At 32.7% G+C, this 71,929-nt stretch overlaps 6 protein-coding genes across 9 annotated transcripts; 3 read left to right on the top strand and 3 right to left on the bottom strand.

Annotated features, from left to right (window-relative positions):
* The first annotated feature begins 3,393 nt into the window (after positions 1–3,393).
* LOC21402867 (transcription factor MYB62) lies at positions 3,394–5,412 on the top strand. The gene is made up of 3 exons (XM_010096440.2): positions 3,394–3,713; positions 4,059–4,188; positions 4,661–5,412. Exons 1-3 carry the CDS (start codon positions 3,554–3,556, stop codon positions 5,268–5,270), a joined length of 900 nt encoding a protein of 299 aa, XP_010094742.1. The 5' UTR covers positions 3,394–3,553; the 3' UTR covers positions 5,271–5,412.
* A 22,398-nt stretch (positions 5,413–27,810) lies between these two features.
* On the top strand, positions 27,811–30,177 carry LOC21402865 (40S ribosomal protein S7). Of its 2 annotated transcripts, none has more exons than XM_024164507.1 (6): positions 27,811–27,905; positions 28,550–28,634; positions 28,728–28,801; positions 28,887–29,010; positions 29,453–29,635; positions 29,800–30,177. In XM_024164507.1, exons 2-6 carry the CDS (start codon positions 28,560–28,562, stop codon positions 29,917–29,919), a joined length of 576 nt encoding a protein of 191 aa, XP_024020275.1. In that variant the 5' UTR covers positions 27,811–27,905; positions 28,550–28,559; the 3' UTR covers positions 29,920–30,177. The 2 variants fall into 2 exon arrangements, with proteins under 2 accessions (XP_024020275.1, XP_010094740.1); XM_010096438.2 differs by having other exon boundaries at positions 27,823–27,905; positions 28,560–28,634.
* Positions 30,178–43,976: 13,799 nt separating this feature from the next.
* On the top strand, positions 43,977–46,930 carry LOC21402864 (NAD(P)H-quinone oxidoreductase subunit O, chloroplastic). The gene is made up of 6 exons (XM_010096437.2): positions 43,977–44,258; positions 44,362–44,417; positions 45,277–45,342; positions 45,484–45,525; positions 46,114–46,173; positions 46,722–46,930. Exons 1-6 carry the CDS (start codon positions 44,018–44,020, stop codon positions 46,749–46,751), a joined length of 495 nt encoding a protein of 164 aa, XP_010094739.1. The 5' UTR covers positions 43,977–44,017; the 3' UTR covers positions 46,752–46,930.
* A 704-nt stretch (positions 46,931–47,634) lies between these two features.
* On the bottom strand, positions 47,635–50,019 carry LOC112091293 (putative pentatricopeptide repeat-containing protein At1g12700, mitochondrial). Its single transcript, XM_024164515.1, has one exon. It carries the CDS (start codon positions 49,729–49,731, stop codon positions 48,100–48,102), a length of 1,632 nt encoding a protein of 543 aa, XP_024020283.1. The 5' UTR covers positions 49,732–50,019; the 3' UTR covers positions 47,635–48,099.
* Positions 50,020–53,337: 3,318 nt separating this feature from the next.
* Positions 53,338–58,065, bottom strand: LOC21402863. Its single transcript, XM_024164523.1, has 10 exons — positions 57,825–58,065; positions 57,187–57,282; positions 56,145–56,229; positions 55,817–55,938; positions 55,346–55,370; positions 55,166–55,249; positions 55,004–55,033; positions 54,809–54,914; positions 54,607–54,671; positions 53,338–53,484 (listed from the first exon to the last, which is right to left on the bottom strand). The coding sequence occupies exons 1-9, from the start codon at positions 57,915–57,917 to the stop codon at positions 54,608–54,610; spliced, it is 705 nt and encodes a 234-aa protein (XP_024020291.1). The 5' UTR covers positions 57,918–58,065; the 3' UTR covers positions 53,338–53,484; position 54,607.
* A 1,035-nt stretch (positions 58,066–59,100) lies between these two features.
* On the bottom strand, positions 59,101–66,736 carry LOC21402862 (cysteine-rich receptor-like protein kinase 10). 3 transcript variants are annotated; one of them, XM_024164505.1, is made up of 7 exons: positions 66,599–66,736; positions 66,264–66,511; positions 62,233–62,443; positions 61,832–62,069; positions 61,539–61,689; positions 60,551–60,932; positions 59,101–59,372 (listed from the first exon to the last, which is right to left on the bottom strand). In XM_024164505.1, exons 2-6 carry the CDS (start codon positions 66,465–66,467, stop codon positions 60,558–60,560), a joined length of 1,179 nt encoding a protein of 392 aa, XP_024020273.1. In that variant the 5' UTR covers positions 66,468–66,511; positions 66,599–66,736; the 3' UTR covers positions 59,101–59,372; positions 60,551–60,557. The 3 variants fall into 3 exon arrangements, with proteins under 3 accessions (XP_024020273.1, XP_024020274.1, XP_024020272.1); XM_024164506.1 differs by lacking the exon at positions 59,101–59,372 and adding an exon at positions 60,237–60,254; XM_024164504.1 differs by lacking the exon at positions 59,101–59,372 and having other exon boundaries at positions 60,376–60,932.
* Positions 66,737–71,929: the final 5,193 nt, after the last annotated feature.

The raw sequence follows: 71,929 nt of genomic DNA, 5'->3' as shown, positions 1-71,929 counted from the left end.
TTGAATATAAAATCTCAAGAAGGGAAAAAATTTAGAAAAAAATAAAGTTTTGAAGGAGAGTAAAAAATAAAAAAAAATATGAATATAAAATAAAAAAATAAATAAGTTTTAGGGCACCATCAGAAAGAAATATTTAAGTAGAATAACATTTATAAAAAAATTGGATAATTGAAGAAAAAAAGTTAGAAAGAAGGTGAATAACGAAAATAAAATTCTTGGGGGAAAAGCAAAAGAAAAAAAGAGAAGATGAAAAAAAAAGTGAACAAAAGAAAAAATGGAAAAAAATTCAAAAGCAAAAAAAAAAAAAAAAATGACCAGGAAAACATTGTTTACAAAGGGTTAGTTTCAACCAAAATTATTTCGTTTTGATCGAAGTAATGTGCATGAATAGTGAAATTATTGGCATTTCTTTATATTGTTACAGATATAGATTCATATTAAAATAAAAAATAATTAAATCATCATTAAATGTGGGTTCTGAGCACTGTAAAATAAATAGCTACTTATTCTTGACCAAGGGCTTTTGGATTGATCAAAAGCCTATGCCTTAAACTCTCAGGGAAAAAAAAAAAAAAAAAAAAAAAAAACAGAGAGAGAACGAGAGAGTGAAAAGAGAAAATTGCGTAGTATGCCGACAAAATCCAATAACTTTACATTTATTTTATCTTTGTTGAGTTTTTTAAATATTCTAATAAAAATATTTTATTAAAATACTCCGTAAATATGTAGATGTCCGACCATCTTTGTTAAGAAGGCAAATAATTTGTTAGGATATTAAAAATATTCCACTAAAATATTTTTTAGTGGATTGAGTGGCATATATGTTAAGTTTATATCATTTGATGGAATAAATGTAAATATGATAGGTACGTTTGAAATTTGTTTCAAAATTATTTTTTTTTGTATGAAAATAGAAATGAAAACGTTTTCAATCTCAGACATAAATTTTTTTTTAAAAATACTTTTGGTAGTCTTATCAAGAGATTATTTTCAGTATAAAAAAAATCTATTAATGTCTCTCTCTCTGCTCGAGAGAGGAGAAAACGGAAACAAAAAATGAAAAACGACTAAAAATTATTTTTCATTTCTCTCTCATTTTACACTAAACTAAAAAATCATTTTCATTTCAGTTTCTTATATTTAATTGTGCCAAACACCGTTTCTCTCTATTTTTATTTTTTCGTTATATTTATGTATTTCTATTGAAAAGATAGATGTAAACATATCTTGAAGTCAAAATTGGCTGCCCTGAGAATCTTCAACCTAGTATTAGTAGCGTTGTTTTCTGCATTTTTCTTAAATAGATTGTGATTCGAAGAGAAGAAACAAGAACCACAAAAGAAGTGCATAAAAACACTGTTGTTTTCGAAGAGCACATCAATTGAGAACCAATCAAACTAAAAGATGAACATGTTCTAAGATTCCTAGCAACCTCTATTTGCCGCCCCTCTTAAGGAAAACACACCAAGAAGAGCCCCGTTTCTATGGAAAAAAAAGGGTCATATATTAATTACAAATATTTTGTTCAGTCAAGCACGTTTCTTATCTTCACCAATTTTAAAGTCAACATCTAGAAAGAAGAAAACTTGGGAGAATTGAATGACCCATTAACCATATGTACCAATGCACAAAAGGAATTTGACAACTGACTTAATTGGTACCTTTTTTTTTTGTTTTTTGTTTTGTTTTGTTTTCACCTAATGTTTTGGCGCTTATTAGGGTCTAGTCTAGAGCTCTATAATATCTTTCTTTGAGTATAAGAATAAAACTCTATCAAACTTTCTAAGACATCATCTGATTCATCGGTTTGTTTTTACAGCCTGTACTTACAATTTTAATCAATAACATTGATTGGACTATGGTAATACTATAACAGGTGAGATGGAATTATTTTAAGAGCCCGTTTAATTCGTTAATTTGAGTTTTTAATTTGAGTTGAGATGTCATTTTATGTGTGAGTTTTTTACTGTAATAAAAAAATTAAATATGACTGTTTTTAAAAACTTTTTACTATATAAAAACTCAAATTTTAAATTCAAATCGGTAAAATAAACGGGACCTAAATAAATAAAGAATCACCGAAGGTGAATAGAATATAAGGCCAATCATGCCATGCTATATAATAAAAAAAAAAAAATCCTTTTTTGCCCAATGGAAATTTATCCTTGTGTTTGGGTCCCATCAGGTGGGGTTCGGCCCAACAGTAGGGCTCACTTCCTGGGTCTTATTGGAGACATGTCGGACTTTTAGGATTGCTTCATATAATTACGCACTAATCTTGCACTAGTATTAAATACATGCCCTGATTTTATTATTATTATTTTTTTAAATTGATCAATTATGTCGGCCTCGTTAAATTTTTTTTAATTACAATGCACCCGGTGAAATTTTATATGTTGTTTTAAGAGAAAATTTCTAGTATAACAATTGTTTTTTCTAACTTATTATTTATTCTCACTACACAAAATTTTGATATCAATACAAAAAATAACCTGCAGGATATGAAAGATAGTCAGCAGATTACGAAAGATAACCTGCATGTTACGAAATATAACCTGCAGGTTTTGAAAGATAATCTTTAAGTTATAAAAAGATAATTTACAAATTATTAGTAGCGTAAGATAAATTTAATAACAGTGATAAAAATAAATTAGTGTTACTTTATTGATAGCTTTTTTAGAATTCCTCTTGTTTTAACTTTCACATATAAAGTTTATAAATTTTAGTACAACAGAAAATTTTCTAATTTAGAAATTTATGAATATTGTTTTTTTGAGAAAATTGAACGATGTTCGCTTAGTAATAAAAGTTTATATTCCTATTGTTCCATATAAAAACTATAAATTACTATAATGTTTTTAACATTTTTAAAATGAGTCAATTGTGCTTCATTTAAACAAAGTCCTGGCTCCATCACTTTTCGTAGTAAGCATTTTTTGTTTTTGTTTTTAGCCATGATCGCATGTTTCGTACCTAAAAGTGTATATTTCTTGCTGATTTGTAGTGCAAAAAACAATTAAAATGAAAAGGATGATAAGAAGAATATCTTATATTTGATTAGGTTTTGTTATATACTTCAAAGGTACTAGAAAGGGTAATTAAAACAGAAACGTACGTCTATTATTCTGGGTCTTTTTTTTAACCAATAATTAACCAGCTAATTAAGGTATTGCACTAAAAAGTTTTAAGTCAATTACCCACTACACAAAAATTTTTGGTTTAGGCTGCATTTTATTCTGCAATAAATAATCTAGAATTATGGAAGCTCGTTGGAAACTCTCTCTCTCTCTCTCTCTCTCTCTCTATATATATATATATATATATATATAATATATTTCCACAAGTTAAAACTTTTGGAAAGATAATTGTTTACTTGGAAATATACCACTATTTGGAGAGGCTTAACCGTTGAAATTGTGCTTGTATAAAGCTTTGGCTGCTGACTTGTGTTTGCTTCACTTTAGGTTCAAAGACCTTAATAAACCTTTTCTTCCATGCATTTGCGCATAACATATGGTATTGTGACACTTTTCTTAAAGAGAGCTTAGCTTCTATGTCTACTAACATTACTAAAAGCTCAAACACTAGCTCTAGTGAAGATGACACTAATGAGCTCAGAAGAGGGCCTTGGACTGTTGAAGAAGACTCGCTTCTCATTCACTACATAGCTCGGCACGGCGAGGGCCGATGGAATTTGCTCGCAAAACGTTCAGGTGTGTACTTAAAACCGATACATTTTTCTCTTTACACTACTACAAAAAAAATATTTTAGAAGGCGGGATTTTAGTCACTTTTAGCGTCGGTTTTCTAAAACCGACGTTAAATGTAAGCCGGAAAAAAAAAAAAAGAATGAGTACGTGGGGGAGCGGAGTGCTTCAGATTCTGCTACTTTTGTAATTGGTTTTCTAAAACGCGTTGTTTTAGATGTTCTCTTCTGCTAGAGGATTATAAACTCTGTTCTCTCTCTTCTTTTTGTTTTATGCTTTGGCTTATTTTGTATCTCCTCTGGATAATATATTTTGTAAAATCATAATTTTAGTCGGTTCCTTTTGGTTTAGGATTAAGGAGAACTGGGAAGAGTTGCAGATTAAGATGGCTAAACTATCTGAAACCAGATGTAAAACGTGGGAATCTTACTCCTGAGGAACAACTCTTGATTCTTGACCTTCACTCCAAATGGGGCAACAGGTGCTATTTTCAATTTTTTTTTTTATTAAGTCTTTGCCATGTTTCCTTAGAAGAATTCAATCAAAATATTCACTCTGACCCCGAATTTGAGTCGAAATGATGCTAATTCAAAACCACAAAAGCTAACAAAAGTAGTAAGCTTTTGTTCATATTCCTAACTTGATAGAATATAAATAGTTCTTTGGAATCATTTCAACAAAAAAAAAAGAAATTTCTTGGAATAAAACAAGAAGTTTGTATTTGAAATGATAAGCATCTTTTGCATTAATATTCCCTCTTAACACAAAGTAATTTTGATTGATTGCCGATTTATTTTTTATTTTTCATTTTCACGATTGCTGTCGAACTTTTTTGTCAATAGTAACAATGATTTAATCAAACACAACCTCACAAATATAGGAAAGAAGAGATATCAAGTTTTTTTTAGTCTTTTATTCATTTCCATAATTCCATCCATTTGCATTATTATTAGGTGGTCAAAGATAGCACAGTTTTTACCAGGAAGAACTGACAACGAAATCAAGAACTATTGGAGAACAAGGGTGCAGAAACAAGCTAAGCATCTCAAAATCGACATCGGAAGCGCAGCATTTCAGGATATTATTCGGCGGTTTTGGATGCCAAGACTGATTCAGAAGATAGAAGGGTCAACTTTTTCAGGCACGGCAATCCAAAACAATCCAACCGCTCCTACGCCTATTCACATTGCTTCTCAACAAAGCCATTCACCAACAATAGCAGAAAATTCATCATCATCGCAAAAAGTAGTTTCCGGGCATGGAAATCAGAACATATCAATAAACATGTCACATATTTCTCACTTCTCAGAGTACCCAAATAGTGCTTTTCCTCAGCCAATGGCACTTAACAATGATTACAACACTACATTTGTCGAAGGTTGCTCTTATGGTGGTGACAAGAATGACTATGATATGTGTGTTTTTAACCAGACAAGTGTTTCAGCAGATGGGGTTCTCCAGAATCCTGTGGGCGGTTGCCACGTGGCGGGCAGCAATTGGGCCGAGAATGATATTTCAGCCAGCATGTGGAACATGGATGAATTGTGGCAATACAACAGCTAACTACAGGATTCTTGTAAACTGTAAATCTACACTGATCAGTTATTGTCAAGTTTTAGAAGTCTGGGTAGATTCATAGTTCTCAGTCCTCGTGATTGTAAGTTATTTGCAGAAGTTAAAAAGTGATTACAAATTGTTGAATTAAGGCTGTATTTGGAGTTGTTTTTGCTTATGTTTTTCATGAAAATATGAGAAAAACGGTGTTTGGCACAATTAAAGATAAAAAACGGAAATGAAAACGATTTTTTAGTTTAGTGTAAAATGAGAGAGAAATTAGTCGTTTTTCATTGTTTGTTTCCGTTTTCTCCTCTCTCGGAGAAAACCATTAATAGATTTTTTATACTGAAAACAATCTTTTGATAGAACTACTAAACGCATTTTTAAAAATAATTTCTGTCTGAGATTAAAAACGTTTTCATTTTCATACAAAAAATAAAATCATTTTAAAACGTGTTCTAAACACACCCTAAATTTTCTCCTACAAATTATCGTTGAATTTAATTTTCTCTTACAAGTTGCGTGACACATATGATGACCATTTTTAATTTGACCATCCCATTAATAGAGGCTCCATTGTAGTGTTTGTTAGAAAAAGACACTTTCTATACGCATCTTGATTTATGATCCACGAGCATTTTTTTGCCTTTTCATTTCTTTTCTTCCTTTTTCAAGACACATTATAAACATCTTTAAATGTTGAGCCACACATTTTTCATATACTTGAAATGGTAGTTGTTCCACCTGGACATATTCTTCTTATTTTTCCAATTGCCCAATTAGTGGGATGTGTTGAAACTAACGCTTAGTGAATCATTTTCTAATTGAATAATTTCCTTGGAACTTTCTTTCTTCCCAAAAAATAATAAATTGAAAGTGAACCAACATCTTTCCAATAGTTGGACCTTTATTTATTTATTTATTTATTTTTTTTCCCATTCTAGGCAAATTGCATTCCTATTTGAGTCTTCGAGTTTAACTTCATTAAGTTTTAAAATCCACTACTTCCCACTAACTTAAATGAGCAAAATTCAAGAGAGATCTTGTGGTACATAGTCTTGTAAGAAAAAAAGAGCCCCCCAACATTTGAACTATTCGATGAAAGAAAATAGGGGTTCTTTACCTTTCAAAAGACATGTTTGAAAATAACCACTTTGAATTGCAAGAGAGTTTTCATTAATCATGCCATAATTCAAATCATGGTTCGTGACTCGCTACAGTATTTTCTCTCACAAAAAATATACGTAAAATGAAAATGATTCTGAATCATAATTCTGAATCCATGAACCAAACGTCTCTTTATAACAAGAATTACTGTGCCACAACATGTGTGCTGAGCTACTTCTCCTACTATTTTCAATGGCTAAGATCACAACTGTTTTCCGCAAGAGATTGACAACCTAAGAAGCTGACTCTCAAGCAATGAAGTTCATTTCTTTGATTGACATGACATCCGTCGTGTTGGGGGGTTTTGCCAAGGGATCGAATCACGCGACGTGTATCTCTTTCGATGCTGAGAATATTCTCCTCTCATCACCGAACCTCAATATCAATGAACACAGATTGAAGATCAAAAGTAACCCTCAATGTTACTTTAACAAGTGCAAAAATTGAAATTCGATCCCCAACATCTCTATCAGGTATCAATTGAAAGTCACTGCAGGTGTCGTGAGAAAGATGTGTGAAGAATTTTATGTGTTTAGTTTCACTCCAACACATCATAACGGCACTGTAGTTATTAGGAAGCTACTATTAAATTTTGGATATTTGGATGGTTCCAATCTACGTGTATAATTGTTATCATTATTTTCCAAATCAAGACAATTAAATCAAAAGTTGAGTTTGTACACGTTATATAAAGCGAAAATGACAGCAAGAAATTGCAAAATGACTGGCGCCACCAGATAGAAATTCACGATTTTCTTGCTTTGCTTAATTGGGTGCATGAATCTAGTTTTTTTCTAGCAGCAAATTTTCCATTTGAGAAAAAAGATTGGAAAAGACCATATGATCATGATCCATGGCCAACCAAAATTACTTTGATTTGAACAAGCTATCAAAAAATATTTGACTGGTCAAGCATTGATCCCACCACCAGATCGAGAGCATATAAACTAATAAACACGTTGTAGAAAATTTATTAGGCTAAAAATATTTGACTATTATGATCATAATTTGGAGATCTAATAAACTAAATGTGAGAAAAATTAGAAGTGGAATATTATATCGTGAAATTTAGTTCAAGGGAAATGAAAAATCAAGAAAAATTCAAAAGAAATTGCTATTAAATACCGTTTTAGACAGCTATTATCAGTGTAAATTCGGAAAACAACAACATTTTAAACGCGTACAGCAGAATTATGATCATCTACATACATATAAAATGTATATAAAATAATGAAAACTCGGTGAAACACTTTTAAAATACGAAATAAAATTCTTCTTAGAAATTGAACATAAATCGGTAGTCTTTTATTAAAAATAAATAAATGTCAAATAACTTTTCAAAATACTATAAAAAAGAAAACCTAAGTCTTTAAACATCATAAAATAAACTCAACTATAATTAATGAAAGAAACATAATCAAAACTTAAAATAAATGTTTCAAGAACTCTTTTCCTATTTTGAGAACCCCGTGTCCGCCAATGCAAGCACATCCAAGTCAAGTCTCCTCCACCATCAAGCCATGTTCTTACCCTTATTTGCAACATGCAAAAATCTCATACAAGCGAAACGCTTAGGGTTCGTTTGGTACGAGGATTTAAACCATGGTGACTCTAATCATGATTTTAGAACTAGAACCATGATTCATGATTTTGAGTTCAAATCATGATTTTAAAACTATGATTCAAAATTAGGGGTTTGAATCACCTTGGATCAAGAGGGGAGTAGTTTTAGAATCATGATTTGAGCTAGTTTAAAACACCACATCAGATTCTGAATCATGATGCAGAATCATCCAAACCAAACACTGATTTTGAATCATGATTCAGAAGCACTGTAAACAAACACTGATTCTAAACCAGGATCCAAAATCATGATTCTGAATCCATCTACCAAATGCACCCTTAGTAAGTATATCCACAATCTCAGAAAACAATTACTCATTAGTTTTAGTTGTAACATTTAATAAAATCTAAACATCATAAAAGCACATTACTATCCCATCTACTCAATCATTCATCTCTAGCTGTTTTACGATCAATGTATTATTGTTGTACTTATTATTACCTTCTCTATTGAATTGGACACTAGGCAACGAAACAATTGCGCACAACCGCGTTAAGAATAAGGGAGCGACCCTACATTTAACGAGGCAACATCATATAGGCCTCTCGCGGCTCAGGTGCAAGTGGGACTCTCTCCCAACATATGCCTCCAAAACATGTTTCATGTTTGATAGCATAGGACTCATCTCTTACATCAATCAATGAGGAATAAACATCGTAAAACATCAATCTCATATCTCATCATCATACAATTCCTCATAGAACATCAACCATATAAATAATCATATCTATCACATAATTACACCGTTAAACTCATTTTTTTAGGATTTTTAACAAACATGTCGCAGCCGAGAGAAGTACTTATCTTGATTGTAGTCTATTTACCCGTAGTAGGAAAATTACTCGACACTACTACAAGAAAAAGGGGTTTTTGCGACGACTTTTTGTCGTCGCAAAAACACGAGTGTCGTCGCAAATAATAGTTTTTGCGACGATAAGCGTCGCTAATACGCCGTTGTAAAATTCTCGTGATATGATCTTTTTTGCGACGACATTTTTCAAAATGTCGTCGCAAATAATCTTACTTTTTTGCGACGACAAGTCTAAAAAAGTCGTCGCAAAAAACTAAAATAATTTTTTGTTTATAATTTTTAAAAAATGGCAATTAATTAATTTTTAATAATTTTAATTAAACATTATTATGTTACATATTGAATATAATTTATTAAGATACATTAAAAGTGAAATATAAATTAATATTAAAAACAATAAATCTAAATAAATTTATAAAATATATTATGAATACTACATGAAGTGTATATATAATGTTCAAAAAAATATAAAAGTCTAAATAATGTGAAAAATAAAATAGTACATATAACGAAACTAATCGTCTAAGTTTGTAGCATCGCCAACAACCGAATCATCATTAGGACTGTCATCATCTGAAGAAGGCAGATCAAGAGCGTTTAGGTCAACTGGTTTTGGACGATCAATCATAGGTAATTAGATGTTGGGCTACAATTTCGACACCAACTCTAACATCTTCATTTGATTGTCGTAAATCTTCATTTGTTCCCGGTACGATTTCTTTAAATAACGATCCACACGTGGGTCAGGTTGAGCCGATTATGTTGCGTCTGAGAATGAACCACTAGATGAAGGAGAAGCCCCAGAGTAATGCTTTTGGGAGAGCGTCGGACCCACTCCTATCTTATGTCCTAACTTGCTCCAAAACCCCATGCTCGTCAGGGGGGGGGGGTTGTCTCTCCTCCTCCAGAGTGTTCTACATAATAAGACATTATAATTATTTTTACGTGTTATAAAACCACTATTTCAATATAAAAAAATTTAATATGAAAAGTAAAAATACTTACGAAAGTATGTTCTACATGGGTATTAACCCAAGAGTCCCCGCGACGATGCATGTCCGCCCAATTGTCTATGGCAGACATTGGCTCTTGGGTCTCTGTACTGGCCTGTCAAATAAATTACATTTGTTAAAATTCTTAAATTCTAATTAAATTTTGGCAGCATAACGACTTATTTTTCATATGATCCAAAAATCAAAACCTGTAAAAAAATAACTTTAAAAGATTTCGGCACACTATAGCTGCAAGATGTGCCACCCAGAACAAGAATCACAAACATATAAATACGACAATGAAGTCAAAAAATAAGTACTAACTTTCTTATTGCGATGCTGAGAGTATGATATCTGACCATGTAAGCTTGGATACTTTTGGTTGCTGCGATTAGTTTTATTTGTCTCTGATATTTTCTGTTTATGATTAACTATAATAAGTAATAGTTACTTGATATTATGTATAAAAAATCATCAAGTTCTAACAAATCTATAATTACTTAAAAATTTATCGCCGGAGAACCTATCGCAACAACGATCCCAATGAAGTTGATTTCTCATGTTACTCGAGATGACTTTCTCTACCATAGTGTTTGTAGTGGCGGTGCAAGAAATTTTTCCAGTCCTTGTAGCACTTTGTTGCCTCCCTATTAACAGCGGACCTCAGAATGCTGTTCTTGTAGTTGTAGTCCACGTTAGACCAGTTCTTACAAAACAGTTTCACATCGTTAAAACGCATTGTTAACTATAGTATAAACTATACAAATTATTTCATAAAAAATACCAGCATCTGGTTCTGAATTGTCCTCTTGTCCACGTCGCTAATAACCTTCCAAGCATCGTCGAAGGGCTCGCATATGTCCCTGGTATGAATACCAACCGCACTATCAAACCAGGCACTATATTTACCAAGTGCCTTCCAAGTACCTCCCGCCTCATCAAATTCTACTGTGATTTTTCCGTCTTGAAAGACCTTTTGGGCGATTTCATAACCTTTTACCCCACCTCGACCTATACGTTGTCGAGGTTTAGGTGCTGTAAGCATATGTAAGCATTTCAAATCAACATGTACTACTACATTTATTTACTATATGATAGAACGAGAAAAAAAGTCAGAATAACATACCAGACTCACAGTATGCGGGGACTCTGTGAGGACCGGGAGGAGGCTGCGCTCCCCCTGAAGACCTAGCGCAAGTCGCTAATGTACCAGCCATCAATGTCTGTGAACAAATTCATATTAATAACAATATTTATAAATTCACAGAAGATCATAATATTAAAACGAAATCTGAGAAAAATGATAAAGATTACTATTCTGTAGTTCTTCTCATCGTCGCTGCTACATTGTTGATTGTCACCATCATCATTTATGTCATCATCGTCTTCAGATTCGATGACTTCCTCTTCAACGTACTCCTCTAAAGTTTCATCGTCTTCGTCATTAATAAAATCATCAACTACGGGAGACTTATCTTTCATAATTGCATCAACATCGGTAGTGACAACATTAGACAATACATCATCTCGATTCAATACAAATGAGTCAATCTCTGGTAGTTCCATTACTAACTCAATATTTGTAGACTCTGTATCCTGGACTATCATCACGTCATCAATGTCAGTTTCTGGAATGTCCCAAATATGTCGATGTCTAAAGTGTTCAATCGGCATTTGAACTATAAACAACAACATACATAACAATTTATTAATGTGTTCAATTAATTTTAATTCTAGTCTTTATTAAGACAATTAAATTTTATTAATTAAAGTTTCTTAATGAACTTATTAAAATTCTTAAATCCTAACTAAATTTCGGCAGCATAACGACTTATTTTTCATATGATTCAAAAATCAAAACCTGCAGAAAAATAACTTTAAAAGATTTCGACACACCATAGCTGCAAGATGTGCCACCCAGAACAAGAATTATAAATATATACTAAATTTCAACAATATAAGAAAATCATAATTTAAATATTCTCATCATAATCTTGAATTCATACAACCAAAAACTACAACAATTTTAAACTAAATAAATATAAAAAACTTACAAAGTTCAAACCCACTAAACGGGGGCTGAAAATAGCATGATTACGTCAAAAGAACTGTGCAAACAGTGATGGAGGCGAAAAATTAAACGCCTACACCAAAACAAAACATCAAACATAATTTTCAAACACCAAAATTAACATTTTATTAACATCTAGAATAACATATAGACATAATTCTTGATCAATTAAATTCTCAGAACCATCAAAAACAACTAAACTCGAACAAAAATCCATAACATTTTCTATTTTCTATTTCCTTCTTCCATTTACTTAGCAAGTAACAACAATCTCTAACAAAAATCCCCAACATTCTTCGAATCAATGCAAATAACAACAAAAATAAAATTTACAAAGAGAGAGAGAGAAGAAGAGAGAGAAGGGAAGAGAGAGAGAAAGCTGAGAAGAGGGGGTGGGGGCTGGACGGCGGGGGTGGGCCGGCGTGAGCCTGCCGGCGGGAGCGGGGCGGTGGGACGGGCGGCCAGAGATGGGAACAAGAGGGAGGGGGAGCGAAAGAGAGAGATATAGAGAAAAGGGAAGAGAGAGAAAGCTGAGAAGAGAGAGAAGAGGATAGAGAGAATGAAATAGAGAGAGAGAACGGAGGGCGGCAGGGGCGGTGGGTGGCGGCGGCGGCGGTGAGAAGAAGAAGAGGCAGAGATTGTTTAGAGAGAGAGAGTGAAATCGGGGGAAAATGAAGAGGAAGAAGTTAGGGTATAATAGATCAGACTTATTTACAACGACATTGTCGTCGCAAATAAATTTAAAATGCCATCGCAAATACCCCACATTTGAAATTATTTGCGACGACATTGTCATCGCAAATAAATTAAAATCCCGTCGCAAATACCCAACATCTGAAATTATTTGTGACGACAATATGTCGTCACAAATAATCATTCCACCGGTCAAGCTTATTTGCGACGACAAAGAGAACACATCGTCACAAATAGAGTGGTATTATTTGCGACGACATGTGTTGTTGCAAATAAAAAGATATTTGCGACGACAAGTCGTCGTAAATAAAAAGATATTTGCGATGACAAGTCATCGCAAATAAAAAGATATTTGCGACGACAAGTCGTCGTAAAAAATGGATTCCCTTTGGCAGCAAAAATCCGCGCCATTAGAAATTGCGCGCCTAAACTATTTGCGACGACATTGAACTTATTAGCGACGACATGCTTAATTTATTTAACGGGGATTAATTGCGACGACATGTCGTCGCAAATAATGAAATATTTGTGACAACAAATGTCGTCGCAAATGACCTTTATTGTTGTAGTGTGATGACGTAGGGCTTTGGGAACACGGTACACTCAACTCTTCGGAGGATTCATGTCATAGTTTGATGAAACAATAAATCATAGTTAATACATAAAAAAAACCCTAATTTGCATTCTTAATCCAATTTAACTCTTAAATAATTAGTCTAATTTTCCTCAACATTAAAACTCCATAATTTTCCTTGATTAAGAATCCTAGATCATCAATTTATTCACCCAACACATGCTGTATTAAAGATCTAAAAAGATTATCCGTCAATCTATTATAAATGATGATGGCTACAGTCTACAAGATCTCCTTCTCTTAAGCAATCTAGTGTGTTTGCGGTGAGAGAAAGAGAGAGAAAGAGAGATGAGAATTTATGTTGTGACTGAGACTTATATTGTGTTTCTAATTCTCAAGGGTTTAATTTGGCGTGGATAGGTGATTAAGGGTCCAAAATTTATATAGGGTTAAAGATTGGGTGATTGGACCTCAAAAACTCGCTAAATATATATTTTCATATACAAGTCATATATACGGGTTTATTATTTATCGCAAGATTATGATATATTACATATAATTTATCAAAAGTGAATTGTTTCATTTCAAATGGAATTATTGATTAAAACAATTAAAGTTGATATTCGATCCAATATATTTTCTACAAATGGAATTATATCAATGTTTCTACCCATAGAGCCACTCCGGCGACCAAGACAAGTCACCTCCATTAAGAAGTAGACAACATAACAGTCTTATGTTGAATAAAGTGTTCAACTTATTCCATCGATTGCCGATTATATAATTCAGACTATCATGTTTAGATTCACAACTTCTTAATATTCTTCACATTATATGCACGACATAATAATTTAGAATGCCAGTCTCACAACATGCCAGTCTTCAATTCTCTATTGATTTGACTATAAGATAGAGTAAAGAGCTCTTCTAGAATTCTACAACTATGAGACAATAGAGAATTGAAGAACACAATTTTCTTCCTTCCTTTATGAGATAGACATGTAACAAAACTATTGCGTGCGTGTAACATTCTATTTGACGGCGCGTAACATTCTAGTGACAGTTGTGTAACTTGAGAGAAAAAGAGAAGAAAAGTTCTTCCATTCCCGGTTCCACCTCATACATGTGTTAATATTGGTAGAAGAGAAAATTAGTGAGTGATCAATCCTATAATTCTAAATTAGAGCCCACAATCTAGGTCTTGCAGGTATCAATGACTAGACGAGGAAGATTCGGGTTTTCCTCGAAAATAATTTTGCCGGTTTTAATGATAACCCATCAGGTTACTTCTTTGTCAATTAATATTTTGAAAATGTATAACATAGCGGAGGCCTTAAAAAGCTGAAGATCTCTACCTACTCTTTTGTTAGAGACGGTTCTCGTAAAAATTCCGCTGTTTCATCATAAAGTCGTTTCGGTTTATCCTATTTTGTAATAATCTTTTTCAAAGAAGTAGACTACATGGTGATGGCGGTTTAAAATAAGAGGCGCTACGAGAAAATAAGCACTCGTTCAAACGAGAAAACTACACATGTCTTTAGATGAAATCTCGTGGTACTATTTCATTAAAACAACATATCGAAACAAATAGTTATTGAAAAAAAACGACAAAACAAACAAGCAAGCAAAACAAAACAATAACAGGTAGTTTTAGTTACTACCTTGAAAGTAGTTACATGCATGAAGCCTCTCAGGTCGTCTCACCAATCAAGTTGAGCTTAAATAATCTAGTTGAAAGTAAGTATAATTTCACTTATAAGTTTTCAAGAATTTAAGTGTATGATTCTTGAGTTTTCGAGTTATATTTTATATGGATTTCATGTTATGTTTTTTATTAAACTTGTATGCTTTTACTTCATGGTGGTACGATTATGATTACAACTTCATATTTTCAAGTTACGAATGTGGGTTTCATCATGTTACATGTTATATCCTTGCGAATAATAAGATAACAAAGTACAAAAGATGTTTTATAAGATTAAATGAAGATACAATGCATCATTTCATGTTTCATAGCCTTAGGGCAACCTGTCGTACGAGACGATAAATCTTCATGTTTGCCTCGGTAGGTTTGGAACATGCAACCTCAAGAGTAGTTTGATCTACTCACAAATCAAATGCTTTTAAACTTGATTATTTATTTAATTCTCAAGCATTGTTTTTATTTTGATACGTCTTTGTGCATTTTGTAGGAAAATGGAGAAAATTAGACTTAGTGGTAATTTGGATCAAAATTTGGAGCAAACCAAGTAAAAAAGGCACAAACCCCATTCATGGTAGTAAGAGGCGCGCGCTCATGAAACATAATGGTGCGGGGGTGCCATAAAGTGGGGTGCACAATGCGCCAACCAGAATGGACCGCACGGGCTCACACCCGCGCCACTCACTGCGCAGACGCACCTCCTCTCCGAGCTGATTGAAATTTGGGTCATTTTTGGCCTTTGATCTGATTAGGAGGGCAGAGATTGCTCCTTTGGAAGCTCGCATTCATATCCACGTGAAACAAAGATTATGACCTGCGATTAGCATAGAGAAAGAAAAGAGAGAGAGATGAAAGAGATTATGACATGTATCGAATTAGATTTAAAAAATAAAAAAAGGAAAAAGAAAAAGAAAAAGAGCCATAGATGATCAAAGGCTCACCTCAACAACAATTTTCCTTTGCTAATGGCCTCCATTGACAAACCCACATCAACAGTTGTTGGGGTCCAGTTGATTTGGAGGGTACTACGTAGCGATGGTGTAGACACGGACGTACCCAGTTTGATAGTGAAGCTCATACGCGGGTGTGATACTTGGCGCTTCCAAATGTAGACACAATGGCAAGACCTCCAATGAAGATGGTAGGGTTGGCTAGGCCTAAATCAGGCCTAAGAAAATGGATTCTAGGGCCCTTTCTGTTGCTGAAATGACAAATATAACCATGCCAAAAGAGTTAGAAAACTCACAACAATAAGAAGAAAACCACGTAAACCGAGGTCAGTGGGAGGAGTAATCAAGTAGTTAATAGAAAAATGACTCGGGTTGGATAAGGCATTTTTAGAGGAGAAATGTGACTCATGTGGTGGATAAGGCTATAATGGAGAAAATGAGTCTACTCTGTGAACCCGCATAGACAGCTCCATTGGAGAAATGTTGAGAAAACCCCAAAAATGGTGAGGTTGAACGAGCCAAAGTGGCTGATGGTGAGAACGAAGTCTTGATGCCTTTTGAGCCTCAAAATATGCTCTGTGGCACGGAGGTATTCGAATCTACTAGTAAAGGCTCAAGAATTTCCTAGTGCTCTAAGAGGGGAGCAGATGATGATCTGGCTGAGCTTCTTGAGTAGCGTCGTGGCTTGGAGCGGACCAAGACCAGCATAACCTCAAGAACAACTTAAGAAGAAAATGGAGAAGATATGGAGAAATTTTGGAAGGAATTCAGTAGAGTGGAAGTAAGCTATGCAAGCTTGATTAGTTGTCCTGAATGTGAAGAGAAATGGGGTATTTATAGGAGAAGTCTGGAAACTGTGGCGCTTGCTCCGATGAATTGTACGGCATGCTCTAATGAAAGCCTGGACACACAATTCCATTTAAAGAAAGATGCCACTCAACCTCATGGAGGCTTTCGGACCAAAAATGGGAAAATGGAGGCATTTGGTGGTGGTTCAGGCCTGTACAAAAGGATCTAAGAGAAACTGAAGCACAAATTTCCATTTGAAGCAAAGATCTATAGCTGGCCTAATGAAAAGGATGCCTAAAAATGGAATGGAATGTTCGGGAGAATTACTCTGTGGCAAGTCCGACGGCGCTCTGATAGAGTACTACACACGACATTCCTTATGGCGTAAAATTATTGGACAAAGTAAAGATGTGATTGGAATAATAGCCCGAAGTAGAAGGAGATTTAGACAAGGCTTTGAGATATGATGATTAAAACACTTCCCCAGGTCTAAAACACACCCGATCGCATGGGATGACATTAAATGCTCTGAATATTTCCATTCTCGAAGGTCTGAACTCGGCGTGAGACATGTCAGGTCAGACTCATGCTATTTCTGGCTAAGCAAGCATTATTCGGAGCACCTGGCATAAATCGCTCCGAGGAACTTCAATAGGCGAACTAGAGGTGTGCACAAGGACTCTTTCGGAGGCAGACGCAATGTAGCTCTGAGACGGAAGTCAGGCATAAGAAAAGCCTCTGCTGAGCTAGAAAATAATGAAGAAAGACCTTTTGGTGGTACATAAGGTTTTAAAAGATGAAGTTCGGGGCTGAACGAGCAATTTGGGCTTTGAAGGATTACAAAGATGACTTTGATGAAGGGTTTTGAGCTTCCCACGCAAGGAAGGCTTTCGAGAAAGGGTGAGAACTCCATCACCCATTTATTTTTAACTTGATTAATTTAAGAAACCCCCCAAGCGGGACTTAAACTAATATGAAAGTTAAGAGATAAATGGGCGCACTTGATTAGCCATGGCCCACCAAACCACGGCCCATGAGAGTTCCCTGAGTATGTCTTAGGTCCACGAAATGAGCCCAACAGTGTCGTGGGACACAGATTATTGAGCATGGACCCTTGTACGAGCCTGGAAGAATGAATAAGTGAAAGAAATAAAAGGAAGAAGCTATAAAATAATTCTGGAAGGAAAAAAAAGAAAAGAAGCATTTGTCCATTGAAATGCGGAGAGGGAGATGAGAAAGAAGAACGAGGAGAGAGAACAAAAAAAAATGCATGAGAGAAAATTGATGAGAGAAGGAAAAGAAAAGCAAACAAAACATAAAATATCAAAGAACGACAAAATAGATGAATGAAAACTTTGAATAGTAATATGTGAGGCAATGCATAGAAAACAAACTTTGCTTTCTAATATAATTATAGACTAATCAAAAACACGAACACATGACTTATTTAAAACAATGGTTATACAAATCGTCGATAAAAAGAGAAAGAAAAAAAAAAGATAGAAGAATAGTAATAATGGATATGTTTTCATTATTGACTACATTAATAATTAAATCATATATATGATAAATTAATATGCTAAATAATTAAAAAAAGATAATTAGTAATCAGTATATAAGTAATTACTATGTTAGTAATTTAGACATATTTATTAGTATATAAGTAATTAATTAGTGTATTAAAAAAATATAATTAGTATATTAATAATGTATTAGTATTCTATTTACTAAATAAATAATTAACTTTTAATTATATAATTAAATAATTAGTTAATTAATTACTATAGAGAATCTTTTAAAAAAAAATGGAAATAAGGAAATAAACAAGAATGAGGGACTACATTAGCAAAAAAAAAAAAAGGAAGATGGATTAAAAAAAAACCAAAAGGAAGAAAAATAAATAAAAATACAGATTAAAATGATAAGATTAAATAAGGGCGAGAGGAAAAACAAAAATGAGGGACTAAAAAAGAATATAAAAAAAGAAGGAGTACCTAAAAAAAGGAAGAAAAACAAAAGAAATACACAAATAAAGGACTAAAATGATAAGATTAAATAAGGATCAGAGAGAAAAATAAATGACTAAAGAAGCAAATAAAGAAGGAAGGGGGGCCAAAAACACAAGAAGCAAAAGTTAGAGAAGTAAAAAAAAAAAAAAACATACACAAGGATAAAAATAAAAGAAAAAAGACAAATAAAAAAAACAAATAAAAAACAAAAATGAGGGATTAAAATGATAAGATTAAATAAGGGTGAGAGAAAAAACAAAATGAGGGACCAAAAAAGCAAATAAAAAAGGAAGGAGGACGAAAAAAACAAAAGAATGAAAAGCAAAAAAAATACAAAAATGATGGGCTAAAATGATAAGATTAAATAAGAATGAGAGAAAAAACAAAAATAAAGGACTAAAGAAGCAAATATAGAAGGAATGAAGACCAAAAAAAGAGGCAAAAGTAAAGTAAAAAAAAACCCTCACAAGAGGACAAAATAACTTAGTTAAAGTTTGAATAGTGTTTTGTGTATACATAAATAGTAAAGTCACTCCTTTTTCTATTATTGTTATAGATATAGATTATAGATACATATAACTATAGAATAAATTAATTAAAAAATTATCACTAAATATGACATGGATAAATAGTCGTTGCAAAAAGCATGTAAAACAACAAAATTTAGAAAATTTAAAATTATCAGCGATTCTTGGGTGCTGCATATTGTTGATAAAGCCCTAGATAATGATACAAGAGAAAAAGTGTCAAACATCAAAGTAGCAGCTCTAGCAACTCAAAGTGTCTCTGAGCTTATAAATTTTGAGATTATCTCTTATGCAAATGCTAATATCAATTATATATTTGACATTAAAAAGCATGATATGATATGTAAGTTTCATTTGTGTCAAATGCTAATGTTATTTAAAATGCTAACTGTACTTGTTCATATAATCATTGAACTTTAAAAGTTATAAAAGTGAACTTTTATTATTAAAATAATTAAAAATGCAATACATTACATGAAGTAACCAACTTCAACTTAAAACAATCAAATGCCAAAGTTACAATATGCTATTTTTGGTGAAAATTTTCTGTAAAGTATATCATATGATAAATTTGGCACAACAAATAACACGGCATTAGAGAGTATTTTTTGCACACAAATATTAAATTTATAATTGATACATCAATTATAATATTGCATTAGTGATACTCTGTGTTTCTGATGGCGATGTTCCAGAGAGTCCACTTAAAAGCTCTTTCACAGCTTAGGGACATGTGAGGGTAGCACTTTGTCAATGACTTGTTCACCGCTACCATTATTTGAGTTGCAAGCAACTGCTAATCCTCCTCCGGCCCCTAGTCATATTCTAGTTCTTCATCGTATTCTTGCCCCGATAGAGTCGCAATTTTATCTTTTCTCCGAACGCTAGCAATAACACTATTTATGTTGCAACTTGATCATTGGTACAGAGATATAGTGCATCATTGATTTGTAGTCCCCATTGGGAAGCATACTGAAGCCATGAGCTAAACTTCAAGGATTTGCTATTGTGTCTTGGATCTTGATTGTTCAAGTTGGTTAATGGTACGAAATAAGGGGAGGGCATCACCAAATCGCACACACAATTCTGTTCACGTTAGCTACACATTCTAAGACTCCATTCATTTCACCGATTAGAGTTTAGAATTTGAGTTTTACTACAGTGAAATACTTTCAGAAATAGTCACATCTAACTTTTTTGTTACAGTAAAAAGTTCTCACATAAAGTCACATCTCAACTAGAATTAAAAGCTCAAATTAGCGAACTAAATGGGCTCTAAAGTATTAAACAAGCAATGTGGAAAAAGAACGTCATTAAATTGATATTTGTGATCAGCTTCTTTTCCACCTTTTTTCTGCCAGTGGATGGATTTAGAGAATATACTACTTTTTTTCTGTTTTAGTTAATATGTTTGCATGACGAAAGGGAAGCGTCCCCTGAAACTGTCCTAAGGGGACTCAGATCCCCCGCACCCTCTTCCATGCGCGCTCCCTATTTCTCAACTAATTACATAGCAAAATGCAGTTTTTGAAATGCATTCCTATTTAAACATTTTTTTTTCTCTTATAGATTCACCTGATTAGTGTTATTTGATCTATCCTGACCAAATATATTACTGTTGTAAATATATCATACTTTCCTATACAAATATAATATTAGACTCAAAACACACCTTATGAGAATTTGATTACAATGTGCATTTTACTACATTTACTCTTTTTTAAATATATAAAATATATATATATATAAGGACATGTTCGTTTGATTGCATTAAAATATCGTATTGTACAATAATTCATTAATACAATGTAAAATGTTATCATTAAATTATATGACTAATACAGACGATAAATTAATACGGTTTATGTCGTATTTTATCGTCTGTATTATAGAATACAACTTATTTTTGGTGTATTGTATTGTATTAATTCATAATCGGTCCATGATCTATATTGGGGTTGGACATAACAACTGGTCGGGGTTAGGTTGACACAGTTCAGTGCGAGAACCTATAATTGGTTAAAAATTAAAGAGACAATGCAAATTTATATTTTTATTAAATTATATTTGGTCGCTCAATTGTTTAAAAATTACATTTTGACTCAAAAGTTGTTACTTACATTTTGACCTTCATTTTTTTTTTGAAAAATTACATTTTGACCCTAAAATTTAGAATTTTACATTTTGACCACTATACAATATGTTATAACACAAAGCACCGTATTCTATTTTGACAATACAACACAATAGAATACAACTTATACAATATAATAAAACACATGTTAGCAAAAATAACATAAATGTATCTCTTTAGAATAAATTTTTCCTCTAATGTGCTCCATTAAAATATATTTTTTTAGAAATTTACCTAAGTAAATATTTTCTTACATCCCATATCTTCACCTCAACTAACTTTTATTTATTTTTTATTTTTTATTTTTGCCTTTTCAACCCCTAGAATTTTATTTTATTTTTTCTTACATCCTCTATATTTTGTCAATTGTGACTCCTGAATTTTTTTCCTTTTTCTTTTTACTCGCACTCTAATTGAAACGTGTATTATGGTACATTATTAAAGGTTAAACACTTTAAAAAACAAAAACGTGTATAACATTTACATGATATTTCCACGTGCTTCACACTCGGTTTCAACAAGTAGTTGAGGAAATTACAAAAGAAATGCTATGGCATATTATGCTTGTTTTGACATAAAGAGATATTCTTAATTAATTATTTATCAAATGTATGTCTTAAATATTGATTAATGATCCATCTAAAATAATATATTCAAAATTAGTGAACTAAAAAACTAAATTAAATATATAGCAGTTTTATAATTTTGAACTTTATTCCCTTAATTTTTTTTAAGTTATTTTACTTTTACAGATTTTAAAGTTTTCTAGCCTCCTATTTTAATGCTCCACGATTATTTGCATCAAATTTCTTTTTAAAAAAAAATTTGCTCAATTCTAAAGATTCATGTGCTTCAATAACTAACAACGCACACTCTACTCAAAAAATAAAAATAAAAATAATAATTCACGCACTAAGACATATTCAATTTTGTTTGTTCATTAAAGTTTTATAAAAATTACTAGAAGCAAGTACAATAAAAAAATGTGATTATTAATAATCACAATTTTCGTCTAAAGGAAAACCTTTTGTCTCTCTCACTCCTGTGTGGCTAGGGTTTTTCCCTAAAGAGGCTGCCGTAAGTCTACATTTTATGAGGGCCGGAGTTGGTTGAGCTATCTCCTGACTATCTCAAGCCTCCCAGCCCTGTGTGGCTTTCATTTTTCTTTTGAGTTTTTTTTTTTTTTTTTTTTTTTTGCCTTACTTTGCAGATTGGTGGTGATTCTCCCTGGGTAAGGTGGATCTTGACGAATCTGGGTTTAGGTGGCTGGGGCTTTACTAGTCTGCCCTCTGTTTTGCTTTGTGGTTCGCCTTCCTCATGTTGTATGCTACCACTGGGAAAGTCACAAACGTTACCATGGTCAAGTTTGTGCCGTAAGAGATGTGAAAAGTCTGTGGTTTGTAGCCGTGTAAAGGGAAGAGACCATTGCTTTTCAACCGTAGATCTAGGACTCGTCCATTGTGGAATCATGCTAAAATCACATGAGCTAGGTTTGAAAAGGGAGGCAATGGAGCCTTTTTTTGGAGCCATTGTGTAACGTCCCCCAAAATTACCAAACTTGTGGCAGAAGACTTTTAATCTGATATAATAAATTTCCTAGTGATTTTGAGGAGTGCTACTACTAAACTTAGTACCAATACGTAATAATTTAATCTTTTTCATTTTTTAAATAAAGCCATATGTATGAAAATGAATCTTATTTTATTTCATAACAATATTTATTCATATGGTTACATAGTCAGGATCAAGCATTTCAGTATGATAAAATTTCCCTTTTGACCTTTTGACTTCGATGTCGACCGATCTCAGTATAATCTTCATATTTTGCAGTACATTCTGATATCAAAACAATTCAAAAATGACCGCCACGTCCCAATCAGGAATTGTATGATTCTAAGCTCATATCCTCAATGACTGTCAAATTTAGGTTCTTTCTAGGTCTAGTGAAATTTTACGTTACCTTTTCTAATTTCTCCCATAACCTCTGAAAAATTTGGGTTTTACTAAGTCATTTCTTATAGTATCATCAACTTTTGTCTTAATAGGATATGACTATTTTTGCTTTCTGGACACCTAAAATCATTCTAACATATTCTAAAACTAACAGATTCATCTTAGCTAAATGTTGGTTTCTGAATCGAATTCGGATGTGAAAGCGTGGGGATAGCGGATCAAGTATAACAAAAATTTTCATAAAACCTTTGAGATACTCTATAGATTATATTAATTTATGCACGAATAAATTAGTCACATTAATTCATTTATTAAGAACTCAATTACGAATAATACCTGGCGGTCGATTAGGATGATAACTTGAGTTCTTTGACCTTGAACAATCCTTGCTCCAAAGCCTTGTGTTTAGAAAACCAATGTCTTCCATGTCAATTCCTAGAATCCATGAAAACGTGTGTGTGGGCACACCTGAGACAAAACTGGTTAGAATAAACACTCGAATTTTCACAAACACCAACACATGCACGATGTGAAATTTTTGGAGAAAATTTTTTTTCCTCTCACTCTATGGAGAATTTCGGTCATCCTTTAAAAATTAGGTCAAAAATTATGTCTCACAATTTTCTATTATTCTCTTATTTATAGAGTAGGAGTCAAACTTCTAGGAGGAATCCAATCTCTATCTCCAAGATAAAGCTAGTTGATTTATCTCTTATTTGAATTTGGAACAAAATCTCCTCTTATCCTTTATCTATTATGGCTGGCCATTCATTGGGGATTTTATCCCTATGTAGGCGCCAATATCAGATAGGAAAGGAAGAGAAAATCATCCTTTATCATGCAGTCAAATTTTGATTCAAATTCAAATTCGAATTTAAGTCAAACTTAAATTAATTTGAATTCTAAATTGAACAACTTATCAAATAAGTTTAAAATGATAAATTGAAATTATGTTCGCAATTCAAATTTAAATTTAAATAATCACATTATTTAAATAATAATTAATTCTCAATTAATTATTTTTGAGTGTTTAATTTTAGAATTTCGTAATTTTAAAATTCCCATTTTTGCCCTTTGTGTCTGGTAGAATTACAAGGACGACGTGGGGACTAATGGACCTATAATCCCGAGCTCTAATAAAATTAATAATTAATTAAACACTTTAATAAATTAATTAATTCTATTAATTCCAATAGTTATTCCACTATAAACTTGGAATTGCACTCTCGAAATTACAGACATAAATTACTTCTAAACTGTGAAGTGTCCATTTGATATAGTCACTGCATATAGATCAATCCTCCATAAATAATTCATAATTAGAGCTAGGTAGAATCCGTTTACCTCTCTAATTATATCTTCATCCTTGAATACCATTGATTCTCTAATGGATAGTGATTCATAAAACACATTCATGAACCAGAGCGCTCTTACTAATCCAAATACTGAATCAACACTCAAGATAATTATTTATCTGCTTCTTTCTCAAGAAGGAATAGATTTCATCTCGTATAATAACTTTTCCGGCTACCTATTTCATCATGTCTCCAAAATACAAGGAATGTGATTCATGGTCTCAGAATCCGTACCAAGTAAATCAAAAGACACAAATCCATAAATAAGAGTTTGTTAAGAACTCGGGATTAAGGTCATTCTATATATGACCATCGGTGGACTCAATTAGAATTTCAATACTTAACAGAAATTATTAGAAATTCATATTGTGTCTGTGTCCCTGTTCCACATAATCTCAGTATGCATAATACACTCATTCAATATCTCGCTATATTAACAGTGCGGATAATACCGTTCCATTCTAAATGGGAATAACATGTATTAATAATGTTTTAATTAAAGATTCTAAACTTTAATTAAATTCATTACGAACATCTCTTTTTGATTATTATCCTTAAACATTATCCTATCATATATAACACTTATATACAATGTTTAGGGTCACATAAATAATCATGGAATTTTCATTGATATCCATAAAATATTCACAAATATATACACATAAAATGATAAATAAACCATTTTATTAAATAAATAATAAATATCTTATCACATCTCATGCTTCTAGGACACCATTTCCAACAATAAATTTTATTATTTCTATTAGTTATTTGATAAGGTGGGTGTTATACGTTCTCACTGGTCTTCACATATTTCTGACATTGAGGGATTCGATCTTGTTAGGTTGATCTTTTGGAATCTTTATGGATGTTTTAATGTTTTTATGGTTTTTGTTTATGTTTATATTGTGGTAATGTTGATGGTTTGTCCATCTCTCGGCGTTTTGTCTCAGTTAGAGGGTGGTCTCCCCACCACTCTATGTCCGTGGTGTGTCTCTCAGATAGAGGATAGTCTTTCCACCCTTCTAAGACTGAGTTGTGTGATTTGGATCTATTGTTGGACTAAAATGCGGCTCATCTTGAATCATTTCTATGTGGTCGAACCTTTATTTTAATGCCAGTTTGTGGATGAGTCCTCTCTATTTTTATGATAAGGATGCGTTTATATTATCTAATCATGTGAGTGACATTTCTATGTGCGTTTATATTATCGCAAAAAGCATGTAAAACAACAAAATTTAAAAAATTTAAAATTATCAGCGATTCTTTGGTGCTGCATATTCCTGATAGAGCCCTAGATAATGATACAAGAGAAAAAGTGTCAAACATCAAAGTAGCAGCTCTAGCAACTCAAGGTGTCTCTGAGCTTATAAATTTTATGGCTATCTCCAGTGCAAATGCTAATATCAATTGTATATTTGGCACTAAAAAGTATGATATGATATGTAAGTTTCATTTGTGTTGTATAATGCTATTTAAAATACTAACTCTACTTGTTCGTATAATTATTGAGCTTTGAAAGTTATAAAAGTTAATTTTTATTATTAAAATAATTAAAAATGTAAAAGTTGCAATACATTACATGAAGTAAACAACTTCAACTTATAACAATCAGATGCTAGAGTTACAATATGCTATTTTCGGTGAAAATTTTCTGCAAAGTATATTATATGACAAGTTTGGCACAACAAATAACACGATATTAGAGAGTACTTTTTACACATAAATGTTATATTTGTAATTGACACATCAATTATAATATTGCATTAAAAATGCTCTGAGGTTGCAAAAAAAAGAGATATATATAAATTTGTATTCTTGCTCTGATAGAGTCGCAATCTTATCTTTTCTCTGAACGCTAGCAATAACACTATTTATGCTGCAACTTGATCATTGATACAGAGATATATATAGTAAATTTCCTAGTGATTTTGAGGAGTGTTACTACTAAACTTAGTACAAATACGTAATAATTTAATCTTTTTCATTTTTTAAATAAAGCCATATGTATAAAAATGAATTTTATTTTATTTCATAACAATATTTATTCATATGGTTACATAATCATGATCAAGCATTTCAGTATGATAAATTTTGCCTTTTGTCCTTTTGACTTCGATGTCGACCGATCTCAGTATAATCTTCATATTTTGCAGTACATTCTGATACCGAAATAATTCAAAAATGACCTTCATGTCCCAATCAGGAATTGTATGATTCTAAGCTCATATCCTCAATAATTGTCAAATTTAGGTTCTTTCTAAGTCTAGTAAAATTTTACGTTACCTTTTCTATTTTCTTCCATAACCTCTGAAAAATTTGGGTTTTACCAAGTCATTTCTTATAGTATCCTCAACTTTTGTCATAATAGGATATGACTATTTTTGCTTTATGGACACCGAAAATCATTCTAACATATTCTAAAACTAGCAGATTCATTTTAGGTAAATTATATTGTTTCTATTAGTTATCTAATAAGGTGGGTGTTACACGTTCTCACTGATCTTCACATGTTTCTGACATTGAGGGTTTCGATCTTGTTAGATTGATCTTTTGAGATCTTTATGGATATTTTAATGTTTTTATGGTTTTTCTTTATGTTTATGTTGTGGTAATGGTGATGGTTTCTCCATCTCTGGGCGTTTTGTCTCAGTTAGAGGGTGGTCTCCCCACCACTCTATGTCCGTGGTGTGTCTCTTAGATGGAGGATAGTCTCTTCACCCTTTTAAGACTGAGTTGTGTGATTTAGATCTATTGTTGGACTAAAATGTGGCTCATCTTGAATCATTTCTATGTGGTCGAATCTTTATTTTAATGCCAGTTTGTGGATGAGTCCTCTCTATTTTTGTGATAAGGATGCGTTTATATTATCTAATCATATGAGTGACACTTTTGATTTTGGTGTTATCTTGTATTCTAACCGTTTTGCTTTTTAATGAATATATTTCATTGCGGTTCAAAAAAAAGTATATATGTAATAAATAATTGGTTGCATTGCTTCCACCAATGTCCAAAATCCTGCTCGTGTCTAATTTTTCGTATTTTTAGTAAATTACGTGAACCGTCGGATGCTTTTAAACGAGTGGCCATGAATCGATAAACATTTTAATCTATGTACTCAATCTCATCCGTCCAGTTACCAATATGCCATCGTAGCCGTTCAATTTAGACTTTTAATTCGTTTCATCCCAACCCTAAAAGTCTTCTCTGCAAACTCTAGGGTTTTGTGTCTACTCTCTGTCTTCGTCTCAGCAGATCTCTCCGGCCTCCACTCGTCGGTCCTCTTTCAGGTACACCCAAAAACTCCATTGTCATTTAACAAAGCTTCTCTTCTTTGTACGTAATCATCCTTTTAAATCTGAAAATTTGTATTTTCTCCCATTCTTTTCTTCATACATGATTTGAATTTGTGAAAAATTTGGGGTCTTTTTTTTTAATTATTTTTTGTTGTGCATGCTTTGAGATTGATTTGCTATACTTTGATGTGTTCCGTTATTGTTTCTTGTTTTAAGTTCTAAGTTTTCTTGAATTTTCTTACTCGTCAAACAGCTGAGAATGAACCCTCTTAACTGGGTAACTATAACGAATCAACTGCGTCAGTGAAGTTATAATGAGAAGCTCATTTTGTTCCTTTTGATATTCATTTGCTTTATTTCTGTGTATTGCTTACATTTTTTTTTAAAACTTTAATGAGCATTGTTTTCATATTTTAGTTTACTTTCTTTATACTTGTGATTTTTGAGGAGTTTTCAGTTATAAATGTATTGGGTTTTCTAGAGTGGAAATTAGATTCTCGAATCATCTGTCTTTTTATTCATGTTCATCCTTCAGAATATGTACCTCTCTCAGCTTGTAAAACTGTTTGTAGATTCCAAAGTAAATATTCCCTCTTATGTTTTCTTGGGCGTCCTTGCATTTTTTTAAATTAATTTAGGCTTTGCAAGATGTTTACGTCAAGGAAGAAGATTCACAAAGACAAGGATGCCGAACCGACTGAATTTGAGGAGTCGGTAGCGCAGGTGTGTAAGTCAGTTGTTTGATGTGCATTCTTAAGTCTCGTGAAATTGTTGTACAAATTATTACTAAATTGATCCTGTTCTGTTTATCTGAAGGCTATATTTGATTTGGAGAATACCAACCAGGAGCTGAAAAGTGACCTGAAGGATCTGTACATAAATTCGGCCATGTAAGAATGTTGATTAGATGACTGAATTGGGTATATAATATTGTTATTGTTTGCTAAATGAGTCGTATTATTTACTCTGTTGCAGTCAAGTTGATGTCTCTGGTGGCCGGAAGGCTGTTGTCATTCACGTCCCGTACAGGCTGCGAAAAGCTTACCGCAAGATCCATGTTAGGCTTGTGAGAGAGCTTGAGAAGAAGTTTAGCGGCAAGGTGATTAATGTTTTATGTTCTTTGATTATAGTGAAAATTGTTTGATTTTTGCGGTGGGAAGACTTATAGAAGCATCGATTCAGGTCTATTGTCCAACGGGAATTAATTTATGTGTCATTTTCAGTTCTCTGCCTAGCAAGTGGCAATTTAAGAAAACTTTTGACTCATTTGTCTGACTTTAGATTTTACTTTGGATTCTTATAAGTTGGCTTTATCGCTCTATTCTCTTGGTTTCCGCTAAGCTTGTCTCACTTTTACACGAAGCATCACGTTTTTGGTTCACTACATGGGAGAGAACCTTTTTTTGGGAAGATAGTAATTAATGACTAGTTCTTTTTATACACCATGCAATACATGTAGATATTCATATGTGCATACTTTTATGACTTTCTTTTCTAACTAAGCTTTATGACATTGATGTTTATGGCCTCTAATGTTATAGGATGTTATCCTGATTGCCACAAGGAGGATCTTGAGGCCCCCAAAAAAGGGCTCTGCAGCTCAAAGGCCCCGCAGCCGTACACTTACTACTGTCCATGAGGCAATGCTTGAGGACGTTGTATTGCCTGCTGAGATTGTTGGAAAGCGTGTCAGATATAGTCTAGATGGCTCCAAGATAATGAAGGTAAACTATTATAGTTAATGTTGGAGGGTTTAAGCAAAAAATATATTATGTTCTTGTGTTCTCTCTTCATATGTTATGATGCTTATACGTTTTCTTTGTTACTACAATAACTTATTGGTATTTTCTATTTTACTTCACTGACGTTTTGTATTCTCCGCACTCAGGTTTTCTTAGATCCTAAGGAACGGAACAATACAGAGTACAAGCTTGAGAGTTTTTCTGCAGTTTACAGGAAGCTTTCAGGCAAGGATGTTGTGTTTGAATATCCAGTAACTGAGGCATAGAATGGTGTGATGTGAACTTTGAGATATCTTTTTTTACAGAGCTGCTTTTTAGTGGGCGTGCACTCCAAAATTTTGGTTTGGACTTCCATTAGAGAAAAACTTGCCGATGGATTTTTATTTTGTTCTAGTCGACTGTACCGATGTTGAACATTGTTTTTTCGATGTAGGGATAATCATATTTCGGAGATAATTTATCGTTGTGAATCACATTTATGAATCTTTCTTTCTATTTTTTAAGCATGTTGCACCATCTGCAAACAGTTGGCATGCATGATATAATAGCATTCCCTCGAATTGCTTGTTGGAATTTAAAATGGAAAATAGGTTATCATTTTCAAGACGCCTTCTAACATGATTTCTAATTTGTTATGTTCTTTTTCTTGGGCGTGAAACAATTTTTTTTTTTTTTTTTTTTTCAATCTATTGTTTTTTTTTTTCCAAAGGTTGATATTCATTTGATCGGTTGTTTTTTTTCCTTTTTGATATAGCTTTACGAGATAAGTTGGATTTATTTCACTGGGTCTGTTTAGTTTACTGATTTGAGTTGATATGTGATTTTATGTGAGTTTTTTTACTGTAGTAAAAAAGTTAAATATGACTGAGAATTTTTTACTGGAACGAATCTTTGGCTAACCAATTATATCTATTATTTTGTAATTAAATTAATAAGTAGATTTATTTCATGATATTAAATTCTTTTAGCAGTTGTATGGTAAATTTTTATTTATTTTAAATAGCTTTAAGATATGATATTTATTTAATTTAATTTTAAAAATCTGTTTCTTACAATTTTTGAGAGGAAATACAACCTTTATGCTATGCTTGGTAGGAAAGAAAGAAAGCATGATAGAAAAGAAATATGAAAGTGATGGATAATAGCAATGATGGAAAAGAAATTGCTTTTCTTTTATGTTGTTTGGTATGAGAAGATGAAAAAAAAAATGAGTTTACCTTCACTTGTTTGATATTGAAAGTTAAATTGAGAGGAAAGAAAAAAATTTACTCATAAATTATTTTTATACTTTTAAATTTTTTGTTTGGATGTTGATGGAGAAAATGGTAGTTTAGTAACTTTGCTCACTTTAATTAGTTTTCATTTTTTATCCCATTTTCTGTCCACTTGTGGAAAGAAGAAAAATGGTGGGACTTATGTATTATTTTTCACTATATTTTATCTTCCTTCTCTTTTCTCTCCTACCAAACAACTTATATTTCTATTTTCTCTCTCAAAATCTCTCCACCTTCTTTCTTCTACTTTTCTTTCCTATCAAACATACTCAGTGTCCAAAAAACGACTTAATCGATTAGCAAAAAAAAAAAAAAAAAAAAATCAACTTAATCGACATTTTGGGCTCAGAAGTGGATAAGAAGCGGATAAACTTGAGTAATAAATGGACAAAAGAACAAGAAATAATTAAACAAAATACCTATTTTCAAAGCCTTGACTCCAAAATGTTAATTTTTAATATTACAGAAATGTCTATTTGTGAATAATAAGACATGAATGTCGGAGATACCCTTATTTGTTATTTTAAGCATGTTCTTTATATGGTGATATTTTTATGATTTTGGGTTGATTTTTTATAACGTATTCTGTTTTGACTTACCATTTTAATCTAATTATTATTCTATAATAACTTTTTTGGTTTAAAACTGATATTATTTTTAAATTATAGATTTTTCATCTTTTTTATTTTTATTTTTATTTTAGACATGAATTTTTCATAATCTTCATGTTCATAAACATCCATTTGCCTCAGTTCTTCTATTGATACATGACCATTGTTTTTTCATGCCTCCTTTATCAATCAACTAATACAAAATCGTTTTGCTTTCGCTCTGCAATGTATATGAAATTGGTCGTATACAGTCTTCTTATAAGGGGAATAGTTTCATTTTTTTTGCTTCTTTTTTTAGTTTCATTTTTAGATTTGTTGGTGAGTCTCTCTCTCTCTCTCTCTCTCTCTCTCTCTCTCTCTCTCTTATTTTCTCCTTTTATTCCTGATGTTGATATTTTTGCTGAGCAGTGTCTTTTTTTTTAGTTCATTTTTTTTTCCTGACGTTGATGTTTTTGGTAAGCATTTTTTCTTTTTCCTTTTTTTGAATTTATATGTAATTTGTTTCACAATGATATCTGCATAAATATAATGAAAATCCTTTTTCTTACGTGAATAGTATATTGATCGTTCTTCCTTTTTTTATTATTATACATTATCTTCTTTCTCATATATTCATTTTTTTACGTTTTTTTTTTTTTTTGCTCTGATTTTTGAAGCTTTTTGACCTATTTTTATGATGCTGCTTGTTTTCACATTTTTTTTTGTACATATTGAACGCTTTTTTTTTAATTATCTGTGTCAATATCATAAAACTTTCATCCTTTATGATAATAAAATTTTTTATTATTTATCATATTTAATACCTCTCAGATTGCTTGCAAAAATTTGTATTCATTCTTTTTCATAATGATATCCATCATTAAAATAATGAAAATATGAGAGATTTTTTTTTTGTTGTTTTTTTTTTGCTTGTCTATAACTTGTTTTATATGTTTATCATAATTTTCTAATTCCTTAATGTAATTAGGTTGACGTTTTAAGATTTTGTTTCCTTTTTTGTGCAAGACTTATTTGGTTTTTATTTGAAAAAAATTGAGTAGGTGTTTTTTCTTTAATTTGTTTAAAGAAAGTTTCCTTTTCTTGAAATAATTTGGTTTTACTAAATTTAATTGTTTGACTTTTGTATTTAAATTTGAATATATATTATGTTCTCTTTCCTATTTTATTGATTCATTAGCTTTTTCCTTTTTTTTTTCCTTAGGTAAGGATATAAACGTCTTTATATATTATATATAACAATAGTATTTTTGTAAATAAAATAATAAGTAGGCATTTTTATATTCAAGATGTTATAACCATTGTTAAGAAAAATGCTAACGACACTATTCATGTTACTCTTTTTATTATTTTATGCTTTTAATGTTTGACACGTGGACTCTACTAATCATTTTTAAAGATCATGAGGTTAAGCCGATTAAAATAAAATATTTTATTTTATTTTTATCTAACAACTATTAAAAGAGTCAAACTCTTTCTCTCCAAGGTTGTCATGTGGCAACCCCTCCCTCTTCCATTTTTTTTCTTTTTTTTTTACTCTTCTTTACTTTATCTTCATCTTCATTCTTTTTTTACTTTTTTTAAATATTTTGTTTTTATTTTTTTTTATTTTGTGAATTTTCTTTGATAGTTTAATTTTTTACCTGTGTTCTTAAAAATATATTGTTTCACTTCACTGTTATGAAGCTAATTTTTGTTGCATGTATTTCTATAATTTTTTTATCAATATTAAAATAACTTTCTTTAAATACTTCCATACTTAATTGTTTTTCATGTAAATTCCTATCATATCAAAAATTAACTTTACACATATATTTTATATTAAATCGTCTTTTTCTAATTTAAAATTATGCATATCTTTTTTATTATTAAGTGTTTGAAATAAAAAATGAGTATTATTTCAATTAAAATTTTAGAAACTTATTTTCAAAAATATTCAAAAATCCTTAAATAGGTTTATAAATAAATTTATCATGGTATGATAAATAATAAACTCTTCAAGTGTTTCTGACACGATAATACGTGCCAAGTACATTTCAAAAATTAAGAGTGCGTTTGGTTCAAGGATTCGTGTCATAGTTCGAATCATGGTTCGTGACTCGCTACAGTGTTTTCTCTTATAAAAAACACACATAAATCAAAAATAATTCTGAATCCATCAACCAAACATCCTCTAATTTTATCAGAAAACAAACACTAGGAAAGTAGAAAATGATAAGATGTTTGTAATCAGGACGGGAAGTCGAGGTGGCAAAATTTGGAACCAATCGGTTCTAATATTCAATAAATTTAGGAAAGTTAGCATGTGCTCGTACACTTTTTGTTTTCTGTTTCTTTTATTAGCCATAAGAAATAAATGAATATGTTATTTTAGCCAAAAAAAAAAAATAGAGAGAGAAGAGCAACACTCTGATTTGAGGACTCTTCCATTGTAGAGTTTTTAAGGGCGCGTTTAGTTCGTTGAATCGAGTTTTTAATTTGAGTGATATGTGAATTTATGTGAAAGCCTTTTACTGTAGTAAAAAAGTTAGATGTGATTATTTCTGAAAGCTTTTTATTGTAACAAAACTCGAATTTTAAACTTAAATCGGTGAAATGAATGAGGCTAAACAAGACTTGCCTTCTCAACATAGACAAAGGGAACAACGTATTCAATGCATAATATTCATTGTTGAAGGTTTGCATCTCTTTTTTGAGGGAACAAAATCAAACTAAATAATCACTCTCAAGTAGATATGATAGAGGCCAAAAAAATTCTGCTTGTATGGTGGTGTGAACTGAGAAAGTGAGAATAGCTATGAGCTCTAAGTCCATCTATATCTTGATCTTTATTTTCATCTTCTTCGTCGTCCAACATTCAGGTCAGTTTGAAAATACACATAATTCTTATATATACCCCAATAACCTTTTACTCTAAAAGTTATATATATATATATATATATATGTTCATAGAATTCTAGGTCAAATAGCTGTGAAAATATGAAAAATAATGGAAACTTTTTTTAAAAAGAGTTATTATCACGGATACCTCTTAAATTTTAGAATCATTTTCAGTTTGTCTCTTAAATTTTAAAAATTCTCACTTTTCCTCATAAATTTTAAATTATTTCCACTTAACACCTTCTATTGTAATTTCTATTAAAAATAGATAGAAAAAAGAGAATAACGCAGAAAAACTCACTTTTCCTCTTAAATTTTGAATTGTTTCCACTTAACCCCTTCTATTATAATTTATATTAAAAATATATAGAAAAAAAGAATAACGCAGACACGTGGTCTTTCTATTTGGATTTTTATTAAAAAAAATAGATAAAAATCATATGACCACACTATAGATAGAAAAAAGAGAATAACACAGACACGTGGTTTTTCTATTTAGATTTCTGTTAAAAAAAAGATAAAACCCATATGATCACACTTAATCCCTTTTTTCTGTCTGATTTTGATAAAAATTACAACAAAAAATGGTTAAATGAGAACAATTCAAAGTTTAGGAGGAAATGTAAAAATTTTAAAAGTTTAAAGGACAAATTAAGAATGACTCCAAAGTTCAAGGACACCAGTAAAAATAATCCTAAAAAAATATAAATATTAGCGGCCTTGTATTTTTATTTTGATATATTTTATGTTTTATTAGCGAAATAATAAATTTTATCAGTAGACTTTTCTAAAATTTCACGGTAAGGATTTTTGAGTTGTGATTGGGGAGAACGAGCTTTAGTTGCCTTTTTTTTTTTAAATGACGTTCTTGCACAAATAAATGAACATATTTTTTTGGACAAATTTTATAAATTCTCTAAACTTTGTCACTTATGTCAGCATGCCCCCTAAACGTTAAAATTTACATGTTGTGCTCCTTGAACTTTGTCACTTATGTCAACATGCCCCATGAGGTTAACTTTGTAAAGTTTTTAACGGAAATGCTTATAAACACCCTTGAACTTTGTCAATAGTGTCAATATGCCTACTGAACTTTAAAATGTACCTGGTTTGCCTTCTGAACTATGATATATCTCTAAATTTTCTCCCTCAATCTTGATTCTATAAGTTTTTTGAATGAAAATGTTGATATGATCATTAAATTGTTGATTATCTAAAAAAAAGAGGAGCAAATATGTATAATGTAATGAATTTTGTTAGTTTTTTTCCCTTAATATTTTATCTAGATAAAAGTGCTCGATATAAAACATGTTTATTATTTATACATATATAGCATTTCTAAATTTAAATGCATTCACGTCATTTATTTTATTATACATTTTTTTAAACAATCAATACAAACTTTAAGAAACCCATTGACTTAACAAACTTTAATGGTTAAATATTTTAGATAATTAACAATTTAATGGTCATATCAACATTTCCGTTCAAAAAATTAATAGAATCAAGATGGAGGGGAAAAAGTTAGAGAGATATCATAGTTCGAAGGGTAAAACAGGTACATTATAAAGTTCATGAGACATATTGGCACAAGTGATAAAGTTTAGGGGGCATATAAACATTTCTGTTAAAAAGCTTAACGGAGTTAACGTAAGAGGACATATTGACACAAGTGATAAAGTTCAGGGGACACGACATATACATTTTAAAGTTCAGAAGGCATGTTGACACAAGTGACAAAGTTCAAGAGAAATTTATAAAATTTATCATATTCTCTTAATAAAAAAAATATGAACATATTTTAAAAATATATCAATATATACATATACATAATTACATGTACGAATTTTTAATAGTTACTTTCATTGATGATGTGGCATTTTATATGATTATGCTCATTAATTATTAATTTTTTTTGTCAACTTACTCAATTAATTACAATTGTCTGGTTCATATAACACGACTAAAAGAACGATACCATAAATATTGGAGTAAAATTAATTTTGCATTCTTCTCTGTTCGGTTGGTACTTAATTATCCCACCCTTGTTAATACAATTGATGTTAAATTATGTTCGTATTACAATTTTGTATATTTATATTCCATTTTCTAAATTCATTTGATACACCATTGACTAAGTACGCATATTTTTATTTGATAATTGCAGGAGATATATAAATTACGAACAAAATACTGCTATTCCCGTATATTCGTTCACACCATTGAAAAACTTAAACCATTCTACTAAAGAGAAACCTTTAACACAAGATCTCTACAAATTCAAGGTTGATCAATTTCTATGAACAGAACCCAAGAGATTTCCTTTTATGTCATCGATTATTTTCTTTTAGTATCATCTATTATTTATATCCACGTACATAATGCTAAATTATTTTTAGCGACAGAATCAGAGAATTGGGTTCTTTGTGGGATCTGTAGAACTGAAGCAGAATGTGCTCAAGCATGCAAAACTAGATTCGTTTTTGGGGATATGGCCAGCGACAGAAAATGTTTTTGTTACGTTAAATAGATGACATGACTATTTTTAATTAGTTATAGATATGTACAAGAGCGGATCCAAAAAAATTAATTAGGAGACGAGAATGTGATGTGACAAATAATGAGATTAGAATTTTAGAGGAGGCGAATTATAAATTTTATAAAATTTTATATGCAAGAAAAAAAGTTAAGTGGAGCGGCCGTCTATCCTTTTTTATGGGCGGCCGTGACACTGGATAAGTGGGTTATCTTTTGTAGTGTTTACTTTTTACTCACAAAATCTATATTGAAACTGCATGGGATTTGTTGAAATGATGTTATAGTTATGATTCTTGCTGTAATAACAGTAATTATTGTCTAGCTGAAGCAGGGTTTCTGCAAATTGTCTATGTTGAAAGAATTTTACTGTTTGAGTGGTTATGTTAAAGGTAATAAAATTTAGGATTAATTTCAAAAATTCTCCTTGAATTATGCTCCTTGTAACACTGTGTCCCCTGAATTTTAAAACATAATAGCTGATCTCCTCAAACTTTGTTCCGTTGATAAGTTTTTCCCTTCTGTTATAATGAGTGACGAAATTGCTACGTGTCACTTATTTAGTGAGAATTGAAAGCGTAATTACGCTTATACCCTCCTAATCAGATAATTCTCCATTTTTATTGAAAAATTCACAATCTTCTCTGTAGGAAACATCATCAGCTTCAACTCAAATACATAAATTTTAGATTTTCTACCAACAGAAAGGCATCAAAACTGTTGGTTGCCCGAATCGAATTCGGCTGCGGAAGCGCGGTGGTGCGGGGAAGAGGCGGATCGTGTATAACAAAAATTTTCATAAAACTTTTGAGATACTCTATAGATTATATTAATTTATGCACGAATAAATTAATCTCATTAACTTATATATATCAAGAACTCAATCAGGAAAAATATCTGGAAGCCGACTCGGATGATAACTTGAGTTCTTTGACCACGAACAGTCCTTGCTCCAATCTTTGTGTTTAGAAAACCAATGTCTTCCACGTCAATTCCTAGAATCTACGAAGACGTGTGTGTGGGCACACATGAGACAAAACGGGTTACAATAAACACTCGAATTTCCACAAACACCATCGCATGCACGATGTGGAATTTTTGGAGAAAAAATTTTTCCTTCCTTTTTCTCTTGAGAATTTCGGCCAGCCTTAACTCTTAGGGCTGAAAAATTGTTTCTAAAATTTCTATAGAGAAATTTCGGCTACCTCTAAAATTAGGGCAAAAAACCATTCCAAAAATTGTCTCAAAAATAGTATTTATAGAGTAGAAGTCAAACTTCTAGAAGGAATTCAATCTCTATCTCTAAGATAAAACTTGTTAATTATCTCCTATTTGAATTTTTAAACCAAATCTCTTCTTTTCCTCTATCCTATATGGCCGGCCATTCTAAGGGGATTCTCATCCTTGTGTGGCGCCAATATCAGATAGGGAAGGAAGAGAAAATCATCATTTATCCTGTAGTCCAATTTTGACTCAAATTCAAATTCCAATTTAAGTCAAACTTAAATTAATTTGAATTCTAAATTGAACAACTTATCAAATAAGTTTAAATGGATAAATCTAGATGTGTTCAAATTCAAATTTAAATAATCACATTATTTAAATAATAATTAATTCTCAATTAATTATTTTCGAGTATTTAATTTTAGAATTCCGTAATTCTAAAATTCCCATTTTGCCCTCTGTGTCTGGCAGAATTACTAGGACGACGCGGGGACTAATGGACTTATAATTCCGAGCTCCAATAAAATTAATAATCAATTAAACACTTTAATTAATTAATTAATTCTATTAATTTCAATAGTTACTCCACTATAAACTTGGAATTGCACTCTCGAAATTATAGATATAAATTACTTCTAAACTGTGAAGTGTCCATTTGATATAGTCATTGCATATAGATCAATCCTCCATAAATAATTCATAATTGGAGCAAGGTAAAATCCGTTAACCTCTCTAATTACTTCTTTATCCTTGAGTACCATTGATTCTCTAATGGACAGTGATTCATAAAACACATTCATGAATCGGAGCTCCTACTGGTCCAAGTACCGAATCAACCCTCAAGAGAATTATTTATCTACTTCTTTCTTAAGAAGGAATGGATTCCATCTCGTGTAATAACATTCCCGGCTACCTACTTCATCATGTCTCCAAAATACAAGGAATAGGATTCAGGATCTCAAAATCCGTACCGAGTAAATCAAAAGACACAAATCCATAAATAGGAGTCTGTTAAGAACTCAGGATTAAGATCATCCTATATATGACCATCGGTAGACTCAATTAGAATTTCTATACTTAACGGAATTATTAGAAATTCATATTGTGTCTGTGTCCATGTTTCACATAATCTCATTATGCGAAATACACTCATTCAATATCTCACCATATTAACAGTGCGGATAACACCGTTCCATTCTAAATGGGAATGACATGTATTAATAGTGTTTTAATTAAAGATTCCGAACTTTAATTAAATTCATTATGAACATTACTTTTTTATTATTATCCTTAAACATTATCCTCTCGTATATAACACTTATATACAATATTTAAGGTTACATAAATAATCATGGAATTTTCATTGATATTCATAAAATATTCATAAATATATGCACATAAAATAATGAATAAACTCTTTTATTAAATAAATAATAAATATCCTATTACATCTCATGCTTCTAGGACACCATTCCCAACAAAAACATCATCAAAGCTTTACAAAAATACAAAAATCACACTTCCACAAATCCAGCACAACCAAGATCTCGCTGTCGTACTCGTCGCGACAATGCAAGGACATGTCAGACTTAAATATCTCGATCAGGACCATCACCAAGCTGCTTGAATCTCTCTATTGTCTTGGAACCACAAAGGAGATCTCCTTCACGTGTCCATCATGGGCCTACGACCAAGATCTCATTGTCGTTCTCATCTCGCGCTACAAGGCTGCATGTCAAATAGGCGCTTCAAGGCTCTAGCTCCTTCATGACGAAATCTCCTTTTTCTTTGTCCACTCCAACAATGTTTGGGTAGAGAAGCACGACGAAGGAAGATCAATCTCTCATCGCTTAGAACCTTACAGATCTTGTGTCATTGACAAGAGGGGTGCCAACAAGAAAGAGAAGAGAAAAACACGGCGACTGCATGGCAAGATATGTGGAGATGTGATTTTACATTGAATACAATCAATACAAAGGAGAGAGGAGAGAGGAGACTTTAGAGATTACAAAAAGAAAGCTAAAAAGAACTCAAACACAGAAGTAAAACTGAAGAAATAAAAGCTAGAAACATAACAGAGGTGAATGGTAGGGAGGAAAGACGAAGACAATATATTTTACAATAATACCCTCCTCAAATGGGTCATGTACGTGACACGTGGTGAATTCCGTCACTCATTGTAATGGAAGAGAAAACTTGTTAACGGAACAAAGTTCGGGGGGAGTGGATATTACGTTTTAAAATTTGAGGGGCAAAGTGTTACAAGGGTCATAGTTCAGGGGTGATTTTTGAAATTAATCCTAAAATTTAACCCAAATTACAGAAGTTTACTATGTTAAGGTAATAAAAGTTAACCCAATTTTACTGTTTGAGTGGGGTCCAAACCATGGTTTTAAAATCAGAGTCAGAACCAGGGGTTTGAACTATCCAAAACTACGGGAGAGGAATGGTTATTTTTTGGGGTAGTTTTAGTTTAAAACATTACATCATAGTTCAAACATTGAACCAAAGCCATCCAAATCAAATACTGGTTTTTAAGAATCATTTTTTACTTTTTGTAAACAAACAAAAATTTGAACTTGAATCATAATTCTAATTCTAGAACTCTCATGCCAAACACAACCTTAAACACTCTAAGCACAGTACACTTTAGAAGGTCATGTCCCTAGTACGATGTTGAATCGTTATTTTCGGCGCCCATGAATAAGCTCACTTGAAGTGGCATGATGGAAAAATAAATTAAAAAATAAAAACAAAAACAAAAAGAAATATCACCATGACCAACAGATATAAATTGCTTAGTTAATCCTTTTTTCCCTTTATACATCCAATTAAGCTTAGACGAGCTCCCTTTTCAATCTTAATTCTAATTATTGAGCATTTAATAACAAAACAAAAAAACAAAAAAACAAAGCTAGACTAGATTTGCTATAGTATTTTCTCTCATAAAAAATACACGTAAATCAAAAATAATTTTAAATCATAATTCTAAATTTATAAATCAAACATTCACTTCCCCACTCGCGTTTCATCTACTTTCATTGATGTGTTACTTCATACATACCAGCATGTTTTCTTGCAAGGCCAGGGTGTTATCTTGTCGTTCAATCACAAGTCCCCATCAATTCTAAAACATTTAAAACGTCTTTATCTCCTCACAAAATGTCTCCCGCAACACCATGCTAACACCCATAATATAGCTCAAAGGAACATTTACCATATAACATATATCGTATTAGTTGTTTAAAAAATGAGCCCTGTGATGATGTCTATCTTTGTTCTCCGTATAAGAAAGTACGAATATAACTTTTGAGGTTCAAGTTTCAACCATCAATTAAATTGGACCATGAATAATGCTAGAAATACCAGTTTTAATTCCATCTTTTTACACTAATTCCGAGTTGTCATGAGAGTTGTTTCAAAAATTGTCACAACAATCAGTAATAGAGATTATATTTGTTAATGAAAATATGACATCTCAAGATAGGTACAAAAAATAAGGAGTAAAATTGGTGTTTCTAACACTACTCTTGAACCATTAGTGCCACTTTTTATTTAACCATATTATTGATCATAATTTCTTTGATCTATTTTTCTTGGAAATATAGATCAAGGACATTATGAATTGAGTTTTGTTTTTCCTTTTTCATCGATTTTTTTTTTATCAATTACTAATTTGACAAATTAATATTGTGAGTTAAACCTTGCCAACTATACTTCTACACAATATAGGCACACCTAAATGTAAATAATAATATTTTTGGCTCTTCAATTAATCTCAGTCTAATATTGGAACAATATATTCTCATTAGATGTTCCCGTGCCACATTGTTATTGATGATTTATTAACTCATGGCTAAATATCTAGACAGCTAAATTTTCATATTATTAATAAGATATCTAATGTATTGGATCCGATTTATTGTAACACTACTTAATCTGTAGACACAGCACCAGAGACCTGCAAAAAACAACTCAAATCATAAGAATTGAAGAATAACTTGGACATTATCTGTCAGAAACGTTAATTTGTTGGAGAAAGAGGAAGATTACATTTTTGTTCAAAAGTGTACGTGCATGGCTTAAAAGTCAAGAAGGTGACGATAATGTAATTTTTCGTCAACAAGAATACACCAAGTTACCACTTAGTAACCGGCCAAACCGCGTGTGAATGACTACTTGATATCTGGTTAATTTTAATTAGAAAAGTGTAACTGGTCGTGTATGGATCTTATGGATATTCATAATACAATGTAATGTAAGAAAATAAGAAGAACACCAGAAATTATAGTGGTTCACTCTCAAGACAAGAGCTACGTCCACTTTGAGAAATTTCTCTATGTTTTCTTTCTTTTTGATTACAAGGGGGCTTTTTTTCTCTCAAATGACCATCATCCTTTCTCTTTGGGGCCTTGCCCCTTTTATATCTCAGATTACATTTTGGAGAAAACCGAGGCAAATGGTTACCAAGCAGTTTCTCTCGAGTAGCCTATTATCCTACTCAACTAGACTGTAGCTATTTAGTACCTTTTCAGACTGTTCATCTACCTACTTTGTCCACTATTGTGGCTCTGTGACTCTCTATGACTTTCCATTGGTCTGTTTTAGGCGGCTAACAGGCTAGTAGTCATTTTCCTTGCCACTGACTTTGTTCATGCCTGCAAGTAACCTAGGGATTTTCCTCCTGTCACTTCCGGAGATACTCTTGGGATCTGAGTCAGAGGACTAAACACGCTACCCTCTACGTTCTCACTAGGCCCCAATGACAAGTTAAAACGGAACCTCCGTCCCGTCGATCCTCGCATAGCATCGTCGGTCTATGGGGACTTTGGATCCGCCTCCATCTTGACTGCTTGATCGGTTGACCATTGTTGTGGATGTTGCACATTACAAACTTGTTGTTGTTAAGCGTTTCTTCAAGGATTATTTTGGAAGGTCTTGGGACGGTCGACCCTTCTCTCACTGTTACTGGCACTCATCTTTGAAAGCTAATCCTTCGACCGTCATCACCTGTCTGGTGGCTGGCGTGGCATGACAGCGGCCACGTGGAGCTTGGTTATCGTCTGACGTGGCAAGGTAGATTTTCCCTCATAATAAATAACAAATAGAGAAATTTATATTGTAGCTAGGTTCTCAAACTTCTGAACTCTTGCCACTTGCATCCCCAATTTCAAAATCTTGGTTCTGAGTTAATTTCAAACTGACAATCCTTAAACCTTTTTTTCTTTTTCCAATAAGAAAATTAAACTCTGCAATTTTCTTGGCACATAAGTATCCGACTTTGTATTTTGTATTTTGTCAATTCTTTCTAGCGAATTTGCACATAGGATCCCAAATTTTGGAATTCTGACACTTGGGTCTCCATCTTTTATAATCTTGACTTACGAGTTCTTAAACATATAGGGTCTATTTAGTTCAAGCGTTCAACTCAGTAATTCTGATTGAAATTTTGTAAGAAAAGAAAATTTTTAATTTAAATTTTTTGTATGATAAAAAATACTATAACAAAATCAAAATAACGGATTTAAGTATATGTACCAGAACGGGGACGTAATTCTTTGAATTCGTAGGTCCTTCTGTTAATTTGATCATTAACTTCCTCATGTACAAATGATCGGGGTTTTAAACGGTTTTCTACAAATTAAAAGGTGTTTTGAACGGTTTTATAAAATCATGAGGCATTTTGAAATAGAGTGTACTTCAAGGGGCATTTATGAAAATAATCCAAAATCTGACCGTTAGTAGTGAGAATTCCATCATATCTCTTTATCTGCACAAATATTAGAGGCTTCCAAAGACTGAACAACAAAAAACAACTATACACCAACAAACATCCATCTCTCATGGCCTTCTCTGCCACTCTCTCATCACATTTACAAAGCTCCTTCCGGCGATTTTCTCACTTCTCCCAAACTTCAAGAAGAAACCCGATTCGTCTTCGGTCGATTAGAGCTGTAAAATCTGCAGAGCCAGAAAAGGAGAAGAAGGCTACAGAGGCCAAAACTCAAGACTCCTCCAATGCTCAACCTTCTTCACCTCCTAAGCCTGCTCCTTCTAAGCTTCTCAAAAAGCCCGTATATTCAAGTAAGTTTTCTTTCTGTGAAATCCTTTTTTTTTTTTTTTTATGAATTTTGAGAATTTGTACTATTATTTAGTGATTATCTTTTATTTATTTTATGTTGCGCAGTGAAGAAAGGTCAAATTGTGAGGGTGGATAAAGAGAAGTATCTGAATAGTATAAATGTAAGTAGAATTGGAGTACTTCCGCTAATCGAACACACACAGATACGTATTTTGTAACCATTTGTGCGCTAACATCTTCTACTTGTAAAAGACCGTAAAAAGGACATTATTCCTTCAAAAAATAAAATAAATTAAAATTAGGGTGATTTGCTATTTTATACCCTTTTAAGCTTATTATAACTATATATTATGTATTTCGAATGTTCTGAACAATGTACTGTTAGATTTTCCCAAAAAAAAAAACAAAACAATGTACTGTTAGAATTTAATTTCATATCAAATTCTTATTGGTGATCAAAATTACTTGTCCAAGAGAAGGTCTATGATATTAAATTAAAATTCGAATAAACAACATTGAGAAGTTAGAACATATTTGATCAGGACAAAAAGAGAAATCCAAAAGGGCATGATATATATTTTCTATAATCATAAAATATAGGGTACAAACTAGCAAATAACACGGGAACTCCAGTGCTGAATATAAGTACACCAGTGCTGTTATAACTTGAGAAAAAGAAAATAATGCAGATCCCTCGTTTCTTTTCTGCTGAAATCTACCAATCCCAGCAAAATAACTAACTTGAATGCAATGCAACAGTAGTTGATTTTGGCAAAAAAGTTCACAACAAAATAGAGAATTGCACTTTAATATAATGATTTATTTGCATTGCTTTCTTTAGCTTTAGAAACTGATATATAGCACTCCTATTTATCGCGATGGAATTAAAATCCCGCTATTCACACAAGGTTAGTTCCGCTAGGTGGATAGGTGGGATCCAACCTAATGAGACACACCATTTTGTGAGTAACGGAGTTTTTTCTCAACCATTTTTTACTGTGATATTGATACAAACTGCAGTATTTATCTGTTGGGCACCCTCCTTACTACAAAGGCCTGGACTATATCTATGAAGACCGCGGCGAGGTAAATCCTTCACATTGTTCTCTTCTCATTCAAGTCATGAAACAATGTTGAAGATATATAGTTGATCAGGGGAATGGTGAAAATTTCCCTTATCCAAGTTTGATTCGAAATTTCGAAGTAACTATATGGAAATTTTGTTAGGTCTTGGATTTACGCATTTTCGAGACAGGAGAGCATGCACTGGTAAGAGACTCCTCGAGTCCTTTCCTTTTTATTCTCTTACATTTTTTTGGTTATTCATTTCTTTGTTCTTTTCACTCTTGCACTCCAAATGCTAAGCTTTAATTGATAGGACCAACCCTTACCAAACTACTGTTTTAAGTGAATTTGTTTTTATCAAGGGTATTTGGGGTATATACCCATAAACTTTTTACTATTGAGAAGTTCAATATTTTATTTTATTTTTATTTTAACTTGCATTGCGTTTCCTTTCAAATTTTAACTTCAGGGTTGTTTAATCGGAGGATTCGTACCCCGATTCGAATCATAGTTCATGATTTACTATAGTATTTTCTCTCACAAAAAATACACGTAAATCGAAAATGGTTCTAATATTATGATTCTAATCCATGAACCAAACGTCTCTGAATCATTTATCAATTTAAGGGCACTCTATAAATTTAATCCATTCAAAAGTAATATGTTATAATTAAAAGTTTAAAGACTAACTTGTCAATTCGGTCAAAGTTCAAGAGGAAAAAAAAGCACTAATAACCCTGTTGTAAATGCAAAAGTCAACGGTGAATTTGCTGAGACGTTACTGTTTTACAGGTTGCATGGGTTGGTATTCCAACAGCGCCGGCTTGGCTTCCAACTGATATGCTTATTAAGGTACTACTATTATATGCTTACTAAGGTACTACAATTTTAACTGCTTGTTTTATTGGCTACCGACAAAATGCTGATGATTCAAAGATGCCAATCCAAGCTGAGCTCATTCTAGCTCAATTAAGTAGCCAAAAAATAAATAAATAAATGGTTATTTTGATAAATACCTTGTAAATGTGCATGGATTATAATTTTTACCTTTTACTATTAATTTATAACTTTTTTAGTTAAATAATTACACTAATAAAAATGTATTTATCAAGAGTAGAGAATAAAGATCTAAACTCATACACTCTTAAAGGTAAATTCTCCATTTTTTTCATAAATTTTAATTAAATTCTACAGAAGTTGCAGTAACAAGCATTTTTTTGAAACTTGTTTGAACTTAATACCGTGTATTAAATTTTGAAGTAAATAGTATATTTACTAGTTTAGTAAGTATACCATTTTTTTTAATTTTTTTTAATTTTAATTATATATTTACTTCAACATATGTCAACAAAATGTTACATTGTATTCTAATTAGCCACATTTCTCATCTCTTCCTGCAGTCGGAGAAACTCGATTATGAGAGATTGTGAAATAGGAAGCTCAATCCTCTTGTGATTGATTCCATTGGAGGAAAAGTTTTTCCTCCAAGTACCGAGTATATCCAAGACCCTAAGGCGTTTTGGCAAGATGGGTTTTATTCCTTTAAGTGGCAAATATCATTCTATACCATGAACTAGAAATCATGAAATGTAGTTTATAAAACTTACAATTTGTCTCCTTTACCTGAGAACTGCATAAAATTCTTCACCAAAATTCTTGTATATTTTGCCCAGAGTGAATATATGCATGTCACTCTGTCTTCATAATAGAAAAGAAACTGGTAACATCTCTTTCTTTATGAAAGAAGAACAAAATCAAAGACCATCCCAAGTAATGGACAATGGCACTCCCAATAGCATTGCTCATACAATACAAATTGAATATATTACAATTAACGAAGTTTTGCTATCAGTTTCACCAAAGAAAAAATATGATATAAGACTATCTTTCATGCATTAACTCATACACAACTTGATGAACAAGTGCTTTTTATACACATAATAATTAGCTCATGAGTGAGGAACAAGATCATCTGACTTCTAGGTTCTGTCCAACTCTTTGTGCGCCACTAAAATTGTGACACATCACCAACACCAAGCCCACTAAACAAAAACTGACAGAGACAACTAACTTTAGCTTTTCTTCAATCTTAAAATTCTCAATCTTGCCATGTTTTGGCTACTAGAACTTTGAAGATACTCTAGCATTCCAAAAATATGTACTGAACGAAAGCACAAACTCTTGCAAAAGAAAATTTAACCTTTAAAAGGCTAAAATAGAATTATACGTCTTATGAAGCATAAATGCCAGGGAAATTCGACACCATCAAGTCACAGCGCAATTCATCACCATGATTATATATCCAAGCTTCTTTCCCTGCAGTTTCAACAGAAAGTTCATAGAATAATTTGGGTGTGTCAGTTATACATAAAGGTTTTGCTTTCAATATAATCATCTCCGGTAGATCTTTCTCAACATAAGCCACTGTTGGAATAAATAGATCAAAATGGTTTTCCATTCCAATATAGGAGTTAGAATCACGTTGAAAGAATACACAGTTTCACGAGTGTTAGCTTCATTGCGACTTTCTGTAAACAAGTAGTTCACAATTGAATGGCTATAAAAGTATAAATTGAGTAAGAGTGTTTCAGCAACATTTCTTTGGGGTAATGGTGCTCTGCAATTGATACAATGTCAGTCCTACAATCATATTTGACTCTGGTCTCCTCAGATCAGCTCATAGCACTGTGATCAGTTCCTGAACACACCTTAGGGAGACTTATCATACCAATGCAATAATAGGAGACTTATCATACCAATGCAATAATAGGAGACTTATCATGCCACTGCGATAATCCGTCTTGCATGAATGCTTTTTGAAATGTCTTGTGTTACGTTGTTAGGAACCAACCCCTTTTGGATCACATCCTCAAGAAGCTTGAGAGCAACATAAATTCTATGGGCCTTTATATAACCAATGATCAAGGTGTTGTAGGAAATAATATTAGGTTTAACACCCATTGACCCCATTTGTTCAAAAACCTTTTTTGCCTTGTCCATGTCACCTAGCAGGCAATATCCCTTGATCAATGTCGTGTAGGTTACAGTATTAGGCTTGGGACCGTGTCGAATCATTCCATCAAGCAATTTTTCAGCTTTGTCCATCATACCCTTTTCAGAAAAAGCATCCAAAACTCCATTTAAAGCTACAGAATCAGGCAATATGTTAAGCCTACCCATTTCATTAAACAATCTCCTGACTTCTTCCCATAGACCTAAATGACTCAATCCATAAAGTAATGTACTATAAGTGACAATATTTGGGGTTACACCTCTCTGAATCATGAGATGAAACACATCAAGCGCTTCCTTCATCCTTCTTTGCTTGCAAAGAGCATCAACAATGGTGGTGAAGGTTATAGCATTTGCAGGAACACCTTCATTGTCCATTTGATCTAACAAATGGATGGCTTTCCTCCATTGACCCAAACGACAAAATCCACAAATTAAAGAAGTGTAGGTTACGACGTTTGGTTTTAGACCTCTATCATTCATTGCTTTTAAAAGATCAAGTGCCTCTTGAATTCTCCCCTCCTTACACATCGCATCCAATATAGAGGTGTATACAACAATATTTGGAGAAATTTCCCGAACAGCCATGATTTCTAAGAATTCCATTGCCTCTTCCCAACGACCACATTTGCATAACCCATGAATCAGAAAAGTACAAGTCACGATGTCCGGTACAACATCATGGCTGAACATATCTTCAAACAAGCTCAAGGCCTTGTCCACTCGTCCTTCGTCGCAAAGACTACGGATGATTTGATTGCAGCATCCTAGAGCGGGTTTAATCCTTTTATTGTCATACATAATCCTCACTAGCTCAAGTGCCTCACAGGTTTCTCCAGCCTTACAAAACGCATTGACCAAAATCCCATAAGTAAATTCATTACAAGGTTGTTCATTTTCTAGTATTTCCAAAAATAACACTCTCGCCGCAGCTAGCCGCCCTTCATTGCAAAGCCCGTGAAGCAGGGTATTTAGCGTAAAAGCATCCGGCTTAAGGCCCTGTTTAAAGCTAATCGCCAAAACAGAAAAACCCAAATCCAGATTCTTAACACGGCATAGACATTTTATCACAATGGTCAATGTACAGAGATTTGGTCGGAATTGAACACAACCCAAAGCCGCCATATCTCTGTACATAGAAACAACAGCCGAAAAATGATTCATCTTGGAGAGTGCCGCAAAGAAATGATTGAAAACCCGAATAGAAGGCAAGGGTCGCATCCGAATCATGAAATTGAAGTAACCCACTGCTTCATCTAGCTTAAGTTTTCCAAATTTACATCGTTTTTTAATCCTTTTGAGCGATAATGGAGGATGAGCATAAGAACGAAATTGGGTTCTGAAAAGGGAAAACAGAGAAAAGAGATGAGCATTACCGGGGCATCTTGGGGTCAGCATCAAAGCCCGATTGTCATCTTGAAATACTGATGGCTAAGGCTTCGATTACAAATACAGACAGAGAGATGATGTAAAACCAAACCCTAGCGCCGCAAAACCCAACCTTGAAAACATGTGACTTCCGCCACAATATATTGCCGAAGCACTTGATACCTCACTGGAATCCAGTAGATCAGAAACCATAACGAAGATTTTCGCCAGAAATGAAGCTTCCGGTGAATTTCTTGCAGTTTGAGCATATATCGCGGTTAACGGAACTAATAATTTTATTTTATTTTTTTATTTTTTTTTTTTTCAGAAAGGAGATGAATACCATTTGCATGGTTCTTTTTTGTTAATGATATTGAACGGTTTTTCATTTTTATCTTTTATTCTTTATCCATACTCTTTTAATCAAATGTTATATTAGACGAAAGGAAATATAAGAATAAAAAATAAAAATTTACACTCATAAACTTCTAATATTAATTCAATAATTTTTTTAGATTAATTTTATAAATACTCTTTGAATTATATCATTTTAAAATGCCCATTAAATTCTCAAAATTATTCGAAACACTCCCAATCTATAAATTACTATTCAAAATGTCTCATGCGTCTTTCTTATCTATTATTCTAGAGATTAATTTCATAAATATTTCCGTATCACGTACTATTTTTTAAAATATCTTCTCAACTTTTAAAACCGTTTAAAACACTTCTGATCAATAGAAAACTATTCAAAATGCCCCGTTTGTCTTTCTCCTTCTATAATTCTTACGATTTTAATGACATGGGAGTTATTAAAAATTTTAATAAATGTATTTAAAATATAAATTAGTATTATGAAAAATTATAAATAAAACCACTAATTATTCCATGCAATACCAATTATTGATATTAAAAAACTTATACCGTGTTTGGAATTATTTTTATTTTTATTTTTTACATTTTTTAAGAAAGAAAAAATGAAAACGGTTCAAAAACGGCGTTTAGCATAATTAAAGACAAAAAATAGAAATGAAAACAATTTTTTAGTTTAGTGTAAAATGGAAGAAAAATAAAAACGACTTTTAATCATTTTTCATTTTTTGTTTCTGTTTTCTCCTCTCTCGAGCAGAGAGAGATAAATATTAATAAGTTTTTTTATACTGAAAATAATCTCTTAATAAAATTATTAAACACATATTCAAAAATAATTTATATCTGAGATTGAAAACGTTTTCATTTTAATTTTACATAAAAACTAAAATTATTTAAAACGAATTCAAAACGCGACCTTAATCTCATCCATTCATTTAAGTATGGCGGCTTGAAACCATAGTTTGACGGTTTGATAATCTGGCCGTGCGGTGTGAGTGGGTCGTTTGGTGGGTTTTTGTGCACCCCTACCACTCTATTTGTTTTTTTTTTTTTTCCCTCTCTTTTTTCTGAATAAACAAAGTCCACCCGTTATAGACAGTGAGAAATTTTTTAGCTTTTACCTAATTTCACTGCGTAATCGCTAGTTTAGCTCCAGAATTTGTCTAATAGTGATGAAGTTAAACACTTAACATATTAATTTGAATTGATTAATTGAGCTATTCTTGTTTTAGCTTCAATTATATATGATCATTCGATCTTCTTGTTAAATGATAAATGTATTAATTTGAGTTAGTTAATTTATCTATAATTATTTTAGTTTGAATTATATACTCATTGGATCCCCTTGCTAACTATAAAATCCATGAAGATTGATGAGGGAATTTTTGTGGGACGAACAATGGACTTTGTAGTTTGTCGCTTGGGACACATGAGTGAAATACAAAGAGAAATGAGATTTGGGAAAAAATCTTATCTTAAGAAGAAAAATGTGGCTATAGCGGGAAATCTTAGGCCATGTTTGAAATTGATTCTATTTTTATTTTTTATATTTTTTGAGAAAAAAAAATGAAAATGTTTTTAAAACGACGTTTGACGCAATAAAAATAAAAAACGAAAATGAAAATGATTTTTTGGTTTAGTGTAAAATAAGAGAGAAATAAAAAATGACTTTTAGTCGTTTTTCATTTTTTATTTTCATTTTATGTTCTCTTGAGCAGAGAGAGAGAAAGAAAGACATTAATGAATTTTTTTACACTGAAAATAATCTCTTGATAAAACTACCAAACGCATTTTTAAAAATGATTTCTGTCTGAGATTAAAAACGTTTTCATTTTCATTTTCATACAAAAAATCAAAATTATTTTAGAACGAGTTCCAAACGCGCCTTTAACAACACTCTTTGTGGGCAGCACAGTCATTAGAAGCAAGTATTGGGTTACATATGGTTGGGACTCTATTTTATCATCTTTTCTTGCATTGCTCAGTAGCAAAGAATCTTATCTAAAGACTAGACGGCCTTCTAGAGTCTGGTTTTTCTTTGCTCTTTCCAACTCCGTCGGTTTCGAATCCAACGACATAGCTAAGGTGTTGTGGAAAAGCATTGTCGTCTGTATTTTTTGGACACTCTTATACCATATTAAGTTTTAGATAGAAAAGAAAGAAAGCTGTAATGAGAAAGTATCTGAATTCTCAATAAACTCGGAATGGTACATCTGAGTAGCTAATCACATCATTGACATCGGTAATTAGAAGGGCAAAAACTAGCATCAGACAGAATCCAAGTTTATCATAGCGAAAACACCTTATTTTAATCGTTTAAGATCAGCAGTGAGGAAGAAAATTGACCCTGCAATGAGAATTTGGCTAAAATAACCGAGTAAAAAAGTAAAATTAGAAAAATGACTTTTTAATTTTAATTTTATTTATTTTATTTGAATAAATTCTTAATTCCACGGTGAGAAAGGAAAAGAGAGGGAGATAAACTGACCGAAAATGAGGAGGCGTTGATGGTGAGGGGAGAGATCTTGGGTTTGTTGGCAACTAGGCGGCGACGACGACAATCCGCGGCGGCAACAACGACAATCGAAGGCAGCGGAAGCTGGAATCGGAGCCTACGACGCTGAGAATCAGCGGCTAGAGAGAGAAGGAGCGAGAGAGAGGAAGAAAGGCAGAGGAATTTCTGGCAGAGATGCGGAGATGGCGAAGTGTTTCCGAAGAATGGGAAGAATGGCTTCTTCGGGAGAATAAATGTGAAGAAATCAAAAAAATTTGCTTTTTTTTCGTTTTTCTTTCTTCTCAGAAAGTCATTTTGCAAATAAAAATTTTTGAATTGTCATTTTATGAATAAAGCTTTTTTATTAGATTATTTTTACAAAGGCCTCCTGCAATAGGACTTGAATCTTATTTTGCACCAAACTCATATGAAAATAATGATTAAGGCAGCAACTTTAAATGGCACAAATTTGGATCCTGTTAGAACAAATTTGTTAAGTGTGAACTTTAAGGCCTCGTTAGGCCTCATTCAGTTCGTTGATTTGAGTTTTTAATTTGAGCTGATATGTGACTTTATATGAGAGCTTTTAACTGCAACAAAAAAAAATCAGATGTGATTTTTTGAGATAGCTTTTAACTATAGCAAAATTAAAATTGAAAATTCGAATCAGTGAAATAAACAAGACCTTTCAAGATCAAGAATAGTTTTTACAGGATAAAAATTTACTGGACTGATTTTTCTAAGTGTACAATAAATCAGATAAATGGGTGAAAAAAAAGAAGAAGAAGAAGTATTGGAGTTAACTTGATCAGAAATCCACGGAAAAGAATCAACATGGCAGCACCCTACACCCTGCATAAAAGCGAGACAAGTTCGACTCGGCTTCTCAGCAACTCTTCAAACTATAAATCAAAAACCTGCTTGGAAGTAGAAAGAGATCAGGGAAGGGGTGCATGAAATAAATTGGCACATGATTTCAGATCAAAGAGGACTTTTAATCATAAAATGCAGGATACCATTAAATGTAGCTATTTCAGCGAATAAAAAGACTATTGAAATTATGAGGGCCGCATTGGATTCATAGTGCTCTTTCTGTCAAAAATGACTTCAATACAAAAATACCACCAGTTGTTTACTGAATGCATGCACTATTTTTGTTAGGGGAATCATTCTGCTTCTAGGCATTTTTATTAAGATTATTTTTGACATTTTTTCTTTTCTGTACTTATTTTCTGCATTTTGTTTATTCCTTTATTCACTGTGAGTAGAGGAGGATAATGTTAATTGAGTATGAAGAAATAAGCAATAGATAAGAACAGCAGAAGCCAGATGTGAAAAACTGAATTTACCAGCTAGCTCCTGTGTTCTTTCCTTTGGGATTTTAGCAACATAAAATAATAAATTCCTGCGTGCTTGTTATTTCTAGTTCTTTTGATTATTTTGCTCATAGATTATGTTCAAGCAAACTTATAACCAAGCTGGTGATTTCTTGATAATTAATTGTGGACATCTAATTGGCCTAAAAGTTTTCGTACTGTTGGATAATCTTTCTTCTATAAAAGAACAGAATATTGTTAATATTATTTTATCACTTTCCCATGGCTTTTTTTTTTTTTTAATTGTTTACAGATCTATTACTGTCTAATTTCGAACAGAACTGCGTGAAAAAGTGAAATCCATATAGCCGACCCCAATTAAGTTAGGATTAAGGTTTGTTGTTGTTGTTGTGTTGTTGTTTACAGATCTATTACCATTCTAGCAGCCATGATAATAGGACCGTTCTGTAACACCAGCATGAGATGTTATAGACATAATGGAAAGATTTTAACTTTAAAGTGCCCTCTAATAGCTATAGCATCTTATAAGCAAGTGTTGCATATATATATATATATGTGTGTGTGTGTGTGTGTGTGTGTAAAACTTGTTACCACGATGTCGCAGCTTTTGGAGAAAGATACGTATTTGAGCAAGTTCTGAAGAAGAGACCAAAAATATTTACCTTGCAAAAACAAAGAGGAACAACTATAGAGCAGAATTACCTCAAGACAATATCACAAGACCAAGATACATCGCCCCACAAAGAAATAAGAAAGATATCAACCCCCTGCATTAATTGAGTGAATTTCATGGTGTAGAAATGAGTTATGTCAATTGTCAATCCTAAAGAAATGTTGCTTCAACAATGTGTGAAAGGAAGTAATAAAGAATAAAATAAAGCAAACTCAATGGTAATATACCCACCAAATGACTCCCCATCCCACACCATTACAAGGGCAAGGACAAACTTCAGCAAATTTTTCAGCGTCACTCGAGTGAACTCTACGGGAGATAAGGTCGTCGTAGATATCTGCATCATTATGAACGTATAAGGTTTCCATTTAGTGAGAGAAAGAAGATTTGACACCAAATTTAAGTGGGGTTTTCTTAAATCCACACCATAAACTGAAAACAAGCTGTTCATTACACCTGCAAAGTGGAAACATAAGGTAAGCGATATTCTTTCATTGCCTCAGATATATAGATTAACAAAAAGAAATAAATAAATAGATAAGCAGATGATGGTTTTTCAGACGAACGGCAAGAATTAGTCGGATTTACCAATGAATAGAATGATGTACCGAAGTATACGAACTTTTGTTGTTTCTTGCAGAATCCAAACCGCACCGAGAAAAAAAATAAATCCTGGTAGCTCAATTGGAAATGAAAAAAAACCACATCTGAAGTCGAATCCTTTGCAGGCCGGAGAAAAATGGATTCACTCACATATGAAATACATACCTATACAAAGTCCTCGAAGCGTCCACTGAATGCAAATTATTCAGCAAAAAGAAATGAAAAGAAAAGAAAAGAAAACAGTACAAACATAACAGTGTAAGGATACTATGGCTAACAAACTGAGAAAAGTGAACAAAAACAATGATCTCAAGAATAAAAGGGCCAGTATGGACTGCTTTACTTCAGACAACGTGCCGATGCTTTTCTTAAGGATAAGAAAAACTCATGTCAGTTATAAAATACTAAAACAAGATACTGCATTATTTTCAAGTGTTTCCAAATTATTTTGGGTAAGAAACTCTTTCACATTCATTTATATGAATGAAACATTTCTGTGGCATAAGAGATGAACCGAAAGCTAAGCAGTAGTAATCCTAAGGGGCAGGTTTTCTGAGGTGAAAGAGGAAGTGTCGCACATCCAAATGCTTCATAAATTGATCAAAACATGGTAAAGGAAATTTCATAAGAGCTTACATTCTTAGCTACAAAAAGTACAATAACTAGAGCAGCAAGAAAACATCCAGCAGCAATTCTTGCAGTAAGGAGATTTGTGGATGCAAGTATCAAAAGCATGCCCCAGAAAGATGAACCAAGATCTGAACAAGAAAATATGACAATTAGATAAATGGCAGATCTAAGATTTTATAAATTCATCGAATGATAGCTCTATTAAAGAGCTTAAAGCATAAATGCTAGATCCTGATTATAGGATGCCAATCAAAGCATAGACTGACTTTCCTATTAAACAAGAGCAATAAATGCATAAAAGGACAGAAAAATGGTTATAGATGAAAGAATATACATCCAGCTGGCAAAATCAACCAGTATACGCCACCGCGTGTTTGCGTTGTCCCACCTTCATCTGCATGAACCTGAATTCCTTCGACCTGCATAATATTGTGGATCAGTCATCAGTACCTGAATCAAATTCATTAGCTGTTTATGAAGGAAGTCTATATGAGAGAAGAAACCCTCATTGCAGGTAGATAAATTTTCGAATCATATGATAATTCGTCCATTTCATACAATCCCCACACTAAGGAAGGTCATAAAACAAAAATTAAATAAATCCACCTTTGCTATTCAACAAGATTTGTGGCATGCTGATAGTAACCTTATCAACTGTAGAGCTAAAAACTATCATACACTAATTTTCCATCCCTTATTGTATCCTTTTTTTTTTTTTTTTTTTTTGGCAAAACTTAATCCCATAAAGGGTCGTTGAGCCCTTGAAGTGTCAATATAAGAGGAGGCCATCATATCAGCATCCTGTGATGTTCTTCTAAAGTTTCAACTTTGCACTAACAAGATTGGAATACGTAAGAAGCCAACTATATTTCATAACTTAAATGATGCTCAACATCTTTTAGTGTATCCTCAAAAACTGATGCATCCATAAATGTCAGTTTTTACAAGCACTAAACAATTAAGAAAAACAAATGGGAAATTAGAAGTTTCAAACGCAAAACAAGAAAATGAGTTAATCTGGATATATAGCAGAGTACAATTTTGCAACGTGACTTGTCAATTGAGCATTTCATGTGGATAATTTAGTACATCTGAGGGAATTTTCACATTTTCCCAACATTAGCCACAAAGGAAAAAAAATTAAAAATTAAAGAAAATCCTATGTTCCATGTCATTGCATATTAGAATTTTGCTAATCCTTATGAAAGATAGTTATTTCTATATCAAATAACTTGTTTTCATCAACTGTAAAAGATCACGAAAAAAAAAAAGGAGAAGAAAAAGATTCTTCTATATCAAATAACTTGTTTTCATCAAATGAAAAAAAAAAAAAAAAAAAAAAAAAAAAAAAAAAAAGAGAAGAAAAAGATTCTTACTTTACCACATGTCAGTTTACAAGCAATAGCATGGCTTGCTTCATGAAGAAAAACTGTGACGAGTTTGAATGGCCTCAGGAGTATTGTCCGCCACAGCTGCAAAAATATAATTGGAATTGACATTTGACAATACATTGCATGCTTATAAGAGTCAAAATCGTCAAAAATGAAAGATAAAATATCATCCACTTTCAAATAGGTCCTGAAGCTTCACAGACCAACGACTATCTACATTATCAAACCAGTAAATTTCGATCCTTTCTCAACTGAAACACATAAGAATGCAACGACTATCTACAAACTTGGAATGAACTAAACAAGTCATAGTAGGCAATAAAAAAGAGCCCAGTTAAATTAAAAAAAAAAATTCGAAAATTCTTCGCAAGAAAAAGGAAGAGAATGCAAGTAAAAAGACTGCCCCTTTATACAATAGAATTAAACAAATTACAACCACTATCATCAAACTCCACCACTAATCGGAAAAACAAAACTCGACCCAGATCAAACCAATGCTAAAAGCATATAACCTAATAAAGAGCAAAACTTTTGATAAACTTCTTTTCCCAGAATCAAATCGGAGATTACAGTGGAGAAAACCCATATATAATAGAAAAAGAGGAGTTTGTTTTGTTTATTACCGCGAGTATAACGACAGTGCAGACAGAGACTGTGATGAGGAAGGCGACTTGTTCATGGTTGCAGCACTTCTTTAGCTCCCAGTTGGGTCTCATTTCTGTTCTCTTTTGCTTCTTTCTTTTGAGCCCAGAAGAAACGGGAAAAACGATAAAAACTTCAAGGATCTACAATGTAATAAGACTGAAAAGAGAGTCAGTTTTTTCATCCCCAATCACTGTCTCACTGAATAGGAGAGAGATTCCATGTCTCTTGGGAAAAGAGTGATATTGAATGTGACTGGTTTGTGTGTTTGCTTAAATTATTATTTGAGCGTTGACTCCAAATCACTCACTACTAAGTCAGGCATATGGGTCCAAAATGTTGGTAGGAAGTCATGCGTGTAATGACAACTTAGCGGGACCCACTGAACGTTGGTTTTTTAACTTTGTTTCTTTTTTTTTTTAATCCATTGGCCACCAATTTCCGTTCATAACTTGATGAAAGCGGAATCGTCAAAAAAAAAAAACAAAACAAAAAAACAAAAAATGATGAAAGGGGCCTTTTGGCTTTTTTTTTTTTTTTTTTTTTTTTTTTTTTTTTTTTTTTTTAAACAAACAAAAGGTTAGGGTTACACTTAAATGTGTTACAAACAAAAGCGTTGTGAAAAGTAGGAATTTGTAGCAAGTGCTACGCTTCAAACCCATGACTTGCCTTTTGTCACTCTCAAAACGCCATTGCAAGGAATGCCATTTTTTTCTCCCAGTAATACATTTTTTTTTTTTTTTTTTTGCTGAAATTTCCCGTAGTAGAATTGTATGAACAAAAATGTTCCAAGTTTTTTTTTCTTAATGTTAGGGGTGTTGACGGACCACGGATTAGGAGTTAATCCGCAATCTAATTTAAAACTGTAGATTAAGAAAATTTCGATCCGTGTTTAATCTAAAACCTTTTTAGATTGGATCCAATTCAATTCAAAATTTATTAAATTTTACGGATTGGACTCACAGATTCTAACCTTTAAAAATATAAATTAATAAATATCCATACAAAATAAACACAAATAAACATATATAACATAACTATAACATAAAGTTGTTCAACCCGAGTCTAAATTGTTATTTCAAACACACACAAAAAATATAGATGGTTAGATAGTTACAACTCAATTAAAAATAATTAACTTATAAAAAATTATATATATAATTATAAAAATTATATATATATATATATGCGATTTCAGATTCACGGATTTCACAAATTAGAAAATGCTCAATCCGTAATTTGATTCAAAACCTTCAGATTATAAAAATCTCAATCCGTATCCGATCTAAAACCTTTTTCAATCTAATACAAAATATCGGATTGGATTGAATTTTACGGATCAATCAGATTGACGAATTCTGTGAACACCCATACTTAATGTTCTCTCTTTCTTTCTCTTTTTCCCTCTCTTCTCCCATTGGTCGTCCCTTCGCCTATTGTCATCTCCCGACCACCGCTGGAGGTCTGTCGCCCCTTGTGCCCCTATGTTGCTTATGTCGTCGTGGCCCCGCTGTGTTGCCATGAAAAAACTGTGTAGGATACAATTGGTCACATACTTGTCAACATGTTGGTATGATATTTTCAGGAAGCTACTATCGGCATATGCTGTTATGACACCATCACGGGGATTTTCATATTCCAAAGGTATTGATGTGACATTTTTGTATAAGAACTTTTCTTTTTCATTATAAAATTCAATCCAGGAATTATGATCCATGCATTGGTGTAAAGCCAACATTACTAAAATTAACCCTTTTAAAAGTGATACGTTGATTTTCAAATAAGAAAGTTTTGGAATATTAACAGGGAAATGATATTGAATTGGACGTTTACCTATCTTTGACGGCTTAAAATTTAGAGTCTGTTTAGTTCGCTGATTTAAATTTTTAATTCGAGTTGAGACGTGATTTTATGTTAAAATTTTTTACTGTAACAAAAAAATTTAAATGTAACTGTTTCTAAGAATTTTTTACTGAAATAAAACTTGAATTAGTGAAATGAATGGAGCCTCAAAATATGAGGCATACATAGATATTTCTATCAGAACATGAAAAGTTATACGAGAAAAGTGCTGCAAATACGAGGCATACATAGATATTTCTATCACAAATTTAAAAGGAGTAATTACTTTGGTCACACTGCAATAGTTTAACAAGTTTAGATGGACAAGCACGAAAAGAAATTTAAGGGGGGGCATAGTGATAGAAACCCTAACAATGTTGTGGCTCATTTTTCACAGTTTATTGAACAAATTTATTCAGGTGGGTTTTGTCTTTCGCGCATAGATCAAGTGATTTATAATAGATTTTGCTCAAATCAAGGTTGACCTCAAAATATTTATAAAAAATCTCACCATGGAACCAATTGATGAAACTTTGAAAGTTGAGAAAGACCCAAAAAGCTGGTTCTTCCTGTATTTTTGTTAATGAGATGTTGACAATAAATAAAAAAACGAAATAATTACACTAACATATATTTGTGTACAGCATTTTAACATTTTATGAAGATTTACCGTCTCGTCCTGTAAAACACCAAAAAAGAAAAAAAAAAATCGCGGCTCATCTTATTACCAGGACGGGTAACAATTTCAACGGAAGAAACGAATTGAATAAATTTGCTCTATATAACCTGAAGATTTCACGTGCTAAAAAAATGATTTACAGAATACAATACTACAAAATGAGCTAAGCAGACTTACAAGCTGTACCTGGAATTCATCTACCTTCATCAATGGAAGAAACAGAAATGGAGTTTCTCGAATATTCCTCAACGACTAAGCTACCACTAGCTGAAGCCTTTGTACCACCACTATATCCACTACTAGCATTAGTATTGGTCAAAGCCGATGAAGTGGTAGTTGTCCATCGTCCTACGCGGCCTTGAATTCCGGGTTTACTTGGTCTCGGCAAAGTAAACGAGTCGCTTGAGAGCATAAGATGAACAGAGTTCATGTCAGGCCTATCTGCAGTGTTCGCCTGACAACATAACAATCCTAGTTGAATGCACATTGCTGCCTCGTCGCGATTGCATTTGGTAAGGCTCGGGTCAAGCAATTCCAATGATTTCCCTGCTTGATATAGCGTCCATGTCTGCGGCAGTGAGAAGGAAATTAAGTGTAAGGAAATGCATTTGCATAGCCCACTTTTGTAATTTAAACGGATGACAAACAATGATAGCGGACTGAGAGAGAGAGAGAGAGAGAGAGAGAGCTTAGAGTAAACGCAAAATAGGAGGAAAACATAAATGTAACCGAAAGGGAATAATAAAGTGCTTGCAGTTGCAGAACCAAATTACTCGAACTATCTAAAATTGAACGATTGTACGGTGTAGTTGAGGAAACAATGGTTCAAATGGCACAATGCTAGCTACTAATGTACTTAAAAAAAATAAATTATAATAATAATAACAATAACATATTTTTTTATTTAAAAAAAAAAAGAACGATGAAACAGAAAAACAATATTGCATTATGTGGCAATTATCCATTCAATGTGATTTATAACAATTAACAGTTACTGCTACCCTTTATTGAAAGCCGTTGTAATGGTCAGGTTCATCTTCTCAAATAATTGGTGATTTCTCTTCCAACAGTTCATGTGGCGACCAATTAAAACGAAAACAAGCATCAAACATGTTGTCACAATCAAACGTTAATTTCAAAAGTTGCACCGGTACATCTCAAAGCAGTAACTTACATAGCTCAATAGATCTGCCTTTTCTCCAGATAGTTGCTTATCATGATTCTTTCTTCCACTAACAATCTCTAAAACCAATACCCCATAACTGAAAACATCCGTCTTCACGGATAAATATCCACGCATTGCGTATTCAGGGGCCATATAACCACTGCGTGTAAAGAGAGAGATATAGAGAGAGAGAGAGAAAAAGTTAAATCTCTTCTGGTTATCTATGAAATTACTGCGTATTCACAAAAACGTTCGACTGTATAAAAGAAGACAAAAAGATGTAAGCTGAAGAATCTACTTACTGAGTACCAGAAATCCTAAATGTATTTACATGGGTGTCATCACCCGGAAAAAGTCTTGCCAAGCCGAAGTCTGAGATTTTTGGATTGAGCTTTTCATCCAACAATATGTTACTTGCTTTAATGTCTCTATGGATGATCCTCTCTGGAGCCTCTTCATGTAGATAGAGAAGACCTCTAGCTACACCCATAACAATCCGAAACCGTGTTGCCCAATCCAAGGATGTGGACTTCTCTTTAACTGAAAATTTTTACCACTTACACCAATTAACTACCTTAAGGAAGCATGTAGCCACGTAAACGAAAACCCTCTAAAGTTGAACAAAAAGTCTAAGAAAAACATTTTAATTCATTGGCAGTCTATACGTCAACATGTATAAACTCCTAGTATGAAAGTAGCTTACCAAAAAGAAAGTAATCAAGGCTTTTATTCGGCAAATATTCATAAACAAGCATCTTCTCCTCTCCTTCCACGCAACATCCCAATAACATTACCAGGTTCTTGTGCTGACTTCTCAGTAAAAGTTTCACCTCATTGGTGAATTCTCTTACTCCCTGTCTTGAATTTAGGGATAGCTTTTTCACAGCTACTTCTTGACCATTTGGCATCAACCCCTAAAACAAGTTGGCATTATCTTGAGAACAAACACAACGAAAGAACAAATAGAGAATTTTTGTCTTCATTATTAGTCAATTGCACCAAAAAGAAGTATTTGTTTCTGATCAAAGGAAAGATGCTCAAGAAACAAAAAGCCACTCACCTAAACATCAATGCAATATGAAAGCAACCACTTACACATATGCACAACACATGGATTTAAAAAAAGCCAAAACAAAAAGAGAGAGAGAGAGAGAGAGAGAGAGAAGAAGACGAAAAAGAAGAAGAAGAAGAAGAAGAAGAAGTAAGGAAACACAGCCCATTTAAATTGAAAAAGAAGAAAAGCTAGGAATATAGAGTAAAATACTTTCCTTCCCTCTGAGAAACCGTTGGTACTTCCTATGGGTGCTTTTAATTTATCATTACCATTGTTGGCATACTTTCTTATTAGGAAAGAGGAGAAGATGTCCTCAAAAGAGAAGGTAAATTCAAAAGACAAAATACAACTGACTAAAACCACCAAATTCGTATAGTAAGACCCCCTGACACATCTTTCAAGTTCAGAATAATCAAAGAAAAAGGAAAGCTTTTATAGACTTTCCCCTAATTTTGATTCAAACATTTTTTTGTTACAATGTTCTCTCTCATACATATTTAAACAAATTTGAATTTCTATTCAAACTTTCTCCTGAAACCTATAAACCAACGGGCAATTTATCTGTCGAAGCCTATAAAGAAGCAAATAACTTTGCTTTTTGGAAAAGATCTGTTGTCTCCATCTCCCACTCCTCGAAAATTCTGCCATTTCTTTCCATCCAAATGGTTCAAAGTAGTGAAATTACAATATTTTTTCACATAACTCTAGCCATCTTATCAGAATATAACCACTATGCTATTGTCAATATAAAAGGGAAGTTTTCTTCAAATTGAGGTGGTTTTGGTGAACTTGATCAGTTCCAACCATAAAGTTATAATGCAGCCATTTATTTGGAGATAATGATTGATCTGAATATAACTTCTTTCACCTATCTACATGCAGACCCCAGACCACAATTATACTTATCAGCACTTGATCATGTTTAGCAAGGATGCAGTTTAAAGCCCAACAACATTGTAAAAAGTGTGGAAATCGGCCAATAACAATAACAATGACAATGACAATAATAACAATAACAAAAACAATAACAATAATAATAATAATAATAATAATAATAACAATAATAATCATCTTAGCTTAGCACTTTTAATCATATTTAAACAAAGAAGTTATCCATGACATTGCTTATTTCAACAATGTGATTGTAGTTGAAAAGGGAAACGAAAGTATTTTAGCACATATACAAATTATGCATAAGAAGCATATAAGCTTCCCATAATTTCAACAGAAATTATTTAACATAACGTAATAGTTCTCACTTTAAAAATATATACATACATACACACACATATATATATACATATATATATATATATATATTTAGTAGTTCTTACTCCTATCGAAGTTCAAGGTTGACATTTTCTTAAATGTCGTTAATACAAAATTGACTGAAATCAGAATACACCAAAACTACAAGTTGGCTAATGCACTAATAAGCAAAAGCAAATAGGAATTTTATAATTCAACCAAACAAGCTAACAATTTTGGAACTCTAGATCTTTATCCATTGCTATCAACAAACTTGGCTTGGTCCAAACTCCGGCCAAATTCAAGTTTCAAATTTTACCCAAGGTCTGAATCCAAAGAAATAAATAAACACGTGGAACTGAACCTAGTCAGCATTTTCTTTTAAGCCATTTTAATAATACATGAAACGACCATGGAAACCAAGTTCCACAAGCTATCCATCAGGATCCTAAAAGATCATGTGATATGAACAAGTCAATATAATGACTATACATTGTCTTACCCACGTGACTGGCATTAGTTGCTTTTAAGGTTTTGTCTTTAATTGGCAGGTCGAGGGGCAGCTGGAGATTGGGCAGACGTCGGAAGGCTTGATCCTCAATCGCCTTCGGCATTTGCCTTGGGCTTTAAGACAAGAGACAAAACTAGTAGCTCACTCAGGCAATTGTTCTCGGGTAGCTAGCTTTAGCTGTTCGGCTTGAAGAGAAGACTCATAGCGTCGTTGCCTAAACTTCTAGGATTTCTAGTTCCGTGCTCTAGGGCTTTGACTTCTAATAAGGAGAACTTGGAAATCGCGAACCTGCTGCTCTAGTTAAATTCAAGAGGGAGAGTTGCTTGCCAGAGAGGGATTCTTCATCAAAAGATACTACAAATGAAGGAGTGGGGCCGCCTATTTCGCTCTCATCTGAGGACGTGACCCCAATCTCTCCTTGGCTTGTAATAAGGAGTGGATCGCACCACCAAGGCGGGATGCCTAGTTTTTCCCCGTCCTGGTCAATATTAGGCGCCAAAAAAAATAAATAAATATAGAACTATCTTTCTTACTTTATTTGTTCCTTCTCACGACGCATTCAACTACAGAACCTAAGCTTGAACCACTTTGGATTCCATTTTTTGCATCTTAATTGAATGTGGGCATGCCTCCTCAAAATAAAACGGAAATTTAGTGGACGCCTGTTTTGGCCACCCTTTTAAATTAAATGGCTGATTTTTTTTTTAAGGCAATGACCTAACCTCTTTTCTTTTTTTTTTTTCAAGAGTCAATCACTAATATACTATGGTTTACCACCGATAAACAGGTAAATAATTGATTGCAATTGGTTTATCATAAACTGATATTGGCCAATCATTAATAAATAAGTGTATTATTAATTTACCATGATTTATTATTGATAAACAACATTTTATAAAAAAAAATAAAAAAAAAAACTCAAAAAGGGCATTTTTGCACATACCCTAACATTAAATGAAAAAACAAAAACATTGTAAAAAAAAAAGTATTTTGGCATATACTGTCCCTAAACTTTTTAACTATTTACATGTTATCTCTAAACATTTATTTTGACATATTACCTTCTAAATCCTAGTTTATCACGGTGTTGCAGAGTGTTGCAAAATTTTAACGAAAATGCCCTCATACACATTTATATGAGCTCAATCGATTTCCTTCTAAATTTAAACATCATTCATCGTTTGGGGTACTCTGGAATAGTTAGTAAAATCAAGGTAACCTAATACGTCAAAAATCAAAGGTTCAACCGACAAAACTCCTTAAAAAATATAAAAGGTTACAATTTAGCACAATGTTCCCCAATGCACCCAATCAAAACTGAATACCAAGAAAAGAAGAGTCTAAAGACAAAGCATTTTAGTAATTCCAGCTTATTTAGAAGGCTAGTTTCGTCATTCACCATCCAACAGCCCACATACACCGGAAAAACTAAGCAGACAGAAAACAACAGCTTCGTTATTGTACGCTCAACAATTATTGCAGAATTCATGTCAATTACTATTTTACCGATTTAAATTTAAAATTTTATTACAGTAAAATTTTTTTTACATAAAATTATATCTAATTGAATTTATATTATTGAAAATATAAAGCCAACTAAACGGCCCTAAAATTGCAAGATTTTTAATGATAATCTAAATCATGATTAATCTTTAAGCTATCAGAATTGAACTTTCGGAAATCAAATTTCTTTGTCAAAATCATATATTTACCGATTTAAATTTAAAATTTTATTACAGTAAAATTTTTTTACATATCAATTCAAATTAAAAATATGAAGCGAACTAAGCGGCCCTAAAATTGCAAGATTTTAATGATAATCTAAATCATGATTAATCTTTAAGCCATCCGAATTGAACTTTCGGAAATCAAATTTCTTTGTCAAAACCATATATTGAGCTCTGAAAATTGATATTCTCACCTTGTAAACGGGACCAAATCCTCCGTGACCGAGTTTGTTGAGCTCGGAGAAGAAATTGGTGGCGATCTGCAGAGAGTGGAGGTCGAAGAAGAGGTCGAAAGCCTCGAGGATTTCGTCCGCGTCGCCGGCGGCGGCGGCCTGGTCGGCGGTGCGGCAGGGCCTCAGGGATTCTAAGCAGGCGCAGAGAGAGGAGAAAATCCCCATAAATGCATCAAGCCGCCGATATGGAGTTGGATCTTAGCACGGCTCTGTACCGGAGAAGTAAACGAAATTAGTTGACTGGTGAAAGATTATTATAAGAAGAAGAAGAAATTGATGGAGCGATCTTGCGTTACCAATCATGAAAATACGAAAGAGGAGGAGGAAAAGAAAGAAGTGTCAGCGTTCCGAAATGACAGTTGTATTTGTTGTTTGCTTTTCTGCTTTTGGGAGTTTCGGTAAACAGGGGATCGATGGTTTTCTACTTTTCTTGTTTGGCGTGATTCGGGTATTGTATTAATATAGTTTCATTTGGAAATATGGTGTTTGTATTTTCTTCTTGTATCTGGGTTTTTGTATACGACAATTTTACCTCATTTATTTGTAGGAATTCGTATTAAACAGGACATAAAAAATTCACTTTAATCAGATCTAAATTGTAAATAGGTTAAAATTTTAACCCGTTAGAACTGACCCTATTTCTAATTATCCATCCCGTTTAATTATATTCAATTTTTAAATTAAATATATTATGTATAATATGCTATAATATATACTTTTAAATATAATCTATTACATAAAATGTATGAAAATTTAAAACTACTTTTCATTTATTTTTTTTTTTTAAGGCAAATCATTTTATTGTGTAAGAAATAATTACACAAGACACGAGTAATCTCAATTACAAAGAAAATTCACCATGAACTAATGACTTGATCCACCAATGAAAGCAACGTAGCACGAGGATGAAAATGGGTACCAAGACTCAATGATAAAAGTTTCGCTCGACACGGAAACATAGAATATGATCAATGCTCATTTAAAGGCACAAACAGTCGATGGATTAACTCAGTTGACCGCCACGTAAAGAGGACATCAACAACACCGCCTAGAGGAAGCTCTAGCCGGACCAAACAACCCACGATGTCCGTAAACAACTTACAGGCGTGGGAGACACAACCAAAACTAAAAGGTGGAGAAACCACCTCTATTATTGCAATACAAGGGCGAGCACATGTTGCCTTTATTACAACCAAAATAAAAAATTAACAAAGAAAAAATGGAGATAACACCGTGATAGAAGGAGGGAATCTGCTGCAGCCACCATTCAACCATTTCCCTTCGATGATCAACATCGCATCTGATAATCTAATGAGCACTTCATTCTCTTCCCGATCTGGCATCTCGCAACAATGAACCCATCTCACTCCGCTGAGCTTCCTTCGACCACACCTCGGGTCCCTTAGATCTAGGGTCCTCTGAACATAACCTCCACGCACAAATCTGACCAGAAATAGATCCAGCCACCTCTAACCACGACATCCTCAAATAGGTCTCGTCGATGTTGGTCTTCGCAGGTCCAAACTCCCCGTCACCCACAATGTGTATGTTTGGCGTTCCGTCTAAAGTCACCTCCACAAGCACCCACAAACCATGCCTCACCCTCTCCCGTCTGATCGGAGCGTGACAACTAACCTTGTGGTGGTGCCAGACTCCAGCCTATAAGGGATAGGGAGGCTGTTGCAAAGGAAATTCCTTGATGGAACCCTAGAAACTAAGAAGAAAAGAGAGCGAAGAGAGCCCGCCTTTTATTTATTTTTAACTTAATCTTTTGAATATTTGTATTTTTTAATTATTTATTTATTTGTTCTACAATAAAAATAACTAATTGGGTAAATGGGGCACCGCGAGTATTCTGAAACTATGACGGGAAAATCCACTCCTTAACCCGTCAACTTACAAGGCTTCATAAGGAAAGTATGGTGAGTGTTTTTATTCGCGAGGAGCGTTGGAGAGAAGACCACCCCACTCCAAATCCGCCCCGTTATCATCCCCAATACATGAACCCAACTATTCTCCTTTTATATTTACAAGAAAAGCCAAACATATAAAAAATATATATGTGTTTTAATAATAAATTTATTCTCATTGGTGCCTCTTAATTTTAGATTAATTCTCACTTTACTCTTGAATTTCAGAAACTTTCATTTTTTACCTATGAATTTTGAATTAGTCTCACTTAATTCCTTCTATTAAAATTTCAATCACAAATAGACGAAAAACGAATGGTTAAATAACATCATGTTGTTTTTTTTTTCATTTTCTATTAAATAAAATTGTAACATAAAAGGTTAAATGGACTAATTGAATTTTTAGAGAGTAAATTGAGAGTTTTTAAAGCTTAGTGAATAAAGTGACAATTATCCTGAAATTGAAGGGATACTAATAAGAGTAAACCCTAGGAATATCATGATCATCTTATGTATTTTTAAATTCATGTTAACATAGTTTTACTAATACAATTTGGTGAGATTTTTAGTGCGATGAGAAGAGTTTAACCTTCTTTAGAGAATTATCTTATCAATACTCACTTTTGTTAAGGTTAAATTTCGTTCCTCATTTCTCATCTTACATGTGTCCTCATACGTCTCGGAAAATGAGGCTAAATCATGAAATCGGCTGCCAAAAATAGTCTGTTACCTATCAGCAGATTCGAGCCGCGGAGATGCCACATCAGCATTTCGAGATTATGGACTGATTCCATCATTAAGTCAGCACCAAATCATGGGATCTTGCCTAAAAAGTAAAAGGAAAAGTTAATTACACCTAGACTTGCTCTCTAAGCCACCTCTTTACACAGAAAGAATCTTCAATCAAAAGTCAAAAGGGAAACTTGCTCTAAATCATTTTTTCAGCGATCAAGACCTATATTTAAGGCCCTTGAACAACCACAAAGGGGCTACGCACATACAGATACATGTCATCTCCTTCCTCACATTTTCCCAGAAGCTTTCCAACAGTTTCCTAAACATCTGCTGTATTTTCCACATACTCTTCTGACGTTTACAGAAATTTTCATTGTATTTATCTTCTACAATCATAGTGGAGCCATCGAAGACCCTTCAGTGGACATACCTTGGGTTATTAGGGGAACCACTATAAATCTCGGTGTCTCACTATTTTTATTTTCTGCCTTTTTCATTTATTTTATCTGCGATCACAATACTAACGCTCTAATCATCTGAATTCAGTCATTTTCCTCTAACAAATTTAATTGTAGATTTCACCCTCTAAAATTTTGATCTAAAATTAGACACACTGAAACAACGTTACGAATTTGAGTAAAATCTCAAAGACGAAAAGTCTCAAAAATTTTAAAATATATATTTTTTCTTTAAAAAAAGGAGAAAATTGATGGACTTATCCTTAGACTTATCCTTAAAGTGCATTGGTTTAATTTTTATCTTTTACTCTTAATTAATACCCTTTTAACTAATATAGTTACTTGATGGGAAATGATATTAATCATGAGTGAGAGATAAAAGTTCAAACTCATATATTTTAAAGGGTATTTATCTCATTTTTCTAGAAAAAAAATTATTGTCAGTCATGAGGATGAGATCTGCATCTTGAGCCTCCACGACCTTAGTGCGAGTCTTATAACCCTTGATGCAATGGGTTGCTTACTTTAAGGTAGTAGGTTGCGATGATGTGGGTTCTGGACCATGGTAGCTATAAGTTTAACTATTATTTTTTCCAACTCTTTATTTATGTCACTACATAAAACTTTGATGCGACTACAGAAAATAAGATGCAAGATAAGAAGTGATAACTTGCAGGTTATAAAAGATAACCTGCATATTACGAAAGATTACCTGCAGGTTATGAAAGATAACTTACATGTTATGAAAATATAATTTACAGATTATTAGTGACATAAAATAAATTTAACAGTAGTAGTAAAATAAAATAGTGTTACTTTATTGATAGCATTTTTGAAAGTTTTCCTTTTAGTTTTGATAATAGTTGGAAAATTGGTCAACGGCAAGCACATATTTGATTTTGTTTTTCCTTCTATTTTTATTGGCATTTACATTACTTTGATTTTTGTTCACTTGACACTTTGTGCTCAATTTTCTTATTAGGTACAAAGGATCATGTATCACTATTTATTTTCACTCTTTTCCTTCGAAATATTTATAACTAGGTGCTATGTATCACATATTATTCTTATTCAAAAATTGGTTAAATAATAGTTATCTAGTTTAATTGGTGAATCGGCTTATACCAAGGAAGTAGATCGATCAGGCCATGTCAAATCAAAGAAAGAAGGAAATACAGGTCATTTTGTATGCGTGATTAATCCTGGCCTCTTTGTTGATGAGACTTAACTAGAGGTGAAAGTTTAGACTGAACCAAGCGAGTCGGCTCAAGGCCCAACACTGTCAGTCCGGTCCATTTAAGAGTTTGGGCCAGACCGGCCCGACCTAAACCTCAAGGCCGGGCATGGCCGAGGTTTCGAGCGCGAAACTATATTCGGGCCGAGCTGGGCCGACCCAAACACCCATTTTTTAAAATTTTCTTAAAAATACCTTATACATTTCAAGACGGCCTAAACTTCTCATTTAGGACGTCGGGCCTGGGCCGAGCGGTCCAAACTTTCACTTTTTACATTCAGCCCTAGTTCTAACTGTTAAATTAGAATGACAATGGGGCGGATTTATGGCAGGCGGTATTCCTGCCCCGCCCTGCCCCATTTACTCGATTAGTTATTTTCATTATAAACTAAATAATTAATTAATTAATTAATACAAACATACAAAACACTATATTAAAAATAAAACAATGTAGTTTTAAATTTTCATATGTATTAAGTAATAGATTATATTTAAAATTATATATTATAACATATAATATAATATATTTAATTTAAAATAATATCTAATTAAACGGGACAGATAAATAAAAAATAAGGCTAGAGATCTTTAAACTCGTTTCCGCTTTGTGACCCGCGACGGTTAAATTTTTATACTGTTTACAATCTAGATCCATAAAATGGATTTTTTTCACCTCATTTAATACGGAGATAAATGAGTTAAAAATGTAAAATTGTGATTCCTGCTCTTAAACAAGAAAAAGAAAACAGAGAACAGACAAAAAAGTCAATCCCGGGTCCCATTTGCCATTCATGTTTTGACCAGATATTCAGTCGATAATTCCATTAGAGGAGAGTGGTGCCACGCGCTTCCTCAGTTTTTCCTTCCTAAACTTCCAGATTCAATTTTAGTTGAAAAATTTTCGGGTTCAATTGGCGCGTACTCTCACTTGCGAATGAAAATTTCCGAGAGATTGACAAATTCATCTACAAGACTACAACAAAGCACAGGTTATACGACACTGCCATGCACGTTTGTAATTTCAATCTGAATGGACAACACAATCAATCGCCTTCACTCATATATAAAAGTATTGACTATACGTTTTCTAATTTTATTTTACTATTACGAACGCAAAATTTTAGGCTTCATTTGGTAAAGGGATTTAAATCATGGTGAATTTTGAATTATGTAGGTTTTGAATTGTGAAATTTAAGAGAACGTTTGGTTTATGTATTCATAATTATGATTCAGAATCATTCTTATTTTACGTGTATTTTTTGTGAGAGAAAACACTGTAGAGAATTATGA

The sequence above is a fragment of the Morus notabilis genome, unplaced genomic scaffold (assembly GCF_000414095.1).
Source record: "Morus notabilis unplaced genomic scaffold, ASM41409v2 Scaffold2035, whole genome shotgun sequence".
Classification (NCBI taxonomy): domain Eukaryota; kingdom Viridiplantae; phylum Streptophyta; class Magnoliopsida; order Rosales; family Moraceae; genus Morus; species Morus notabilis.
This window is presented reverse-complemented; position numbering and strand designations above follow the sequence as displayed.

Coding starts and splice junctions, on each gene's coding strand:
- LOC21402867 (XM_010096440.2), top strand. CDS start 3,554: ATGTCTACTAACATTACTAAAAGCTCAAACACTAGCTCTAGTGAAGAT. Junction 3,714..4,058: donor TTTGCTCGCAAAACGTTCAG/GTGTGTACTTAA, acceptor CTTTTGGTTTAG/GATTAAGGAGAACTGGGAAG. Junction 4,189..4,660: donor CACTCCAAATGGGGCAACAG/GTGCTATTTTCA, acceptor CATTATTATTAG/GTGGTCAAAGATAGCACAGT.
- LOC21402865 (XM_024164507.1), top strand. CDS start 28,560: ATGTTTACGTCAAGGAAGAAGATTCACAAAGACAAGGATGCCGAACCG. Junction 29,011..29,452: donor AGAAGAAGTTTAGCGGCAAG/GTGATTAATGTT, acceptor CTAATGTTATAG/GATGTTATCCTGATTGCCAC. Junction 29,636..29,799: donor ATGGCTCCAAGATAATGAAG/GTAAACTATTAT, acceptor CTCCGCACTCAG/GTTTTCTTAGATCCTAAGGA.
- LOC21402864 (XM_010096437.2), top strand. CDS start 44,018: ATGGCCTTCTCTGCCACTCTCTCATCACATTTACAAAGCTCCTTCCGG. Junction 44,418..45,276: donor AGTATCTGAATAGTATAAAT/GTAAGTAGAATT, acceptor TACAAACTGCAG/TATTTATCTGTTGGGCACCC. Junction 46,174..46,721: donor CAACTGATATGCTTATTAAG/GTACTACTATTA, acceptor CTCTTCCTGCAG/TCGGAGAAACTCGATTATGA.
- LOC112091293 (XM_024164515.1), bottom strand. CDS start 49,731: ATGCTGACCCCAAGATGCCCCGGTAATGCTCATCTCTTTTCTCTGTTT.
- LOC21402863 (XM_024164523.1), bottom strand. CDS start 57,917: ATGAGACCCAACTGGGAGCTAAAGAAGTGCTGCAACCATGAACAAGTC. Junction 55,034..55,165: donor GTACATCATTCTATTCATTG/GTAAATCCGACT, acceptor TCCACTTTGCAG/GTGTAATGAACAGCTTGTTT. Junction 54,915..55,003: donor CAGCTTGTTTTCAGTTTATG/GTGTGGATTTAA, acceptor ATAATGATGCAG/ATATCTACGACGACCTTATC.
- LOC21402862 (XM_024164505.1), bottom strand. CDS start 66,467: ATGGGGATTTTCTCCTCTCTCTGCGCCTGCTTAGAATCCCTGAGGCCC. Junction 62,444..66,263: donor GATTTGGTCCCGTTTACAAG/GTGAGAATATCA, acceptor AACTTGTTTTAG/GGGTTGATGCCAAATGGTCA. Junction 60,933..61,538: donor AGGCAGATCTATTGAGCTAT/GTAAGTTACTGC, acceptor TCACTGCCGCAG/ACATGGACGCTATATCAAGC.